The 72089-nt window shown below is 43.0% G+C and overlaps 2 protein-coding genes across 2 annotated transcripts; one reads left to right on the forward strand and one right to left on the reverse strand.

The window, feature by feature from the left end:
• The first annotated feature begins 8081 nt into the window (after positions 1-8081).
• On the forward strand, positions 8082-26982 carry LOC123046314 (NPC intracellular cholesterol transporter 1). Its single transcript, XM_044469638.1, has 39 exons — positions 8082-8366; positions 10153-10205; positions 10383-10482; positions 10664-10771; positions 11616-11732; positions 11902-12052; positions 13097-13344; positions 14328-14507; positions 14652-14707; positions 14793-14910; positions 15876-15959; positions 16168-16260; positions 16334-16435; positions 16583-16648; positions 16823-16918; positions 17002-17109; positions 17778-17891; positions 17983-18069; positions 18589-18717; positions 19205-19403; positions 19483-19623; positions 19746-19789; positions 19926-20009; positions 20399-20467; positions 20561-20637; positions 21084-21153; positions 21392-21541; positions 21748-21819; positions 22019-22163; positions 22711-22775; positions 22863-22928; positions 23428-23521; positions 24739-24775; positions 24870-24927; positions 25369-25479; positions 25883-25950; positions 26265-26331; positions 26420-26488; positions 26580-26982. Exons 1-39 carry the CDS (start codon positions 8292-8294, stop codon positions 26664-26666), a joined length of 3858 nt encoding a protein of 1285 aa, XP_044325573.1. The 5' UTR covers positions 8082-8291; the 3' UTR covers positions 26667-26982.
• A 253-nt stretch (positions 26983-27235) lies between these two features.
• LOC123046315 (uncharacterized) lies at positions 27236-29211 on the reverse strand. The gene is made up of 2 exons (XM_044469639.1): positions 28320-29211; positions 27236-27430 (listed from the first exon to the last, which is right to left on the reverse strand). The coding sequence occupies exons 1-2, from the start codon at positions 28760-28762 to the stop codon at positions 27307-27309; spliced, it is 567 nt and encodes a 188-aa protein (XP_044325574.1). The 5' UTR covers positions 28763-29211; the 3' UTR covers positions 27236-27306.
• Between the last annotated feature and the right edge of the window lie 42878 nt (positions 29212-72089).

Consider the following 72089-nt stretch of genomic DNA (forward strand, 5'->3'; position numbering starts at 1 on the left):
TGACATGAGATAGGACTATACCTGTAGCAGGGAAGTTAGGGATACAGGAGGACGTCCCTCTCCGTTTCTTAATGTACCACAACCAGAAAGGTTACGTAAGCATGCAGGTACATACACACGGTACGTTTCACTGCGCGAAAAATCCTATCCCTACTTAGTACGTATAGATTCGTTGCGCCGCTCCAGCGGACTTGGCGGATGGCAGCTCTCCCAAGGAGAAATGCTACATCTACGAACAAAACTAACGTAATCTTACGTGATTAGACAGCTGGCAATTTGTGATTGGGATTAGGGAGGAGAGGGGGCCCACCCCACTTAAAATAGGAGGGGGGGGGGGGGCGATAGAATTATGAAGGAAGGTTACGTAAAACTTTACGTAAGTCTTCGTAAGTCGATTACGTTAGTTTTGTTCGTAGATGTAGCATTGCTCCTTCCAAGTCCCAAGTAAGTGCGTACAGTAAAACAGAGGAGGAACGGTAGTCCACTAGCACTGCATCTGTGAATTACTCAACCAGCTACATATCGTTTACCTATCTTCCTCTCAAAGAGAGTATTTAATCAAAAACTACCACGATTCATGAAAACGTGCCCAGAAACAACCACTTTACAAATTTGTGCCAAAAACTACCACTTTTTGCCTAATCTTTGACTAAAAACTACCATGTCGCGAAAGTGCCTGATTCGCCTCTTATAAACGCCTTTCCTGACAGGTGGGACCCACACATCATCACCAACCTTCTTCTTCCTCCCCTTTTCTTTCTCTTTGGCATTTCAACAAACACCTCTTGTGCATGGGAGGAAGCAGGGGAGCTCCTAGACACCACTCCCCCTGAGCTCGCTCGCATGCCGCAGCCGGGTAACACCACCACCGGGCACCATGGCCGCCTTCTTCACTCCCCGGCGTTGGTTGCGGACTGGAGATGGCAACGGCGTCGGCGCGGCGGGCGGCAACGTGGCGGTGGAGGTGAGGCAGGGGCAGGCACGCGGGCCACGCGCCGCTGCCGCGTTCGCCGGCACTGGACCGAGGGCGGCATGCTCCACGACATGCCCGTCGGTGGTGGCCGCAAGAGCAGGCGCAACGGCGGTGGCAAGGGCGGCGCCAAGGCCCCCTCCCCTGTCACCACGGAGGTGTCTACTGCAGCTACCCAGGGCAGCGGTGCAGGCGTGCCGGCCGGCGCCGTTGATGGGTTCATCCCGACCGACTTCCTGAGGCAGATGATGTCCCAGTCGGGGAGCTTCACGGCCGTCGGCGGGGGTGGCGGCTACGGCATCGACCTCAGCGCATGGCAGCAAATGACCGGTGTCTACTGTCGCGCCGCCGCCAGGACAGGCTGCTACTAGGACGGCGCCGGAGTCGAGGTCTTTCGCGCGGAGGAGGAGGTCTTGGGCACGGCGGCAGCGGCGGGCGCTGCGAGCGATGGGCACGGCGAGCAGCAGCTGGTACAAACAGCGTTGACTAACGATGCCATCACTTACATGTGGGCCAGACCTGTCATAAGTGCGTTTAAATGGACGAATGCGCCAATTTACAGACAGGTAGTTTTTAGTCAAAGATTAGGCAAATAGTGGTAGTTTTCGGCACAAATTTGTAAAGTGGTAGTTTTTGGGCACATTTCCATGAATTGTGGTAGTTTTTTTGTTAAATACTCTCCCGAAGAAGGAAAAGCTATCTACCTTTCCGCCGCCAGGGACTCGCGCTTCGCCGCCGTTCTCCGGTGGCTCCCGTCTGTCGACGATCTCGGTCGTCGATGATAAAGGGGATCGCCGGATTCACGCATGTGAATAGTTTTAATCCAAAGTAGCTTAGTGTTTAGGTTGTTCATCGTCTTGGTTTCGGCGGCGGCGATGGGGCGCTGAATAAAATTTCTTCAGATTCTACTCCGATGAGACGATTGGTCCTATCGTTAGGGATGGATTTGGAATCCAGTCCGTTCAAGCAAGGATGATGTGGCGGCGGCGACATCCTCGTAATGGACATGTGTCTTCAGGCTCTGCCGTTGCGAAGGCGTCTGCTCTAGCGTCGGCACGAAGCTTGGGAGGTAGTTCAGGAGCGGATGCAGATTGTGGTCTACATCGATGACATCTGAAAGACGGAACGTGTGCTGGGTTCGTGGTTGATGGATGGCATGTGTGATTTTCTCATTCGGCGTCTTACTCGTGGTGGAGTGTCAGATCTGTAGTGATGACGTGTGCGGGGTGTTGCCCCGGTCTGATTCGTTCAACGGCAATGGCTTCATTTTTGGGGAGACACATTGAAGGTCCGCAAAACTGCTTATTTGCCATGGAGCCGCGTCAAGCTCGAGTGAGGAAGTAATCCGTCATTCTATTCTTCGATGTCTGCGGACTGATGTCGAAGGCAGGTGATGAACATTGGTATCGAACTCAAAGATGTTCTGTTATCTTTTCAGGTCCTTACATGACTTGTCCTTTAATATTTATCATATGAACGAGACACGCATTATCATTAAAAAAAAGAATTACTCACCAGTTACCTATTTCTATTTGCATACTGTACTACGGATAGCTCGTCCTTGACAGCACCGCGCGCGCGGCTCCACTGAACACAGCCGGTACTGCCGTCGTTATCAGCTTGCCAGATCGCCGTCGAGCACGTCACACGCGCGCGATCGGACGGGCAAGGCAAAGCTTCTAGAGAGCGTTGTCTGGGTCCCACGTCTTCGGGGTTATCGTACTGCAGCCGAGTGCGTCGCGTACGTGTTCGTGCTCGTCTCCACGGGGCTCTTTGGCCGCTCTACATACAGATCAGCGTACAGTGCCGGCTTAATGGAAGGTTGGCGGGAGTTAACAGAGTTATAACCTGACGGTGAGATTTGAGTGGAGACAAGACAAGCCTAGCCAGTCCAGCCGCACGTACAGGAGGTCCGGCGATCGACTGCGAGGGGGCTCGTGCGTCTTCTGCTCGTGCTCGTCTCCGTGCGACCGATGCACAGTTGGAGTAGTACCTGGTAACGTCAAATTCAGTAGCTGACAAGTTGTGAGCTCCTTAATTAGCCGATAGGTAATCGCGTACGTGCAGTAAAACAGTTCGGCTCACCCCGTTGTGATTCAGAACGTCTGAACAGGGAGAAGAGAGATCAGGCCGGCGCCATGCATGCGTCCAAGGAGCCAGCTAGTTAGAGGGGTGCCGCGTCCTGCGCTGCACCTGTGATCGTGTGAACTCTCTCCGCACTTTGATTTTTTGTCGAAAAAGACCACCTGCGCAATTGAATTGCTAGAAAAGACTCCCTCTGAAATGATTTGACAAAAAAGACCCCCTCGACCATGGCGGCAGGCGCGCCAGGCAACACGTGGCACCTGCCGCCACGGTGCGAGGCGGCAGCCCCTGCCGCCATAGCGTCAGGCGGCACGCTGCTTGGAACGTGAATAGGCCGGCAGAACGGAACGGGTTGGCGCTGTGGGACCCTGCCGCCTGAGAGGCTGGCGGCAGGACTGTAGCAGCTGGGACAGCCGCCTCAGGGGCTGGCGGCAGGTCTGTTTATTTGCTGCTGCCCACTACGCATGCGTGCACTGTGCACACGTCTGTCCATTACTGCGATGTATAATCGGCTATAGCTATTCCAGTACTACTACTGCCTAAGTGCGTACGTGCGAACATGCAAGTACTACATGTACAACCGGTCACTCATTGGCATGCAAGTACATATAAATGGAAGCACGCACGCGTATAATGAAGTACCACTGCCTGCCTAAACCTTGTAGCTACATGTCATGCAAAAAAGAAAACTTGTAGCTACATCATTGGCGCTGGCGAGTACCGCATGGGGACCTGCCGCCAGTCCATGAGGCTGCCGGGCCCGGCTGCTACAGTCATGCCGCCAGCCCCTCAGGCGGTTGGGGCCCATAGCACCAGCCCGTTTCATCGCAGCAGCTGATTCCCGTTCCAGGCAGCCTGCCGCCTGACGCCGTGGCGGCAGGGGCTGCCGCCTCGCACAGTGGCGGCAGGTGACACGTGTCGCCTGGCGCGCCTGCCGCCACGGCCAAGGGGGTCCTTTTTGTCAATTTGTTTCAAAGGGGATCTTTTCTGGCAATTCGGCTGCACAGGTGGTCTCTTTCGACAAAAAATCCCGCACTTTGTCGCCGGTGGTGCTCCACGCAGACACGGGCGACGTCGACTGAATCACGCGCGTGGCCCATATCCGCCTTTGTCGACCACGGACTGGCCCGTGGCGAAGTGTTGTTTTGTGCAAATGGAAATGGGGACGATGATGATGAGGAAGGACGCACTCGCGTCGCGTGTGGGACAACTGCCCGCGCACACAAGACCGGCCAGGCCGAGTGCCTCGCCGCCTTGGCACTCGTTTCCCTCTCCACCATTGTACTAATAAAGGGGACCCTTTTTTGGTTGGTGAGAAAGCGATCGGTGCCCACGCAACGCTGCTCATCATTTAGTAGAGGAGTGCACGATGATCGTGTATTCTTTTTTTTTTGTTTTTGCGAATGATGATCGTGGAATTAGTTGCATTTGTCTGGCTAAGCAGTACGTAGGCAGGGAGGTCGTTTTTTCCCCTGACTATGGAGAGGCCGTCGTTCATCGGAGTCAATTTGTAGGATGGAAAAATAATCGAAGGTGCAGCTGAAGAAGAATGTTTAGCAAGACCGTTAGCACAAAGCATGATCAGTTTTGTGCAACTAGTAGGCGAACCGCTGCTACCTAACCTGCGCGCGTCACGTTTCTTGCACGCAACCAAGAGAGAGTCCACGGTCATTCCACAAACCCCGCACTCCCCGAGTGCAGGCACAAATGACACTGTCCACTGAGTCCTTGACTCCTTGTCGAGGATATACCAAGAAAAGCACGCGGTTAGCTAGATTCGATCCAATCAATCTAGACAGTCCAAGACAAATTGGTGATTTAATGAAGGGAAATCAAGTTCAAAATTTGCAGCGCATAATCACTCACGCAATAATTGTCCTTTTTGTATTGCGCAGCTACTCCATTGATTATACTCATTTTTTTCTGGACAGATAAAGAAAGATGTGTTGCCTTCCGCTTTCTTAAAAAAAGGAACAAAAAATGTCGTACACAGAATATGTGCCAACGTCCTCGCGAGACTGGAAAGACAATGAAAAACGATAGACACTAGTTTTTTTCTTGTGAAAATGTCAACTGCAATACCTATTAAGCAGCACATACTCTTACAATAATAAAACATACATCCAAATCCTATCCAATTGAGACTATCTTTACCGCGTGCTCATTCTTATATTACTAGACAGGTTTGTTGAAGAATGATAAAAGTGTTGGATCCATGCCGTGCTGAAGGAGGCAACTTCTCTCTCGAACCAGCTACAAGCGTGCGCCGGCCCCGATTGAAGGGTGCTTCAGGCCATGATAAATTGGTCCCCTCGACGCCATTCGGTGGATTCCGTTGGTAGCTATTTGTATTTAGTATGTTTTTTTTTGCGCGTTGATCCGGATTTGCTGGGCAACTGCCTGTGGGATTGTAACCTTTAACTTGTTTCATTTTGGTCTGGTTTGATGTGGCGCTATTAGGTTTTTGCCCCGCAGTAGATGCTTCATCGAGCATCTATAGCGGGTTTCCTGATAGTGTTCCAACTCGCTCCATCCTTTCCAGTCTCCTGTTTTCGGTGTGATATTTCATTGCTGGTGTTTGTAACTCCAAAATAGACTGGATAATATAATCTTTTCGTTAGGTGATAATGGAACAGGGGTTGCCCAATTGAAAATAATAATCCTATATGAACCCACACTATTTTGAACTTCTTGTGTGAGGAGAGTCGCATGGCTAGATGACAAAGAAACAGTGGTAGAACACACCCGAGAAAGAAAGAAAGTTACAAACTGGTCCATGGGGAGCCAATTCACTACATTCACCATCGTGAGATGCCGGCGCGCCGCCACCGCCTCTTGGAGCCGACAAAATGATTGGATACACGCACAGATTCATGGCGGATGGGAAGTCTTCATCTTCGGCCAGAGACCAACACGACGGAGATGGCGAAAACCGAAGATGCATCACCACAACTGGAGCCGCCGGCAAGACACGACGCGAGTACGTCGAGACATAGAAACCAGTCATGAAATCCATGAACACCCATCGTTTCACGCAAGCGACATGAAGACCAAGCAGCTGGCTCCGCCCCGCCGTCCTGAGAGATGCCGTGGTGAAGGAGAAGCCACTGTAGCTTATTCCAATGCGGCGGCGCCACCTCCACCCGAGCGGTGCCCCAGGAAACACGAAGCATATACTAACTATCGACCGGAGCTAAAGCGCCGAAGCCCCCATCCCCACTGGAGCAGCAGATGGAGGCAGGGACCAACAACTTCACCGACGGATGGATTTGATGCAGCTAATTGCACACTATTTGAACTTCCTTGCAAAAAAATAAAAACCGATCCAAACTTGAAAATAACAATAATGTATTCTAAATTACTAAAGCAGCCTCGTGATTTTATTTGGATGGTATGTGGCATATTACAAACTTGGACTTGACATTCTCTAACTTAACGCATCCATTTCACTAATTAAAATGCATAAAAACAATGGATGTTACATTTTTGACAGGTGAGTACAATTTAGTTCATCATCGGAATCGTCCAAATTTTATTTTGGCATCTAGCACGATTGATTGTTGATGTTATCTTAGCAAAACGACTATGATGATTTCACTAATTTTAATACTCCATGACCCGTCTTTATCGTGGTGGGACACAGGTGTATGCGTGTGAGAGGATTTGTAGCACGCAGGTACAGGGGCACGCAATCCCTTTTTCTCTTGGCTTTCGATTTTCAATCTTCATATCTTTTAAACTAAAATTCCAGATTTAATTTCGTTTGCATGTTAATGTTTCCCATGACAAGGATTTTCAAATGAGGTCAGTTTTAAATACATTTTGATGATTTTTAAAAAATTGTTAAGTTTTAACTTCTCAAACTTGGTATGAGCGATCGACAAAATCAGAAGTTCCAGAACTTGCGACCGACAAACATGATACAACTTCTGAAACTTGGCACGAGCGACCATCAAAATCGTAAGTTTGAAACCTGCATCCAACAAACATGATTCAACTTCTAAAACTTGCTACTAGCGACCGTCAAAATCAAAGTTTAGAACCCACGACTGACAAAAACAAAACTTACCGTCCCCTCGTGTGAGATTTAACGACTTTATGAAATGCGAGGCAATCGGGCGGCCGGAGCATGTGTGTGCCCCTGTGAATTTCTTGTGTGCGTGCATCTACTTACATTTCTGAAAGAAACACGATTCAACTCAAAAAAGCAAAGAAACACCATTGAAACCTAAACTTGGACAATTGTTTGAAGTTGAGCAGTGAAATTATGTATTAACTTCGATATAAGAAACACGGACGGATTTATCTCGGACGCGGGAGCGTGCGCCCCATACCCAGCAGCCAGCAGTGCCGTGGACGAAAGTGAACATCGGGTTGAATGGCAGAGCGAACAGGGAAGACAAGCAGTGCTTCACAGTTAACCAGTGTGCGCGTGTATAGCTTTCCTAGTTCTGACGTGACAGAATTATCTGAGTTATTACCAGTATACTACTCTACTTTGATTGCTCGGATGGTTTGCCAGCCTCGCCCACCAACAAATCCGCCAGCTATCGTCGCTCTTAGGCTGGTCATAGTGGAGAGTAACTTAGACTAGTAACATACATATGTTACTAGTCTATATTACTACCTTCATAGTGGGTAGTGTCATAGGTGTGGTAACATAGTTGCCTTCATTTATTACTTTGTAGACTCATTATGCATTATAAACCGCTATGTGATGGTAACATATTATGTTACTCTATTTGCCTCTCTCCTCATTAACTACTTGCCACATCACCAATTTTGCTTATGTGGCATCTATGTTACTACCTATGTTACTCCCACTATGACCAGCCTTACGGGCGGTCCCACCGTATCTTCTGCAACCACACGACCAACGAACTGTTATGTCCACTGACACGCGGGCCCAACTTTACCACTACGCTCCCAGGAAAAAACATGTGGCGAGATCCAAAACCCTCACCAGGAAGGAAGGAAAACGAGAGGAGCTGGCCGCAAAATCCCTTGGCATGAGGTGGCAACCGCCACCGCGTTGCGCAGCTGATCGGCAGCTCAGCTCTCGCCTCTCGCCGTTTATAAAACCCCGGTCGTGCGGCTCGCCACAAAAACAAGTCCAATCTCCTCCCCCAGCGGCACTGGACCGTGTCCGCCCTTCGTCTCCCACCTCCCTCCGTTTTCGGCATTCCGTGCTCTCGCTGGCGGGATCGAGTGGGGAGGGGAGGGAGCCCGTGAGGAGATGGGCCTCTTCGGACGCCGGCGGGGCGTCCCCGGCGGCGCCGTCGTCTTCGCCACCGCGGTGGCCCTGCTGCAGGTGGGGTCTCCCTCCCTCTCTCTCTCTCTCTCTCTCTCTCTCTCTCTCTCTTAGTGGGTGCTGCGCGGGGTCGTCGTTGCGGCCGTGGCGGCCGCCGCCGCCGCCCTTCCGAGGGGCCAGCCGTCTTAGGGTGTGGGTTGCTCACTGTGCCTCGTGTTTTGGACCATTTTGGTTCGGTTTTGGTCCTGCTTCTGGGGTTAAGCACTGCGGCTTCCGGCCTATCCCTGTGCGGGCTTGCTAATTTCGTCCCGTCTATGGCGTCACTAGTGCGGAAGTTTCTACTACTAATATAACTCGTGTTTTTTTCGTTTCGCCAAAATTAGGGAGGTGCGATTTAAGTCTGTAATTGGACTGCGTCTTTTTCTCGAACGCGTAATGGGTTGTGTTTGGATATTTACCCCCTCAAATTTACTGCGTGATTTTGGTTTACCTCTGCTTTGTCGTTAGCCCGAGCCTCCCCCCGCGATACTGATTTTGGGACTCGGGAGGGTTGGGAGCATATGGGGTTGGAAATTTGCTGCAACACCACTAGTTTCTGACATGGCAGGTGCGTTTGGATTGGAGGTCTGTAACCACGCGGTCTCGACTTACTGGTGCACGAGTGGTTGTTTCTGCTTCCGCTACTGCGTTGGAGAGTGGTCAATTTAGCCCAGTTTTATTTATCCTGTTTTCGATGCGGTGGTTGCTTCTCTGTTCGGGGTTTCGTTTCTCGGTTTCATATTTTGTCTCGAAATGTGTGCTATCTCCGTGACCGTGTAGATTGGGTTGGGTTTTACAGGATTAAATATGCCGCACTTCCCCGAATTTCAGAACATTTACGTATTTTGATTCGAAATGTGCCCTTTGTATACCGTTATGATTATAATTGGGTAGGATGGCCCTCTTTGAACAAATTGCAAACGGTTTTCTCTGAATTCCAACTATGTGGAGTTGCCTGTGTTTCCTCTCCAAGTTACCGGATGTTTTATGGCTAACTTCTGGTTGACAGCTGGTAGGCCAACCCAGCTGAATTTTATGTAGCCCAGCCCAGCTAAATTTTCACAGGCATTTCAAACATGACATTTTCCTCTAGAACCTCAGATTGTATTTATGTTGCTGCAGCTCACAATATGTTATTTTATCTGTTTTAGAGGCTTAACCGTTGAATTATCTTTCTCTGTTCTAATTTTGTTTGTTAGATGTCATCTGGGTGTTGCTGTACATGACGGATGAAAAATTCATGCTGTAATAATCCTTAGTCGTACTAACTGTTTTGGTGGTTTCACATGAAACTTTGATTAATGTTTCGACACTTATAGTGGTTGTATAGGTGGCCAGAACATACCAGATTTGTGCCAACTTCTCAGATGTTGCTAGATTCTTGTCTTTGTAGCATCTACATCACCTGCCTAGGTGCTCAAAGGTGTTGTCTTCATTTTATATATTTGAACCCACCGGATAAAATTGTGGTCATGTTGCTCCCTAGAGGGGCTAATAGAATAACAGGATATGTAAGAAGCCCATTCTACAAATGTAGTGTGGTGTTCATGCATGTGGATTTGGTTGCACTTTGATGTGACTCATGTATTGTATGGTTAACATGGTTTGTCCATAGTGTGATAACCTTACAACCTTGTTTTTCATTCCACAATAACAGGATATGTAAGAAGCCCATTCTACAAATGTTGTTTGGTGTTCATGCATGTGGATTTGGTTGCACTTTGATGTGACTCATGTATTGTATGGTTAACATGGTTTGTCCATAGTGTGATAACCTCACAACCTTGTTTTTCATTCCACGATGCAGATAGTTTTTCTTGTACATCCCACAAGCGCACAGCAATCCAATGGTGCACCAAGGTAATTTATCAGGGCAACGTGTTCAATTAAGATGAGCATTTGTTAGATCACCAAAGAACACAATAGGTCCTGAAATAGGCTACTATTTTTTATGTACTTAAAATACTTTGCCGCTTAATGAGGTATTTTGTACTCATGGAGCCCTTGGTGCTAATTTTGCTGTGTTTGCTTCCTTAGGGTAGTACCTGCAGAAGGGTACTGTTCCATGTATGGAATTTGTGCAAATCGAAGTGATGGAAAAGTCTTAAACTGTGTGAATGCAACAAAAGCTGTTAAGGTGACAATGGAACCCTTCTCTTCAATTAATATGACAGCAGGACAGATAGTATCCGGTTATCTTGCAGTATTGATTTTAATTCAGACAGCATAATACTCTGCCCATCTTATTTTCGCATAAGATTGCATTATTTCACCGTTGTGGTCTACTACTATATCAAGTTCTGTTATTGCTTTTCCAGCCAGATACTTTGTTTTCCACAAGGATCCAGAGTCTGTGCCCCACTATTACTGGTGATGTCTGTTGTACAGTTGATCAGTTCGACACATTACACCAACAAGTCCAACAGGTAATTGTCCTGATTGCTTTGAAAAGAATATGGACTGTTCATTTGAACTATCATATCAGTGTGGTCGCATCACATCTTTATTTTAGAGACTAACTGTTTCACACTGGGAAATTTGTTAATAAAGCTTAGCAAAATGGTTTTTCCATTGTATTCATATTAACCTGCATTGATTTGTTCAAACAATGTTTTGCTGAACTTGTGACCAGCAAGCAGTGAACCTGCTGAATACTTTGAGACATGCTGCTTTTGTTTTAGGATGATTTTCGTATCTACTTAATACTCCCTCCGGCCGGAAATACTTGTCAGAGGAATGGATGTATCTAGACATATTTTAGTTCTAGATACATCCATTTTTATGCATTTCTGCGACAAGTATTTCCGGACGGAGGGAGTAGATTATTTCTGCTTGTTCATCCTGGACTTTTTTGGAAAGCAGTTTTTTGTCGACTTGTAGCCTCATGCAGCAAATTTCTAGTTGTTGATTATTTCTCGTCCCTGATCTTTGTTGTGTTATTCCTCCTGTACTTCCTAGTATGTTGTAACACAGTTACGTGGCTACATGTGAGTTCTTTATTCCCTGTTGCATGCAAATTACAGATTTGTGTTCTAAAAGAAAATTTTACAGATGCATTTCCGTCATATTCATAGACCATGTTCGTCGCTATTCTATTGTAGCCAATTTGGTACATATATTTTAAGGTTATTTTTCTAAGTTGACCAACTTGATTCTTTTTCGCATGTCAAATGATGTAACCTGTTCTTGGTAATCTCTATTCTAAATTTCTATGTTCAATCAAAAGAAAGTTCACTTGGTGGTAAAATGCTAACTCCAACACTTCTGCAGGCTGTCCCATTTCTTGTTGGATGCCCAGCTTGCTTGAGGAATTTCTTGAATCTCTTTTGTGAAATGTCTTGTTCCCCAAACCAAAGCCTCTTCATTAACGTGACTTCAGCAAAACAGGTCTGAATTCTCTCAGCTTATCACGACAACAGTATTTTATTGCGTTTCCTCATGGTCACCCCCACACATTTTTGTTACAGCAGTTTAACATGCCAAAATGAAATATTCATATATATAATTCTCATGTTTAATCGAAATAACAAGCTACACTGTTCTCCACCTTTTTCAGGTTAAAAACATTACAACTGTTGATGGTATAGATTACTACATAACAAGCAACTATGGTGAAGAGTTATACAACTCTTGTAAGGAAGTTAAGTTTGGCACTCTGAACACACGCGCAATGGATTTTCTTGGTGGAGGTGCTAAAACTTACAAAGGTATTAGGCTAAATCATTGTAGTGAACTTATCAATGGTGTGATTGGATAAATGCCATTACAAGTTATAATTTGAGCAATGCTACTGCAATCACTGGACACTGAAAATAACGCTATAAATTTTATAAAATGCTAGTACCCTCAATGTTTTGCTACAAGACCTAAATACCCCCAGCTTTCCTCCTCTCAATCATCAGTGACCAAAATTGTTGACTGTGAGGTGGTGGATTTTGTTGAGTTCTGAGCACCATGGTTTGGTCCCTCCTAGTGCTACTTGATGCTCCCTATGATCAGATTTATCCATGTTATATGCCATGTGTCACATTAGGCTCAATACTGACGAGTGACGACAACCAGGACGTGACGAGGAGGCACGGCATCAAAAGCATCCCTAGGATCATCGTCCTTGAAGACGGGGAAAGGAAAGAAACAATGATTTGAACTGTCTCATTTTCCACCTTGGCCATGACTCTGGAGTGATTTATGTAGGCTGGCAGCCTAAAGCTTGCATACCAGATTTGCTAGCATCCCTCCTAGAATTAAGATTCTTGTAGGCAGGCTAAAGGGCTAAACTAGCGTTGCTTTCCTTGATTGTGAAGTTAAACTCTGATTGCCAAGTCACTTACAATGCTTTGATGATTTAGACAAAGAAGATGACACGATTTGGTCTAAAGATTAGTAGCATGTAGAGGGTAGTAACCTTTTAGGAAGCTTTGATGCATTTCTTTGAGAAACTCTATTTGGTGTTATTAATTATTATTCTTGGCTTCTTGCACCCTGGATGTGCTTTTGAACTAGTTTCTTCAGTTGGTAATTTTAAGGTTTGGTAGTGATAGCCTGATAATAAACTATGTATATTTGTTTCCTGCATTTGGACTTGGCACTATTAATTATTATTATTGCAATCTGGATGTGGTTTGAGTTAGTTTTTTCAGTCGATAATTTTAACTGTGGTAATGACATGCTGATAATACATGGTAATTTGCATGCATCCGTTCTTCGCAGTATATCATTATAATTATTGACGTCTACACTTGCTACTGCAGAGTGGTTTGCATTTCTTGGGCGTCAGGCAAATCCTAATGAGCCCGGGTCACCTTATTTGATAACATACCGACCTGATTTGAGTGATTCATCTGGGGTGAAGCCGCTAAATACTACAATTTATTCTTGTGGAGATCCATCTTTGGGCTGCTCATGTGGCGATTGTCCTTCTTCTTCAGTTTGCATGGGATCCTTGTCGCCTCAGTCGAAGACTGAAACTTCCTGTTCAGTCAAAATGGGTTCTCTAAAGGTAGCAGCTATTTATCTACATTTATGAAAAAAAATGCACGGCTCATACCATGCATTTTCTGTTACCTCCAGTTGTACTTGTGCACATTCAAGCGGTCTCCAAAGGCATGACCACTAGTTTTTATTGGACTATATTTATGAAACCCAACCAAATTTATATTGTAAAATTACTATCCGATAGAAAAATTAACCAAATTATTTTCAAGTAACTAATCTAGTTATTTACAAAAATAATGTTAGTTCTAATGTCAAAAGTTTGACTTCATTGTTCATCTTGTGGCAATTGGCAGAGTTTGCAGTGCTACTGCCCTAGTAAATAACCAAAGCTTTGCATGAATGATAGATGAGGACTATGGCTTCCCTTGTTAATTGGTACTCCCTCCGTCCGGAAATACTTGTCATCAAAATGGATAAAAGAGGATGTATCTAGACGTATTTTAGTTCTAGATACATCTCTTTTTATTCATTTTGGTGACAAGTATTTTGGGACGGAGGGAGTACATCACATGTCAGGTGGTCCTCCTTGTATCAAGCCAGTTGTGTAACATACTCATGTGGTACTAATTCTTTAAAAAGTGATACTACTATTACAGAGAAATTGGCACAGAACATGTGTTGTAGTAGTGATGATACGGGGTAGATGTGCCGGTGTGGATACCTGCACAATTTGCTTATGGGAAGTATTAATAAAACCTTCAACTCTAGCAATCAAATGATTTACTATATCTTGAAAAAAAATATAACCATCATCGTAGGTGCTAAATACCTTAGTTTGTCCATGTACCTTGTGTAGAACTTGACCCTTTTCTTGTTTCTCATACAACTTAAAAGCTTACTGCAGCCTTGAACTTTAAACTAGAGTATACGAATCCAAAATTTGGCAGCATAACAACATTTTAGGGCATATGTTATGAAGGTTCATCTTTTCCATGTCGAGTATTTTCATTATTTTGTATCCTGAACTCTTATCATTTGATTACACAGGCCGAATGCTTGGACTTCTCACTAGTGGTTGTGTACATAGTATTTTTGTGCGCAATTTTATTGTGGGGCCTATTATACAGATCACGAGGAAGAACGGGCTTCCCCTCACAAACAAAACCACCAAAGAATGCTGATGATAAGTCAAACAACAATGGCAATGTTCCTGAAAACTCTGCTCAGGTTCTTTTCTGCCAAATCATTTTTGAGAGCCACAGCTTGCTTGCTTACTTAGAGTACTTGTCTTTGGTTCCTTCTAGCATTTTTCTCTAGTGTTCATTTTTTAATATGAAGCTGGTACGGTCTAATAATTTCTCTTTATATCAGGTGCCCAAAGCTGCATCATCTTCTATTGTCCAAACTTACATGTCAACCTTCTTTAGGTTGGACTCGGTCTCCAGTTATATTCAGATAAACTATATATTATTAGTATTTAGGCTTCATGTTAATCTGTTGAAAGTATTGCAGGAGGCATGGAGTTTTTGTTACTAGACACCCACTTCTTGTGTTATGTGCATCCTTACTTGTCCCTATCCTATTATGCATTGGTCTTATCCGTTTCAAGGTGGAAACACGGCCGGAAAAGGTACTCAATTTATCATCATATGATAGCTACAATTCTTCTACCGTTTCTGAAATTTTGATAATTGTATATAATGGGGGAATTTGAATTGTTATGAGACTGACAAATATAGTTAACATTTTGTCTGTCTGTATTTACGAGTAATTACTTTAATATAAGTTTGACAAGGCAATAGTATTCTTTTACAACTCACAATAATTATTAGGTCTGAAGCATGTAAAAAAAATGGAAATCCATTGACAGTTTTGATTGATTACGCGGAAATGTTCATTAAAATAAAAAGGGGCAGCCCCAGTGCATGTAGCTCCCGCTTGCGCAGGGTCTGGGGAAGGGTCCGACCACTTTGGGTCTATTGTACGCAGCCTTTCCCTACATTTCTGCAAGAGGCTGTTTCCAGGAAATGTTCATTAAAATAAAATCACAGTAAATAAAAAGGGAATACATTGCTGTACATTTTATAAAATTTCATTTTTACTGTTGGCTATGCTTTTTCTTGAATCAATTTGGACTTCTATGGTGTTCTGTGTCCTTTATGCTTATGGTCATTTTCAGATAACTTTATCATTTTACCTTCCAAAAAGGACGTTAAAGTTCTTAATCCTGTGAACATTAGTGGCCAAAGGTCATAAACATGTATTTTTTAATACTTGTGAAAAATATGTGTCAGCAAAATAGAAACACGGAGATCAAATCTGTCAATAAACGTGCTCACAATGGATTACCTTTGAGTCTGTAACTACGATTTTTGTGTAACTTGTGGTCATTTATATATAAATAAATTTAGTATTTGAGATTGCTCCTTCTTTTGTGTGGGGATGATTGCTACCCTTTATGAGTGTTTTTTAAAAGAAGTCAGAAAAGTGTGAACCATCTGGTCCAGGGGATGAATTAACACCTGGTATGTATTTACCAGAACTGTGAATAAATACATTTCAGAGATTTCTGACTTGATTGTTTTCTTTTTGCAGCTTTGGGTTAGCCCTGGAAGTCAGACTGCCTATGAAAAGCAATATTTTGACAGTCATCTTGCACCATTTTATAGGATTGAGCAGGTCTTTTCAACTCTCATGGCCTTGTTTTTGTTCAACTAGATGAACACTTGTTACAGATTGTATACCGACTTTGTTCCTGCATATCAACATGTTTGCTGTGTTGATCTTAACTTCTTGTCTATCTTTCTTTGTTGGGTTTTACGTTTGAAGGCTTTGAAGGCGACTATTGCAATGAGTAATATTTGGTTAATTACTGTTTTAACTGCAGCTTGTATTAGCCACTTCCGCATCTGACCAGCTTGAAGCTCCCACAATAGTAAATGATAACAATTTCAAATTGCTATTTCAGATTCAGAAAAAGGTTTGGAATCCAGTCATGTAAATTTCGCACTGCAACTGCTTATTGATTTTAATGTCATTTTTTAATTGCAAAGATTGATGATCTACGTGCCAATTATTCTGGATCGACAGTATCCCTTGCTGATATCTGCCTAAAGCCACTCAGTACAGATTGTGCTACCCAAAGTGTTTTGCAGGTGATGATTTTGTATTGTCTAGTCTGTACTCTGTGTATGGAACTAACTTGTTCTCTCTAGAATCTTTATAATCCTTTTCTATCATTATATTTTGTTCCGTATGCGTACTTCTGAGCAATCATATTAAAATGGTGGTATCTGATGCAGTATTTCCAGCTGGATCCTAAAAAGCATGATGATTTAGGTATAGATCATGCTAAATTTTGCTTTGAGGTAAATATCCACAGTTGAAATCTCTTTTCCTATGGACATTTTCCTTTTTTTTTGTTGCAACGCAGACCTTCGTAAACTATTGATGAATTCATGCTGAACAATGAATATTGTGATACTAGCTAGGTTTGTCAGTTAGTTGTATCTAAACACTAAACAATATCTGCTGTATTGCAGCATTACAGTTCCGAAGAGACATGTTTGAGCACTTTTCAATCACCTATTGATCCTAGTACAATATTAGGTGGTTTTCCAGGTAGCAATTTTACCGAGGTAAAATGCTATGCTTTTTTTGGCCAAAAACAATATTTTACTGATTATCCCACCTCTCTTACTAACTTCCTATTACTTCACAGGCTTCTGCATTTGTAATAACATATCCAGTGAACAACAAGGTTGAGACAACAGGACAAGAGAATGGAAAGGCTATGGCTTGGGAAAGGGCATATATTAATCTTGTTAAGGTTTGGAACTCTCACCTTCTGAGCTTATGTCCTCAGCAAGCAGTTTACAGTAGAAGTTTACCATCAATTGATTCATGCTCTATATAAGCTCATTCTCTAACATTTACTTTTAAGCAGTCCTACGACATATTTCAATACTTCCACACAACACCTCCTTAAGGAATGAACGAATAAATCTCGTTTGCGGATAGTAAAGTAAACTATGCAGAGAAATTTGCTCCAATGAAGAATCCGGTAGATAAGATTGACTATGCATTGCCCTACATCCTTTGGAAATACGGCGATGGGAAGCAACTTTGATAATGCGGATTAAGAGTGTCCAGATTCATATTCCAGGAGATTTAGTAGAAGCATTATTGTTTCCGTTCTTTTCTCCTGTAATATAGTGAGCCGACTCACGTTGAAGCCCGAGATGCCTGAATCTAGCAAAAGGTCATTTCATGTATGCTAATGCCATTTGCATGCACAGTATAGTGATTAATATTGTATGAAGTTAACTCTTTCATGTTTGGATTAAAGCCTTTAGCACTTAATTTCTAGCTAGAGTTTCTACCTACAGTGTTTTTGTAGCTTTTGGTTTAACTTCAGAAGAAGGTGCACACTCTAGCGATTTATATATTTCACTTGAGCCAGGAATTACATCTGATGACTTTGAGAGTTTTTTGCAGGAAGAAATACTGCCGATGGTACTAGCACAGAACCTTACATTATCCTTTTCATCCGAGAGCTCTATCAAAGATGAATTAAACAGAGAGAGTACAGCTGACGCAATTACAATAGTGGTAAATATATGCGAAAATCTTTTCCATTTTGTAGTATATCCTGTTCGCCTACATATTGTGATTTTTATTTGTGCCATTTGATTGATATCAGATAAGCTATATTGTGATGTTTGCGTACATATCATTCACACTTGGAGACCGTCCTTCTCGTTTGTGGGCATTATTTGTCTCATCAAAGGTATGAATATGATAATCAATGATGGGAAAATATTTTTATTTTCCACTCCTCCGCCTAAAAAATACTTTAATGTGAGTTAGTGGCAAGTTCATATGTTTGAAATTCAGGAGTGGTATAATACAAATTTGTCCCATGATTAATTGTTTCGATCTACATGGAGTATCTTGTTCCTTATGATTGCATTTTTGTGAGTTATCTAAAGACCAGTTCTCATATATTCATGTTTGCTGACCATGCATTTAGTAAATATAAACAGTGCAGTGGTCGGCAGTACTGCTGTTGGGACGACATATTTTAATTGTGGCCGATATTGAAGTCACATAATTATAGAAGTGGGAGATGTCAAATGTGACATCTTCTATTCTGGGACGGAGCTAGAAATTTGTCTTTTGGATCTATAATAGTTTGATCTCAAGTTTCCTTTTGAAGAGCTAATTTATTTACCAGATCTTGAAATGGAGTATTTAATTATGTCAAACATGTGTTGCATTATGTTTCATTTGACGAGATAAATTGCAGGTACTGCTTGGCTTATCTGGCGTTGTCCTAGTGATGCTTTCAGTTTTAGGATCAATGGGATTCTTTAGTGCTGTTGGAGTGAAGTCGACTCTAATCATAATGGAAGTAATTCCTTTTCTTGTGCTGGCTGTAAGTCTTCTGCCTCTAGTAGCACAATAGTGTGACTTCTCTTCATCAATCCAATGCACCTTTCCAGTATTTCTTTGTTTTGCTGCATTAAAAGAAAGAAAAACCATTATGCATATGCGCTCTACACATTTGAATTGGAACATAGCTTCTTCGTGCTGATTATTGTATTATCTCTTCTGAAAATTGATTTCCATGAACCATCATCACATTAATTCGTTGTTGAAAACTTGATGTTTAGTATTTGTGTAATTTATTTTAACCACGCTTCCTACATAGGTGAACCCAGTTGATGTCTATGTTGCATTGCCTGCCATTGAGTTTGTTATCTGTTTTTAGGAAATATTTTCTTGGGCATTTACCATATTTTTTTAGGAGGAATTGACGATTTATTCATATTGCTACTTCATTTGATCGGTACTTTGTTCAAAAGATACACATTCTTATCATTCTGCCACTAGATGAAACTGATGGATGTGATTGTGGCTAGGTCGGTGTGGACAACATGTGTATCCTTGTGCATGCTGTCAAGCGACAACCAGATGGGATAGTATTGGAAGAACGTATAAGTAATGCATTGGTGGAAGTTGGGCCATCCATTACGTTAGCCAGTTTGGCTGAAGTTTTAGCTTTTTCTGTCAGTGCAATCAATCCAATGCCTGCCACTAGAGCATTTTCCATGTTTGCCGGTTGGTTTCTTTACATTTCCTTGATTGTATCTATAATTGGCACTTCCTTTTGGTGTTTCCAATCCACTATCTTGTGCAGCAATGGCAGTTCTTCTGGATTTCGTTCTCCAAGTGACAGCCTTCGTAGCCCTTATTGTATATGATTTTAGGAGGGCAGAAGATGGCAGGATTGATTGTGTTCCTTGTGCAAGACTTAAATCGAGCACTGTTGCTGGTGACAGTAAGTGTCCAAATAAAATTCCACATTTGCTTTGCTAAAAGGAAGATTAGTTATAGCAGTAAATGCTTGTTCATTATGGCTCATTTGTAATTGTTTCCCTTTCTAATGTATTCAAAATTAAGATGGTGGCCACCAGCGGCTTCACTTTGTTGCACGCTATATGAAGGTAAACACTACATATTTTACCAGAGTTAAACTTGTTCTTATGTTAAAGTTAAGCTCATGTTTTAAACCATGTTTAAGATTTTCGCAATTTTCTTTTATGTTCATTCATAACTTATAGTTTTTTTGTTTTCATATAGGATTTTCATGGGCCAATCCTCGGTTACCGACCAGTGAAGTTTATCGTGATTGCTGTATTTGTTGGATTAGCATTTGCAAGCATTGTAAGTGCTCACATGTTCTGCATGCACATTGCACTGCATCATGATTATATCTGTTCCTCCTATTAGCTTCACTACCAACCGCTTTATATCTGGTGTAATATGAGTGTGCTATCTACTGACCAAGTCTATTTTTTCATTGAAATTCTCTGATGGATCATCAACTTATTATTCTGTCTGTATTTCTGATAAATCTTGCTGACCATCAATATGGAGCAATTCACTACAGTGTGGTGTTGTTTGTTCTTGTCTGGTTTCATGTTGCAAATCCAGTGGTTAACTACCACAGATTTGGGAAAAATTACTACATGAGACAGAACCACTTACATTTTCTTGACTTTGAGTATGGGCATGTGTGGTTAACAAAATTGTGTTTCTTTTGTCCTAACTAGGCAATGTCAACTAGACTACAACCAGGATTGGAGCAGAAAATCGTTCTTCCACGAGATTCTTATTTACAGGTTCAAACTATCACTTGCATTTTTCTGTAGCTTAAGCCTTAATTGTTTCTCTTTGTATTTCTTTTAGAATCATGCTCATTACAATGTTTACAGGGTTACTTTGACGACCTTCAGAAGTATATGAAAGTTGGTCCGCCACTGTATTTTGTTGTGAAGAACTTCAATTACAGGTAACTAGAAGTAAAATAGTTCTACACATTTTTTCTGCATGTTTGAAGAAGCATGATTATACAATGGAAACAAACAAACATGGCTGAATATTCCTTGTCATATCGTTGACCCGTTGTGCTTTGTTACTGTTATCCACTACATTCTTGTCTTTAGATTGTTCTGGATATGTCAAAAGTTGAAAACCAAGTCTCTCATGTTTCTACATGAGTTGTTACTGTTGCAGTGTTGCCTTTTGAAAGAGCCAATTTTGTTGAGCTCTTCTGAGTTGCATGCTTAACTCAAATAATATTCAAAAGTTGAAAACCAAGTTTCTCATGTTTCTGCATTGGCTGCTACTGTTGCAGTGATGCCTTTAAAAAGGGGCGATTTTGTAGAGTTCTTCTGAGTTGCATGCCTAACTGAAATAAACAACAATTTGATTTCTGATGTGTTGCACTGTTTCCAGCTCTGCATCGGAAAATACTAATCAGATATGTTCCATCAACCAGTGTAATTCAAACTCTCTTCTGAATGAGGTATACAATTGTTTGTCTCTTGACTAATTTTTTCCGCAGTAATACTCAGTATGAAATGATTTATTGATTTGCTAGTTTAATTTAGTTGCACAATACATTTTAAAGGCGAGCTTTGTTACTGTAAAGCTACCGGCTCCTGATGCAACTTAACCGATGTGATTTTGATAATCATGTATAGATGTTCATCATATGTTGATAACACTGCCTTCCATTTAACATGGTGGTTGCTACCATGCAGATAGCAAGACAATCTTTATCTCCCGAAACAAGTTACATAGCAAAACCTGCTGCCTCATGGCTTGATGACTTCCTAATATGGATGTCTCCCGAAGCATTTGGATGCTGTCGAAAATTTGTTAATGGAAATTATTGCCCTCCAGATGATCAGGTTCAGAACTTTTCCCTGAACCCCCTTTGCGGGTGCAGCACATTCATACTATATTTGTATTAGCTGGAAAAAAAGCAATTTCTTCTGAAGCAATGGACACATCCTTCTCTGGGAGAAACAAAAACGCTCAATTTGAGTCCTGTGAAAATATGAACTGGTTGTATGTTAGCATATTTGCTAATGTCACTTGAATTTCTACTTTGCAGCCTCCTTGCTGTCAACTTGATCAAGATTCAGGTTCATGCAGTTCAAATGGAGCGTGCAATAATTGTACAACGGTATTACTATCTACCATCTTTCAGTTGTGATATCTAGTCCTTTTAGCGTCTTAATCAATTTCAGAGAGCTGCATTTGCACTGCTGTGCCCTATTATGTGTAGTTTGAAATAGTATATTCCAACCACAGTTTACATATCAATAGATACATGTTAAGTAGAAGTGATTACTTCTGATCTACTAGTTATTCTTTTGTCTCAGTGTTTCCTACATTCGGACTTACACAATGGGCGTCCATCCACAACACAATTTAGAGAGAAACTTCCATGGTTTCTGGATGCACTACCATCAAGTGACTGTTCTAAAGGGGGAAAAGGAGCTTATTCTACAAGTTTGGACCACAGTGGTATGTGGTGTATGCCAATTATGTACCATCTCAATATTTTATCATGCTAGAGAACATGCCAAAGAAATACTCCCTCCATTCCTTTATATAAGGTGTATTAGTTTTTTGATAAAATTCCACAATGTAAGGTGCATTTCTTCTAAATCCTCATAATTCCCCGTTTAGCCCTCCAGAAAAAAGGAAAGTATCTCTCCCGATTGCATGTATCTCTTCTTGTAGCAAAAGAAGGAAAGTATCTCTCTCCCGATTGCATGTATCTCATACTTTCCCGGACTTAATGATTTACTTGCCACTAACCAACAAATTTGCCAAGGGTAATTTCGTCCTAACATCTCTATAATTATATTCCTTGGTCACCGTGCTGAAAATAATGCACCTTATATAAAGGAACGGAGGGAGTATCATATATTTATAAATGTGAACCATTTTAATCAGTTGAGATATATAGTATTATTCTTGCATTAAACGTGCTAGCATTTTGACCGACTGAAATTATAATACTATTAATTATCCACCGACATATTTGGCAACCCTGTTTGTTTGTCAGGTTATGAAAATGGCATTATACAAGCATCAGCGTTCCGTACATACCATACTCCCCTTAATAAACAGGTATGGATTAGCATGCCGCCCATCATAATTATCACCATTTTCCTTTCCAACACGGTAAAGTTTAAGTAATATTGATATTTTTTGTAGACTGACTATGTTAACTCATTGAGAGCTGCTCGGGACTTCAGCTCTCAAATGTCCAAAGATTTACAGGTAATTTGCCGGCATCCATTCTTTAGATGATGATGATATTAAAGGACGTTTTAAAAATACTGACCCAAATATACTGAAGTTATTGCCGTGAAAACATACACACAAAAAACGATTTGCTGTGTTTCACTCTTAATTATAATTACACATATTAATAGGAACCATGGAATTTCCCTGTTGGCGAAGGTTTAATAGATCGTTACTGTCGATATGGTTCTAGCAGTGTTCTAGGATTATTGGAAGGACTAGCCAGTACATCCTGAATTTTCGATTATTTGGGCCTTTACTGAACACATTATCCCCAGATGCTGACGTAAATATTAGCAGCCACTAGCTATTCAAAGACACACACGTATGTGTGAATTTTGTATTTGTAGCTAAGCTTTATGGCATAGTAACTACTATATGTTTCACTCTATATTTCATACTGATTATTGTTAGCTTTCGCTTTGAATGCTATTGCATGGATATATCTTGTAACAGTCTATACATCTTCGTGCAGATGGAAATTTTCCCATATTCAGTGTTTCATATATTTTTTGAGCAATACCTCAGCGTATGGAAGACAGCCATCATGAATATATGTGTATGCCTTGGTTAGTTACTTACTGCATTTGCAGTTTTTCAGATTATTTGCATATTCTTATGATATAGTTCTCGCGGGTCTCATTTTCTCTGAAATTTTGCTTTGGTATCAGATGCACAGTATAGATCCCTGCTAAACCAGCTTATTTTTTTTATTTTCGAGAAAACGCAAATGCCTTGCGTTTCATTGCATTGGAAAGATAGGGAATTTACATCTCCTAGGAGGCAGATTTACACAGTTCGGATGATCAGTGGACATCCATGATGATGGCAAAACGACCCTGAGCCCCCTTGAGCCCCCGGCTTTGCCCAACATCGGGCCTCGTCCTTGATCCGGTCGACAAGCTCATTGAGCGATGGGCTCACATGGTCAAAAACGCACGCGTTCCTATGCTTCCAGATCATCCACGGCACCAAAAGCGCCACGGATTTGAGCGCCTTGCGGAGCGCTGCGTGTGGAGTCTTCGCGCGTAGCCACCAGTCCATGATGGAGTCCGTCGTGCTAGGCGTCGGCGCCGGCAAGCGCAGCCAACTAGGATCTCATGCCATGTGTGCTAGCGAGGGCACGCGAGCATCAGATGTCTGATCGTTTCCGGCTCTTGTCGCATAGAGGCATCGTGGAGGGTGCTGCAGCCCAGGCGTGCAAGCCGCTCCGCGGTCCAACAGCGATCTTGCAGGCCAGCTAGTGGAAAAATTTCACCCTTGGCGGTGCCAGCTCCTCCAAATGAGTTTCCAGGAGTGCAGCCCGTCGCGGCCTGTTCTCAAGAATTGCCTCACCACATTGCACTGAAGAACCAAAAGTTTGACGTATCACTGTCGGCTGTTGAACTGGTCTAATTAGTTGGTTCTGGTATTAGCGACCATACCATTTTGACATAAGTTAGGGATAAGAGTTTGAATTAGGAGTGATTGGATGAGTTTCAATCAGGAAATATTGGCTCGATTTGGTCCTCTTGAGTTGTAACCCCTCAATATAAGGGGATGGTTCCATTCAATGAAGGTCTAGCAAGAAGTTCTCTCTATTCCCTTTCCTTGCGCATTGCTGCTCTACCGACACTAATTTCACGAAAGCTGGCTAGTAACTATGGTCTAGTGCTGGGACCACCTGACAATCATAACTACAACCATAACAAATATAATCATGATAAACATAATTAAATATTTTGTTGTAATGTCTGTACCTTAATTTGAGATTTGACACAGTTCATTCTTATGCAAAAATTAACAGGTGCAGTATTTGTTGTTTGTTTCGTAGTCACCAGCAGGTCAGCAACTCCTTTCAGAAACTTAGCACTAACTATTTTCTGTTACTCTTCGAGTCGGTAGATTGTGATAATTTGTTACCTCTGTCCATTTCAGTTTGTGGGCTTCAGCAATCATTTTGATTGTTCTGGCCATGATAGTCTTGGATCTGATGGTATGTTTGTCTCTCTCCTGTCCAATATATACTACTACTTCTGATTATATGTATATTGGATATTGGATAGAACTTAGCTATGTTTTAAATACAAGTGGTTGCAGAGTAGAACCATGTGGTGACTTCATGTCAACAATTAGCTAAAATATATAGGATTTGTTCAACTGTTGGTGAAAGCAGTTGGCTTAATTAGCTATGCATTATGTATTGATACTACATTGTGGAATAATTGTAACGAAGCATAAGAAACACCCATAAATCAAAAGACGGTTTCACATTACCTTGGTACAGTATTATTGGCATATGTGATTGAGTTTGCAAATGTAAAGCTATTCTGTATTTTCTAGTTTCTACAGTAGTTCTAGAATTCAAGTTTCAATGCTAAATTATTTAATTGTTATTTTCATTATCAAGATTTAACATCTTTCGAACTTTTGGCAGGGAGTGATGGCTGTCCTTGGAATTCAGCTCAATGCAATTTCTATTGTAAACCTTGTTATGTCGATAGGAATTGCTGTTGAATTCTGTGTTCATATCACACATGCCTTTATGGTAAGTGCATTGTACATTTGGAAATGCCAGTTCGAAATCTTCCAGTTTAGCTGAGTCCTGTGGTAATTAGAATGTTGGCCATAATAAACTTGAAAAACATTTAAATTTGTTCTTCCTGACACTTGAAACTTTTATCATCTGCTATCAGTGATTTAGCAGTTTACTTTGAAATGTGAAAGTAGTTTGATTCTCTATACGGTCTGCATGACATTAGAGCAACTAAAAAACAAAGAGCAACAATAACAAACCAGTTTGCTGACACCCAAACCCATCCCAAATGAAGGACCATGGAAATAAGTTCTGATGTGTTTCTACTTTTCAATGGTATAATTTCTTCATGTTTATCTTGTCCCTTTTTTCCATATCATGCCTGAACCCTTCATATTCACCTTTTAATTTACAGATAGGCATCGGGGATAGAGAGAACCGTGTAAGGCAGGCTTTATCGACGATGGGTGCTTCTGTATTCAGGTTAGCCTCATTACTGTTCATATTATTGGGACAATGTTATGTTGGGTAAAGAGATAGTAATATCAATTGAATAAGTCGCTTGCAACTTGTCCTAGATTGTCCGAGATATATGTGAGTATGTGTAACGTGCCTTAGTGAGTGTTACATATAAACAGTTTACAATTTTATTTCAGTTTTTTTTCCGCATAAGTCTTCCAGTGTTGCGGATAAATTCACGGCAGTCCAGTTGCAGTTTTTTGCCATATGTCCGAATCTGTTTGTGGTGTTTATAATTTTATTATATCTTATTTTGACCCACTGTCTTGATTTTTCAGTGGAATTACCTTGACCAAACTTGTAGGAGTTATTGTCCTACGTTTTGCAAAATCTGAAGTTTTTGTGGTACATACATCTTAGCCCACACTTCTTAGTTCTGTATTCCTATTGGAGTTTAGCTTGAATCACCTTTGTTTAATCCAAATGGCTGCAGGTGTATTACTTCCAAATGTACCTGGCACTCGTCCTCATTGGCTTTCTGCATGGGCTTATCTTCCTACCGGTTTGCATTTTAATTACCTATCGTCTCTTAATTGTCTCCAGGTATTTGCATAAGGAGCTTAGCTGAGCCCTATAATTGATGAATGTTTCAGGTTGTGTTGAGTCTGTGTGGCCCTCCTCAAAAAACCATGAAACCGATCGAACAAAGTCAGACTCCGCCTTCAAATGAGCAAACTTGATAAGTACATAATATTCGGGGATTTTTACAAAGCATTTCAGTGTACATATCCATCTGTTACCCCGGTGCTGGAGGAACTGTGAGGGTGTAGATCATTTATAGAGGCGGGGTAATCCCTATAGAAAGATAGGCTGTACATTAGTTAAGTTTACTGAATCAGTACTAGTTTAGTCGATATCGCCGCGAGAAGCGTGAGAGATGTTTGTAGACCAGTGTAGTAGCTTGTGTTTCTTGTGTCAGCTACTACTGCCAGTTCTATGCCTTCTGGTTTGTACTTGTTTCGTGCGAGAAACCAATGTCATGTTTGGTGCCAATCAGCTACGGTTTGGTCGCTTGAGTTGCTTTATTCCAGCCATGATGCGCTTGCGTGTACAAGAAGCGCGCAGAGCATAGCAATTGAGGCTCGATTGAGAAATGTTCCACCAAATGGCATGTGTGGTCAGCTATCTCAAGATGAGTTGATGAGTATTTGAAGGAGAAAGGTTCCTATTTCAAAATTAAGACTCCAAGATTTTTTATGGCTGGGGGGATAACTCTAATTTGCAGGAACAAACAAAAATACTTGTTTTGTGCCCAATAAACGTAACTTTTTCTACCTGTCTTACTTGATGAACAATACTGTAGCAAAGCTGACCGTCAGGTTAAGAACTGACGAGAAATAATTTGTGCTGGTGATTCACGTCAGCATTTCCTTTCGCGAAATCTTCTGCCATGATATCGACTTGTGAGCCTCTGTTAATAGCGATCTGTGAGCCTCTGTCCATCCTGCATTACAGATGCGTCAGATCGATGCCATATAGCTAGCCAAAGGCTCAAACATCACAGGTTTTTCAAATTAACCGGTCCATGCTGGTGGCAATTAGTCAAATTAGACAGGTGCACTGCAGCAGTGTCTGCCTGCCACATTCATTCACTGGCAAAGTACTGGCACAGATCATTTTGTATTGTCATCCCTATACAGACCTGCAAGTGCAACCCTAATCCAAGCCTAACGACCCCATAATCTCTACCAGGTTCCGAAAGTTTATAGCTCTGCTAGTCCATGTGAAATTCTCCAGGTGGTTTTTAGCGGTATTCTAACGATTCCGAAAAAATATCAATGGTCTCGTGGCCCAAGCTTTTTTTTTTAATTGAAAAAGGCTTTCGCCCCGCTTTATATATAAAGCAATAACCGACCACAGCTCAGATACAAACGCACGCCACCACAACACACACACACACAAGGCTGGATACATAGGCGCTGAGCGCGGCAACACTACCCTAGTACTACAAGAGCAACTGGAGTCCTCAACGGTGGACACGCCAACGTGAAGAGAAGAAGCCACATATGACGAACCGTGTGCTCCAAGGCGGCGCCTTCAAGAAGGTTACGACACCAGAGCGTCGTCACCGCCCGACCCGAGGATCAGAGTTTCCCCTGGAGCAACACGACGGGTAATGAGAGCCGCGACGACGGTGAAGCTCGCTCCCTCAACCAAAGATACGAGCGGAAAGGAACTGCCTTTCACACCCCTGGGCTACCTCTAACGCCAAAACCCAAAGGTCGGCCAAAATTGGTCTCCATCGACCCATCCTGCTGTCGGGCACGAGACGAGGTCGGTCCTGCTGCCGGGCGCGAGACGAGCAATGGACCGTAGTCAGGGGAGGGTCGAACCTTCGACGGAGGTAGCAACCAGACGACGAGGAGAGGGCCGAAGGTCGAAACGGGCCGCCAATGGACGAGCTGACACCGGAAATCCAGCCGCCGCCCCAGTCGACCCGCCGAGCTGCCATGGAGCCGGCACGGCAAAGCCACCTCGCCGCCGCCACCCACAGCCAGGACCGCAGCCACGCCGGGCCAGGGCCCCAAACCTGCGCAGCCGGCCAGAAAAAGGCAAAATCCGGCCGGCACGCACCACCACCACCGCCACCATGCCGACGAGGACGAGCGTAACAACCCCCGCGCGCCGCTGGCAGGCCCAAGCCGCCGCAGCCCATGCCGCCCGCGAAGAAGCGGCCGGAGGATCCACCACCGTCCAGATCAGATCTGGGAAACCCTCGCCGCCACTCCGAGCGCACCCACCACCGCATCCAAGCACGCCAGCCCCCAAGCACCATGCCCCGCAAGGCCCAGCAGCCCTCCACGCCACCACCCTCAGCCGCCGCCGTCGCCTTGGCTGCTGGTGCCGCGCCGTCGTGCCCCGCCAAGCGCCACACATCAGCTCGAGGGGGGCATCCCCGCGTCAGACCACCTCGAGGGATGGGAGACCAGGCCCCGCCGCCGCCTACGCCGACCGGGCTTTGCCCGGCGGCGCGCTCCAGCGGCAGCAAGGGGAAGAGGAGGGGAGAGGACGGCTAGCGGCGGCGCAGACGGGAATCGCCCGTCCGCTCGCGGGAGCAGGATGGGCGAGCCGCTCAGTTTCCTTTTCTTTGACAGCAAATAAACTTTATTTCTCAGATGATGGACAAGTCGTTTACAAAAGCATGAGAAATAAAGTCGGGGATAGAATCTTCCCAAAGATGAGAAGATCTACTATGGGTAGAATGCTTTGCTAAAAGATCAGCAACCTCATTCGCTCCCCTAAAGCAATGGATGTATGATACTGCTGCAAAATTGATGCATATCTGCTTGCCTTCCAACACCACTGCTGCATCAGTACCATTGTATGTTTCCTGTTGGTTGAAGGCCTGTATAGCACTTAGATTGTCTGACTCTAAAATGAGCGAGTTGCATCCAATGTGTTTCGCCAACCAAGCCCCGTTTCTGATGGCTTGTATTTCCGCAGATTCAGCAGTGGTCACATGTGGTAGGAACCACGCTGCCGCTGTGATGAACTCTCCTCTGTCATCCCGAGCAATCGCTCTCGCTGCACCTGACATAGTTTCAGCGCTGAATGAGGCTTCAACATTGACCTTCACCTATCCTCTAGATGGTTTCTTCCACACATGATCTCGTCTCCTTGCTAGTAAGTTAGGTTTTGATGCTCGAAGGAAGTTTGTACACAACACCTTAATAGTAGTTGCTGTACGCATCGGAGACAGTATACTTTCTCCCTTAACAAGCTGACGCCGCTGCCACCAAATATACCACGCTGTCACTGCAAATAATTCAGCTTTTGGTAGTCTGTCCACACTATCTTGTGCTCTTTGTAATATTTCCAGGGTAACCGAGCCCGGCCGGTCTTCAGCGACAACCTTTTTAATATCTTCTGTTAGTCCAAGTTCAGCCCAAACCTTCATCACGCGCTTACAACTAAATAAGCAATGTTGGATATCCTCGACCCCAATCCTGCAAACCGGACACTGTGCGGATGTAGGAACATGACGCCCAACAAGAATACCCAAGCAGGGCAATACACCTTTTAGACATTTCCAGACAAAATGTTTTACCTTTCCAGGGATAGCAAGGCTCCAGATTATTTCCCATATAGGATTTATACTGGTACTTCCCTGCCCATCCGAGTATAGCCAATGGCGTTCATATTGATGCTCAAACTCCACATGATAGGCCGATCTCACTGAAAATGACCCAGAGTGAGTAGCATTCCATGCGACAAAGTCATCCATCACTTCTACACGTAGGGGAATAAGGAGTATTTGTTGGACATCAACCGGAGAGAAAACAAGACGTAGAAGATCCTCATCCCACTGCACGGAATGAGGGTCGATCAACTCTTCTATCCTGTCGATCATAGTAGCTCCTCTGGGGGTTATAACTTTCCTTGTTTCACTTGCAGGTATCCAAGGGTCCCGCCAGATGTTAATCATAGCGCCCGTACCCACTCGCCATATACATCCCCTTTTGAAAGTTTGGATTCCTGCTACAATACTTTGCCAGGAATAAGATGAACCCTTCTTTGGACCTGCACTTAGAATATCTCCATTAGGATAGTACTTGGCACTAAGAACACGTGCACAAAAGACTCAGGGTTCTGGAGTAGTCGCCAACACTGTTTTGCTAACATAGCAAGGTTGAAACTGTGAAGGTCTCTAAACCCCATACCCCCTTCCTCTTCGGGACAGTCATCTTCCACCATGTATACCAATGCATCTTTTTCTTCTCTTCAGAATCTCCCCACCAAAATCCTGCCATTTCATCAGTAATAGACTTGCAGATACCTTTAAGTAATTTGAAGACAGACATAGCATACGACGGAATCGCCCGCGCAACTGATTTCAACAATATCTCCTTTCCTTGCACAGATAAGGATTTTTCTTTCCAACCCTTGAGACGTTGGCAGATCCTGTCAATAAGGTGTTGGAAACAATCACTGCGGTCTACACCAACCATTGTTGGTAGCCCAAGGTACTTGGTCAGAGAGGACCTCAGTTAAAATATTAAGCTCCCTGCAAACATCTTCTCTGACACTGATATTAGTATTTGGGCTAAAGAAAATACTAGATTTTGCTGTACTCACCCTTTGTCCAGAACTATTGCAATAGGTGTCTAGTACTCTTTTCAGAGTAGTAGCATTATGAGAATCAGCTCTCATCAAGATTAACGAGTCATCGACAAATAAAAGGTGAGAGATAGATGGTGCATTCCTACAAACTAGTATACCTTCAATACCACCAATCTCCTCCTCATGCGCAAGCAAGCTAGAAAGACCCTCAGACAGAGCAAAAAGAGGTAAGGGGACAGGGGATCCCCCTGCCGCAAGCCCCTAGTTGGGAGGAATTCTTCAGTTTCTGTGTCATTAAATCTCACTTTATAGCTGACAGAGGACACACATTCCATTATCAACTCGACCCACCTTGGGTCAAACCCCAGTTTGATCATCATCTGTTCTAAAAAAAACCCATTCAACTCGATCATATGCCTTTAGCATATCCAATTTGACAGCACAATATCCATTAGATCCATGTGTCTTTTTCTTAATGGCATGGAAGCATTCGTATGCAACCAACACATTGTCTGTGATTAGCCTGCCTAGCACAAAGGCGCTCTGCATTGGTGAGATCACTTCAGGTAGGATTTTTTTCAGTCTATTAGCCAACATTTTGGAGATAATTTTGTAGATGACATTACAAAGGGTGATGGGCCTGTACTGAGTAGTTACCTCAGGGTTTTCTACCTTAGGGATCAGAATAATGTTGGTTTGATTCCACCCAGTTGGCACCTTCTTCCTGTTTATGTTGGGGAACGTAGTAGAAATTCAAAATTTTCTACGCATCACTAAGATCAATCTATGGAGATTCTAGCAACAAGAGAGGGAGAGGATGAACATATTCATACCTTTGAAGATTGCTAAGCGGAAGCGTTACAAGAACGCGGTTGGTGGAGTCATACACGCAGCGATTCAGATCGCAGTCGATTCCGATCTAAGCGCCGAACGGACGGCGCCTCCGCATTAAACACACGTACAGCCCGGGGACGTCTCCTCCTTCTTGATCCAGCAAGGGGAGAGGAGAAGTTGAGGGAAAACTCCAGCAGCACGACGGCGTGGTGGCGATGGAGCTCGTGGTTCTCCGGCAGGGCTTCGCCAAGCACTACGGAGGAGGAGGTGTTGGAGGAGAGAGAGGCTGCGCCAGGGAAAGGGTGTACGGCTGCCCTCTCTCTCCCTCACTATATATAGGGGTAAGGGGGGTGGAGGAGGCGCCCCAGGGTTCCCTAGGGGAGGGGTGGCGGCCACAGGGGAAACCCTAGATGGGTTTGGGCGCCCCCACCCCTAGGAAATTTGCCCCCAAGCCGGGAGGGGCGGCTGCCCTAGGGAAGGCGCCCCCACCTCTCCTGGTTACGTGAGAGGGGTTGGGAGGGGCATACCACCCCTTAGTGGGCTGGTTTGCCCCTTCCCCTTTGGCCCATGAGGCCCTCCAACACTTGTCGGGCCTCCCGAAACACCTTTCGGTCATGCTGGCCATAGCCTGGTACCCCCGGAACACTTCCGGACTTCAATACCCTTTGTCTAATATATCGATCTTCACCGCCGGACCATTCCGGAACTCCTCGTGACATCCGGGACTCCGGACTACCTTCGGTACTATTTCCCATAACAACTCTAGCGTCACCGAACCTTAAGTGTGTAGACCCTACGGGTTCGGGAACCATGCAGACATGACCGAGATGTTCTCCGGCCAATAACCAACAGCGGGATCTGGATACCCATGTTGACTCCCACATGTTCCATGATGATCTCATCGGATGAACCACGATGTCGGGGATTCAATCAATCCCGTATACAATTCCCTTTGTCTATCAGTATGTTACTTGCCCGAGATTCGATCGTCGGTATCCCAATACCTCGTTCAATCTCGTTACCGGCAAGTCACTTTACTCGTTCCGTAATGCATGATCCCGTGACTAATTACTTAGTCACATTGAGCTCATTATGATGATGCATTACCGAGTGGGCCCAGAGATACCTCTCCGTCATACGGAGTGACAAATCCCAATCTCGATTCGTGCCAACCCAACAGACACTTTCAGAGATACCTGTAGTGCACCTTTATAGCCACCCAGTTACATTGTGACGTTTGGTACACCCAAAGCATTCCTACGGTATCCGGGAGTTGCACAATCTCATGGTCTAAGGAAATGATACTTGACATTTAGAAAAGCTCTTAGCAAACGAACTACACGATCTTGTGCTATGCTTAGGATTGGGTCTTGTCCATCACATCATTCTCCTAATGATGTGATCCCGTGATCAATGACATCCAATGTCCATAGTCAAGAAACCATAACCATCTATTGATCAACGAGCTAGTCAACTAGAGGCTCACTAGGGACATGTTGTGGTCTATGTATTCACATATGTATTACGGTTTCCAGTTAATACAATTATAGCATGAACAATAGACAATTATCATGAAGAAGGAAATATAATAATAACCATTTTATTATTGCCTCTAGGGCATATTTCCAACAGTCTCCCACATGCACTAGAGTCAATAATCTAGTTCACATCACTATGTGATTGTGATGAATCCAACACCCATTGGGTTTGATCATATCTCGCTTGTGAGAGAGGTTATTAGTCAACGGGTCTGAACCCTTCAGATCCATGTGTGCTTTACAAATCTCTACGTCATCTTGTAGATGCAGCTACCACACGCTATTTGGAACTATTCCAAATAACTGCTCTACTATACGAACCCGGTCTACTACTCAGAGTCATCCAGATTAGTGTCAAAGTTTGCATCGGCGTGACCCTTTACGACGAACTCTTTTACCACCTCCATAATCGAGAAAATTCCTTAGTCCACTAGTTACTAAGGTTAAGTTTGACCGCTGTCATGTGATCCATTCTTGGATCAATCTTGTACCCCTTGAATGACTCATGGCAAGGCACACTTCAGGTGCGGTACACGGCATAGCATACTGCAGGGCCTACGTCTAAAGCATAGGGGATGACCTTCGTCCTTTCTCTCTCTTCTGCCGTGGTCATGTCTTGAGTCTTACTCAATAGTCACACCTTATAACACAACCAAGAACTCCTTCTTTGCTGATCTATTTTGAACTCCTTCAAAATCTTGTCATAGTATGTATTCATTTGAAAGTACTATTAAGCATTTTTGATCTACCTTATTGATCTTGATGCTCAATGTTCAAGTAGCTTAATCCAGGTTTTCCATTGAAAAACACTTTTCAAATAACCCTATATGCTTTCCAGAAATTCTACATCATTTCTGATCAACAATATGTCAACAACATATACTCATCAGAAATGCTATAGTGCTCCCACTCACTTCTTTGGAAATACAAGTTTCTCATAAACTTTGTATAAACCCAAAATCTTTGATCATCTCATCAAAGCGTATATTCCAACTCCGAGATGCTTACTCCAGTCCTTAGAAGGATTACTGTAGCTTTGGATACTTGTTAGCATCTTTCAGGATTGACAAAACCTTCTGGTTGTATCATATACAACCTTTCCTCAAGAAAATCGTCGAGGAAACAATGTTTTGACATCCTATCTGCAAGATTTCATAAACAATGCAGTAACTGCTAACATAATTCCAACAGATTCTTAGAATCGCTACGAGTGAGAAAGTCTCATCGTAGTCAACTCCTTGAACTTCTCGGAAAACATTTTAGCGACAAGTCGAGCTTTCTTAATGGTGACACTTACCATCATTGTCCGTCTTCCTTTTAAAATCCATCTATACTCAACAGCCTTACGACCATCAAGTAGTTCTTCCAAAGTCTATACTTTGTTTTCATACATGGATCCTCTCTCGGATTTTATGGCCTCAAGCCATTCGTCCGAATCCGGGCCCACCATCGCTTCTCCATAGCTCGTAGGTTCATTGTTGTCTAGCAACATGACCTCTAAGACATGATTACATACCACTCTGAAGTAGTACGCGTCCTTGTCAACCTACGAGGTTTCGTAGTGACTTGATCCGAAGTTTCATGATCACTATCATCAACTTCCACTTCAACTGGTGTAGGCGCCACAGGAACAACTTCCTGTGCCCTGCTACAGATTGGTTGAAGTGATGGTTCAATAACCTCATCAAGTCTCCACCATCCTCCCACTCAATTCTTTCAAGAGAAACTTTTCCTCGAGAAAGGACCCGTTTCTAGAAACAATCACTTTTGCTTCCGGATCTGAAATAGGAGGTATATCCAACTATTTTGGGCGTCCTATGAAGATGCATTTATCCGCTTTGGGTTCGAGCTTATCAGGTTGAAACTTTTTCACATAAGCGTCGTAGCCCCAAACTTTCAAGAAACGACAGCTTAGGTTTCTCTAAACCATAGTTCATACAGTGTCATCTCAACGGAATTACGTGGTACCCTGTTTAAAGTGAATGCGGTTGTCTCTAATGCCTAACCCATGAACGATAGTGGTAATTCGATAAGAGACATCATGGTATGCCCCATATCCAATAGGGTGCATCTATGATGTTCGGACACACCATCACACTATGGTGTTCCAGGCGGTGTTAGTTATGAAACAATTTCCACAATGTCTTAGTTGTGTACCAAACTCGCAACTCAGATATTCATCTCTATGATCATATCATAGACATTTTATCCTCTTGTCACGAAGATCTTCAACTTCACTCTGAAATTACTTGAACCTTTCAATAATTCAGACTTGTGTTTCATCAAGTAAATATACTCAACATCAACTCAAATCATCTGTGAAGTAAGAACATAACGATATCCACTGCGTGCCTCAGCACTCATTGGACTGCACACATCAAAATGTATTACTTCCAACAAGTTGCTTTCTTGTTCCATCTTATTGAAAACGAGGCTTTTCAGTCATCTTGCCCATGTGGTATGATTTGCATGTCTCAAGTGATTCAAAATCAAGTGAGTCCTAACGATCCATCTGCATGGAGTTTCTTCATGCGTACATACCAATAGACATGGTTCGCATGTCTCAAACTTTTCAAAAAACGAGTGAATCCTAAAGATCCATCAACATGGAGCTTCTTCATGCGTTTTATACCAATATGACTTACATGGCAGTGCCACAAGTAGGTGGTACTATCATTACTATCTTATATCTTTTGGCATGAACATGTGTATCACTAAGATCGAGATTTAATAAACCATTCATTTTAGGTGCAAGACCATTGAAGGTATTATTCAAATAAACAGAGTAACCATTATTCTCCTTAAATGAATAACCGTATTGCGATAGACATAATCGAATCATGTCTATGCTCAACGCAAACATCAAATAATAACTATTTAGGTTTAACACCGATCCCAATGGCAGAGGGAACATGCGATGTTTGATCACATCAACCTTGGAAATACTTCCAACACATATCGTCACCTCGCCTTTAGCTAGTCTCCGTTTATTCCGTAGCCTCTTATTTCGAGTTACTAACACTTAGCAACTGAACCGGTATCTATTACCATGGTGCTACTAGGAGTACTAGTAAAGTACACATCAATATAATGTATATCCAATATACTCTTGTCGACCTTGCCAGCCTTCTCATATACCAAGTATCTAGGGTAGTTCTGCTTCAGTGACCGTTCCCCTCATTACAGAAGCACTTAGTGTCGGGTTTGGGTTGAACCTTGGGTTTCTTCACTAGAGCAGCAACTGATTTGCCATTTGATGAAGTATCCCTTCTTGCCCTTGCCCTTCTTGAAACTAGTGGTTTCACCAACCATCAACAATTGATGCTCCTACTTGATTTCTACTTTTGCGGTGTCAAACATCGCGAATTGCTCAAGGATCATCATGTCTATCCCTGATATGTTATAGTTCATCACGAAGCTCTAATAGCTTGGTGGCAGTGACTATGGAGAACCATCACTATCTCATCTGGAAGATTAACTCCCACTCAATTCAAGTGATTGTAGTACTCAGACAATCTGAGCACATGCTCAACAATTGAGCTTTTCTCCCTTAGTTTGCAGGCTAAGAAACTCGTCGGAGGTCTCATACCTCTTGACGTGGGCACGGTCTTGAAATCCCAATTTCAGCCCTTGGAACATCTCATATGTTCCGCGACATTTCAAAAACGTCTTCCGTGCCACAATTCTAAACCGTTTAACATTACTGAACTATCATGTAGTCATCAAAACGTGTATGTCAGATGTTTGCAACATCCACAGACGACGTTCGAGGTTCAGCACACCGAGCGGTGCATTAAGGACATAAGCTTTCTGCGCAGCAATGAGGACAAGCCTCAGTTTATGGACCCAGTCCGCATAATTCCTACTATCAACTTTCAACTATATTTTCTCTAGGAACATATCTAAACAGTAGAACTAAAATGCGAGCTTACGACATAATTTGCAAAGACCTTTTGACTATGTTCATGATAATTAAGTTCATCTAATGAACTCCCACTTAGATAGACATCCCTCTAGTCATCTAAGTGATACATGATCCGACTCAACTAGGCCGTGTCCGATCATCACGTGAGACGGACTAGTCATCATCGGTGAACATCTTCATGTTGATCGTATCTACTATACGACTCATGTTTGACCTTTCGGTCTCTTGTGTTCCGAGGCCATGTTTGTACATGCTAGGCTCGTCAAGTTAACCTAAGTGTTTCGCGTGTGTAAATCTGGCTTACACCCGTTGTATGTGAACGTTAGAATCTATCACACCCGATCATCACGTGGTGCTTCGAAACAACGAACTTTCGCAATGGTGAACAGTTAGGGGGAACACTTTCTTGAAATTTTAATGAGGGGTCATCTTATTTACTACTGTCGTTCTAAGCAAATAAGATGCATAAACATGATAAACATCACATGCAATCAAATAGTGACATGATATGGCCAATATCATTTTGCTCCTTTTTATCTCCATCTTCGGGGCTCCATGATCATCATCGTCACCGGCATGACACCATGATCTCCATCATCATGATCTCCATCATCGTGTCTCCATGAGGTTGTCTCGCCAACTATTACTTCTACTACTATGTCTAACAGTTTAGCAATGAAGTAAAGTAATTACATGGCGTTATTCAGTGGCACGCAGGCCATACAATAAATAAAGACAACTCCTATGGCTCCTACCGGTTGTCATACTCATCGACATGCAAGTCGTGATTCCTGTTACAAGAATATGATCAATCTCATACATCACATATATTTCATTCATCACATTCTTTTGGGCCATATCACATCACATAGCATACCCTGCAAAAACAAGTTAGACATCCTCTAATTGTTGTTGCATGTTTTACGTGGCTGCTACAGGTTTCTAGCAAGAACGTTTCTTACCTACGCAAAGCCACAACGGTGATATGCCAATTGCTATTTACCCTTCATAAGGACCCTTTTCATCGAATCCGATCCGACTAAAGTGGGAGAGACTCGCACCCGCTAGCCACCTTATGCAACAAGTGCATGTCAGTCGGTGGAACCTGTCTCACGTAAGCGTACGTGTAAGGTCGGTCCGGCCCGCTTCATCCCACAATGCCGCCGAATCAAGATAGGACTAGTAACGGTAAGCAAATTGGACAAACCATCGCCCACAACTACTTGTGTTCTACTCGTGCATAGAATCTACGCAATAGACCTAGCTCATGATGCCACTGTTGGGGAATGTAGTAGAAATTCAAAATTTTCTACGCATCACCAAGATCAATCTATGGAGATTCTAGCAACAAGAAAGGGAGAGGATGAACATATTCATACCTTTGAAGATCGCTAAGCAGAAGCGTTACAAGAACGCGGTTGGTGGAGTCGTACACGCAGCGATTCAGATCGCGGTCGATTCCGATCTAAGCGCCGAACGGATGGCGCCTCCGCGTTCAACACACGTACAGCCCGGGGACGTCTCCTCCTTCTTGATGCAGCAAGGGGAGAGGATAAGTTGAGGGAAAACTCCAGTAGCACGACGGCGTGGTGGCGATGGAGCTCGTGGTTCTCCGGCAGGGCTTTGTCAAGCACTACGGAGGAGGAGGAGGTGTTGGAGGAGGGAGGGGCTGCGCCAGGGAAAGGGTGTACGGCTGCCCTCTCTCTCCCTCACTATATATAGGGGTAAGGGGGGTGGAGGAGGCGTCCTAGGGTTCCCTAGGGGAGGGGTGGCGGCCACAGGGGAAACCCTAGATGGGTTTGGGCGCCCCCACCCCTAGGAAACTTGCCCCCCCAAGCGGGAGGGACGGCTGCCCTAGGGGAGGCGCCCCCACCTCTCCTAGTTACGTGAGAGGGGTTGGGAGGGGCGCACCACCCCTTAGTGGGCTGGTTTGCCCCTTCCCCTTTGGCCCATGAGGCCCTCCAACACTTGTCGGGGCTCCCGAAACACCTTTCGGTCATGCTGGCCATAGCCTGGTACCCCCGGAACACTTCCGGACTCCAATACCCTTCGTCCAATATATCGATCTTCACTGCCGGACCATTCCGAAACTCCTCGTGACGTCCAAGATCACATCCGGGACTCCGAACTACCTTCGGTAACCACATACTATTTCCCATAACAACTCTAGCGTCACCGAACCTTAAGTGTGTAGACCCTACGGGTTCGGGAACCATGCAGACATGACCGAGACATTCTCCGGCCAATAACCAACGTCGGGATCTGGATACCCATGTTGACTCCCACATGTTCCACGATGATCTCATCGGATGAACCACGATGTCGGGGATTCAATCAATCCCGTATATAATTCCCTTTGTCTATCGGTATGTTACTTGCCCGAGATTCAATCGTCGGTATCCCAATACCTCGTTCAATCTCGTTACCGGCAAGTCACTTTACTCGTTCCATAATGCATGATCCCGTGACTAACTACTTAGTCACATTGAGCCCATTATGATGATGCATTACCGAGTGGGCCCAGAGATACCTCTCCGTCATACGGAGTGACAAATCCCAATCTCGATTCGTGCCAACCCAACAGACACTTTCGGAGATACCTGTAGTGCACCTTTATAGCCACCCAGTTACGTTGTGACGTTTGGTACACCCAAAGCATTCCTATGGTATCCGGGAGTTTCACAATCTCATGGTCTAAGGAAATGATACTTGACATTTAGAAAAGCTCTTAGCAAACGAACTACACGATCTTGTGCTATGCTTAGGATTGGGTCTTGTCCAGCACATCATTCTCCTAATGATGTGATCCCGTTATCAATGACATCCAATGTCCATGGTCAGGAAACCATAACCATCTATTGATCAATGAGCTAGTCAACTAGAGGCTCACTAGGGACATGTTGTGGTCTATGTATTCATGACTAACTAAAAAGGGACAACTCAAAGAACATATGATTTTCTGAGTTGTCCATTTTTAGTTAGTCATTTCCTGGATTAAAACGGTTTCCATTTAATACAATTATAGCATGAACAATAGACAATTATCCTGAACAAGGAAATATAATAATAACCATTTTATTATTACCTCTAGGGCATATTTCCAACAGTTTAGACCTCTGACATTCCAGCTGAGCATATTGATTGATTGTTCTAACATAAAGAAACATTAGACCCCGTGTTCTAACACAAATTTTATTACCCTGGATAGCATACTAGTCACTAAGGTTGTACAATTTGTTCCTTTATGCCATATGGGCAAGACAACAGCATTCACTTTAAAAAGGGCACCACCTGATTCCTTTGAGATGACACCATATAATCCATGGTTTAGAGAAACCTAAGCTGTCATTTCTTAAAAGTTTGGGGCTGCGACGCTTATGTGAAAAAGGTTTTAGCCTAATAAGTTCAAACCCAAAGCGGATAAATGCATCTTCATAGGACACCAAAAAACAGTTGGGTATACCTCCTGTCTCAGATTCGGAAGCAAAAGGGATTGTTTCTAGAATCGGGTCCTTTCTCGAGGAAAAGTTTCTCTCGAAAGAATTGAGTGGGAGGATGGTGGAGACTTGATGAGGTTATTGAATCGTCACTTCAACTAGTATGTAGCAGGGCACAGGAAGTTGTTCCTGTGGTGCCTACACCAATTAAAGTGGAAGCTGATGATAGTGATCATGAAACTTCAGATCAAGTCACTACCAAACCTCGTAGGTCGACAAGGATGCTTACTACTTCAGAGTGGTACGTAATCTTGTCTTGGAGGTCATGTTGTAGACAACAATGAACCTACGAGTTATGGAGAAGCGATGGTGGGCCCGAATTTCGATGAATGGCTCGAGGCCATAAAATCTGAGAGAGGATCCATGTATGAAAACAAAGTGTAGACTTTGGAAGAACTACTTGATGGTCGTAAGGCTGTTGGGTACAGATGGATTCTAAAAGGGAAGACAGACAATGATGGTATGTGTCACCATTAAGAAAGCTCGACTTGTCGCTAAGATGTTTTCTAACAAGTTCAAGGAGTTGACTACGATGAGACTCACTCGTAGCGATGCTAAGAGTCTCTTGGAATTATATTAGCAGTTACTGCATCATTTATGAAATCTTGTAGATAGGATGTAAAAACATTGTTTCCTCGATGATTTTCTTGAGGAAAGGTTGTATGTGATACAACCAGAAGGTTTTGTCAATCCTAAAAGATGCTAACAAGTATGCAAAGCTCCAGGAATCCTTCTAAGGACTGGAGTAAGCATCTCGGAGTTGGTATATACGCTTTGATGAGATGATCAAAGATTTTGGGTTTATACAAAGTTTATGAGAAACTTGTATTTCCAAAGAAGTGAGTGGGAGCACTATAGAATTTCTGATGAGTATATTGTTGATCAGAAATGATGTAGAATTTCTGGAAAGCATATAGGGTTATTTGAAAAGTGTTTTTCAATGGAAAACCTGGATTGAGCTACTTGAACATTGAGCATCAAGATCTATAAGGATAGATCAAAACGCTTAATAGTACTTTCAAATGAACACATACCGTGACAAGATGTTGAAGGAGTTCAAAATAGATCGGCAAAGAAGGAGTTCTTGGCTGTGTTATAAGGTGTGAGTATTGAGTAAGACTCAAGACCTGACCACGGCAGAAGAGAGTGAAAGGACGAAGGTCATCCCCTATGCTTTAGACGTAGGCTCCACAGTGTGCTATGCCGTGTACCGCACCTAAAGTGTGCCTTGCCATGAGTCAGTCAAGGGGTACAAGTGTGATCCAGGAATGGATCACAGGACAGTGGTCAAGGTTACCCTTAGTAACTAGTGGACTAAGAATTTTTCTCTATTATGGAGGTGGTAAAAGAGTTCGTCGTAAAGGGTTATGCCGATGCAAACTTTGATACTAATCTGGATGACTCTGAGTAGTAGACCGGATTCGTATAGTAGAGCAGTTATTTGGAATAGTTCCAAAATAGCGCGTGGTAGATGCATCTAGGAGATGACATAGAGATTTGTAAAGCACACACGGATCTGAAAGATTCAGACCCGTTACCTAATAACCTCTCTCACAAGCGATTCGTTGCAATCACATAGTGATGTGAACTAGATTATTGACTCTAGTGCAAGTGGGAGACTGTTGGAAATATGCCCTGGAGGCAATAATAAAATAGTTATCATTATATTTCCTTGTTCATGATAATTGTCTATTGTTCATGCTATAATTATATTAACTGGAAACCATAATAAATGTGTGAATACATAGACCACAACATGTCCCTAGTGAGCCTCTAGTTGACTAGCTCGTTGATCAATAGATGGTTATGGTTTCCTGACCATGGACATTGGATGTTATTGATAATGGGATCACATCATTGGGACAATTGTGTGATGGACAAGACCCAATCCTAAGCATAGCACAAGATCTTGTAGTTCGTTTGCTAAGAGCTTTTCTAATGTCAAGTATCATTTCCTTAGACCATGAGATTGTGCAACTCCCGGATACCGTAGGAATGTTTTGGGTGTACCAAACGTCACAATGTAACTGGGTGGCTATAAAGGTGCACTACAGGTATCTCCGAAAGTGTCTGTTGGGTTGGCACGAATCAAGACTGGGATTTGTCACTCCGTATGACGGAGAGGTATCTCTGGGCCCACTCGGTAATGCATCATCATAATGAGCTCAATGTGACTAAGTAGTTAGTCACGAGATCATGCATTACAGAACGAGTAAAGTGACTTGCCGGTAACAAGATTGAACGAGGTATTGGGATACCGACGATCGAATCTCGGGCAAGCAACGTACCGATTGACAAAGGGAATTGTATACAGGATTGCTTGAATCCCCGACATCGTGGTTCATCCGATGAGATCATCATGGAACATGTGGGAGCCAATATGGGTATCCAGATCCCGCTATTGGTTATTGGTCGGAGAGGTGTCTTGGTCATGTCTGCATGGTTCCCGAACCCGTAGGGTCTACACACTTAAGGTTCAGTGACGCTAGAGTTGTTACGGGAAATAGTATGTGGTTACCGAAGGTTGTTCGGAGTCCCGGATGAGATCTCAGACGTGACGAGGAACTCCAGAATGGTCCAGAGGTGAAGATCGATATATTGGACAAAGGGTATTGGAGTCCGGAATTGTTCCGGGGGTACCGGGTGACGACCAACGTGTCCGAAAGGGGTTTCGAAGGCCCCGACAAGCGTTGGGGGGCCTTATGGGCCAAGGGAAGGGGGCACATCAGCCCACTAAGGGGCTGAGCGCCCCTCCCACCCCATCTCACGTAACTTGGAGAGGTGGGGGCACCTCCCCTAGGGCAGCCACCCCTCCCGGCTTGGGGGGGCAAGTTTCCTAGGGGTGGGGGTGCCCAAACCCATCTAGGGTTTCCCCTGTGGCCGCCGCCCCTCCCCTAGGTAAATCCTAGGGCACCTCCTCCTTCCCCTTTCCCCCTATATATAGTGAGGCAGAGAGAGGGCAGCCTCACCCCTTCCCTGGCGCAGCCCCTCCCTCCTCCAACACCTCTTCCTCCTCCGTAGTGCTTGGCGAAGCCCTGCAGGAGAACCACAAGCTCCACCACCACGCCATCGTGCTGCTGGAGCTCTCCATCAACTTCTCCTCTCCCCTTGCTGGATCAAGAAGGAGGAGACGTCCCCGGGCTGTATGTGTGTTGAACGCGGAGGCGCCGTCCGTTCGGCGCTAGATCGGATCTTCCGCGATTTGAATCGCTGCGAGTACGACTCCATCAACCGCGTCTTGTAACGCTTCCGCTTAGCGATTTTCAAGGGTATGAAGATGCACTCCCTCTCTCTCTTGTTGCTAGAATCTCCTAGATGGATCTTAGTGATACGTAGGAAAATTTTGAATTATTGCTATGTTCCCCAACATAAACTGCCCTGGCCGGAGAACGACGGTCCATGAAACATGGTTCAAAATTTGAAACCTCTGTATTTTCAAGATTGATAATTTATGGACCTCAATGTCGGGCTTCACCGAGATGGTTCAAAATGTGTGGACCGAACAACCCAACCATGTGGAGCCTTACCAAGTGCTTCATCATAAGCTCGAGAAGAGCGGACGCCGCCTGGCGGAATGGAGTCGGGGCCTCTTCTCCAAGGCAAAGGTTCACCTCCATGGCGCCCTCCTTATCATCCTCCACCTCGATATGGCCCAAGAAGAACGTCTCCTCTCTAGTGAAGAGAGTGATATTAGGCAAGGCTCAAGAGAATGGTTATTGATCTATCGATTCTTGAAAGAGCGAGAAAATGCAATGCACATGAATGTCAAACTTAAGGAAGGGGACACAAACACTAAATTATTCCATCGGCGAATCAATGCAGGAGGAGAAAAAAAATTCACATTTATAGACTCAAGCAAAATCATGGGTGGGCCACCGAGTATGACATAAAAAGGGCTTAATTCAGGATCATCTTCTCCGAGGTCGACCGAGGATCTATTCTATTATTTCCTCTGGGCCCCCTCAATCTGAGTGGGGAAAGGAGCCACCTACCCAGAGGAGATGAAGGAAAAGATCAGGGAATGGAGAAGGTTTTGAAGGCTTGTGTGAATGTGATTGGAGATGGGATTGATTCTTACCAGTTGATGAGTAAAGATTTGGAAGCAAGGGTTGATGGTCTTCTTCACAAGATCGGGCTTATGATTGACACTCTCAACAACAACACCGCACAACTTGAGTTTTTGACCCAGGTTGTAGATGATCAGCAGGCCGTGATCGAGGAGATGAAGAAGCGTTTCAAGAGCATCTTCGCTGCCTTATAGGATACCCAGGAGTGAGCATATAGTGCTTAGTGCCTGGATCTCCCTGGCTTGATTGTAAGCTTGGGGGGAGATTCATGCTACTTGTGAGCTGCGTTGGGGTTTCCTCGAAGAGGAGAGAATGATGCAGTACAATAGACATAAGTATTTCCCTCAGTTAAGAACCAAGGTTATTAATCCAGTAGGAGAACCACGCAACACCTACACACAAAATAACAAATACTTGCACCCAACGCAAACAAGGGGTTGTCAATCCCTCGACGGTTAATTACAAGGATCAAATCTCGTAGTGATAGATAGATCAATATATTTTTTATTTTAATATATGATAAAAAGTAAACCCGGGTGCCATAGCTTTCACTAGAGGCTTCTCTCTTGAAATAGCATACGATGGGTCAACAAGTTACTGCTGGGAAATTGGTAGAAAAGCAAATGATCATGACGATATCCATGGAAATGATCATGTACATAAGCATCATGTCCGAGACAAGTAGATCGACTCCTGCCTGCATCTACTACTATTACTCCACACATCAACTACTATCCAGCATGCACCTAGAGTATTAAGTTCATAAAGAACAAAGTAATGCCTTAAGCAAGATGACATGATGTAGACAAAGTAAACCCATGCATGAATAAAACCCATCTCTTTATCCTTAATGGCAATGATAAAAATACATGTCATGTCCCTTTCTATCATCGAGCACCGCAAGATCGAACCCATCACAAAGCACATATCCAATTGCAAGAAAAATCAATCTGGTTGGCCAAACAACTCAATAGATCAGAGAGAAATACAAATCTATAATAATCATACATAAAAGAATTCAGAGAAGGCTCAAATAATATGCATGGATAATCTGATCATAAACTCACAATTCATCGGATCCCAACAAACACAACACCAAAAGTCATTACATCGATTAGATCTTCAAGAACATCAAGGAGAACATTGTATTGATGATGAAAGAGAGAGAAGAAGCCATCTCGCTACTAGCTATGGACCCGTAGTTCTATGGTAAACTACTCACACATCATCAGACAGGCAACAAGATTGATGTAGAGCCCCTCCATGGTCGATTCCCCATCCGACAGAGTACCGGATAAGGCCTCCAGATGAGATCTCGCAAGAACAAAAACTTGCGGCGGCAAATTTTTTTTGTGTGGCTCTCTGATGTCAAGGGAATATTTGAAAATTTATAGAGGTGTAATTAGGTCAACAGGTTCCATGAGGGGCCCACACGCGCCTCCCGAGCTTGTCGCTCCCTCGTGGCTCGTCAGGTCTTCTCCCGAACCTTCTAGGGTCTCTTCTAGTCCAGAAAAAAATTATCCAAAGTTCTTTCTTCGTTTGGACTCTGTTTGATATTGATTTCCTAAAAAGCTAAAAACAAGCAAAAAAACAACAACTGACACTGGGCACTAGGCTAATAGATTAGTCCCAAAAAATGATATATAATTGCATATAAAACATCCAAGATTGATACTATAATAGCATGGAACAATAAAAAATTATAGATACGTTGGAGACATATCAAGCATCCCCAAGCTTAATTCCTGCTCGTCCTCAAGTAGATAAATGATAAAAACTGAATTATTGATGTGAAATGCTACGTATCATGTTCATCATGTAATTTCTCTTTGTGGCAAGAATATTAAAATCTGAATGATTCAAATCAATAGTCTATAGTTTGACATAAAAACAATAATAACAAGGCATATTAACAAACAATCACGTCTTTTAAAATATGAACACTAAAGAAAGTTATCCCTACAAAATCATATAGTCTTGTCATGCTCGATCTTCTTAACACAAAGTATTTATCATGCACAACCCCGATGACAAGCGGAGCAATTGGTTAATACTTTTTAACACGCTTCAGCCTTTTCAACTCTCATGCAATACATGAGCACAAGCCATGGATATAGCACTATAGGTGGAATAGAGTGTGATGTTGGAGGTTGTATGGAGAAAAAAAAAGGAGAAAGTCCCACTTTGACGAGGCTAATCAATGGGCTATGGAGATGCCCATAAATTGATGTCAATGCAAAGAGTAGGGATTGCCATGCAATAGATGCACTAAGAGCTATAAGTGTACGGAAGTTCAAAAATAAAACTAAGTGGGTGTGCATCCAACTTGCTTGCTCATGAAGACCTCAGGCATTTTAGGAAGCCCATCATTGGAATATACAAGCCAAGTTATATAATAAAAAATCCCCACTAGTTATATGAAAATAAAGCACATGAGACTCTCTATATGAGAAACATGGTGCTACTTTGAAGCACAAGTGTGGAAAGGATAGTAACATTGCCCCTTATCTCTTTTTCTCTCTTTTTTTGTTGGGCTATTTTTGGCCTCTATTTTTTATTTCCTCACTTGGTACAATGCTCTAATAATGAATATGATGATCATCACACTTCTATTTACTTACAACTCGAAAGAAAATTGCAATTCGGTACTAGAACAAAATATGACTCTATATGAATGCCTCAGATGGTGTACCAGGATATGCAATGATCTAGAGTAACATGTATAAAAAATGATGAATGTTGGCTAAGCCACAAATACTATGTCAGCTATATGATCATGCAAGGCAATATGACAATGATGATGTGTGTCATAATAAAACATAACGATGGAAGTTGCATGGCAATATATCTTGGAAAGGCTATGGAAATGCCATAATAGGTATGTATGGTGGCTATTTTGAGGAAGATATAAGGAGGCTTATGTGTGATAGAGCGTATCATATCATGGGGTTTGGATGCACCGTCGAAGTTTGCACCACATCTCAAGGTGAGAAAGGGCAATGCACGGTATTGAAGAGGCTAACAAATTGTGAAAAGGTGAGAGTGCGTATAATCCATGGACTCAAATTAGTCATAAGGAACTCACATACTTATTACAAAAGTTTATTAGCCCTCAAAGGAAAGTACTACTACGCATGCCCCTAGGGGGATAGATTGGTAGAAAAGACCATCGCTCGTCCCCGACCGCCACTCATAAGGAAGATAATCAATAATAAATCATGCTCCAACTTCTTAGCATAATAGAAGACCATACGTGCATGCTACGAGAATCACAAACCTTAACACCAATATTCTTACTAAACCACAATTACTCACTAGCACAACCCACATATTACCACCTTTATGTTGCAAAACTATTGCAAGGAACCAAACTTATCATATTCCGTGATCTACATGAAAGTTTTTATTACATCCCTCTTGAATACCTATCATATTAGGACCAAATTCACAACCCATACTAATTGCCATTACTATTATCAACTCAATATATAAGTGAAGCATGAGAGTGCAACTATTTCTTTAAAATATCACCACTGTCATGCTCTAAAAGATATAAGTGAAGCACTAGAGCAACTGCCTAGCTCAAAAGATATAAGTGAAGCACATATAGTATTCTAAAAAATCATGAATAATGTGTGTTCCCTCTCAAAAAGGTGTGTCCAGCAAAGATGATTGTGACAAACTAAAAAGCAAACACAACAAAGACTCACATAATACATGACGCTCCAAGCAAAACTCGTATCATGTGATGAATAAAAATATAGCTCCAAGTAGGGATGCCTTCCGAGGCATCCCCAAGCTTAGATGCTTCAGAGTCCTTGAATATTACCTTGGGGTGTCTCGGGAATCCCCAAGCTTAGACTCTTTCCACTCCTTATTCCTTCATCCACGGTGATCTCACCCAAAACTTGAAAACTTCAGCACACAAAACTCAACAAAAAGCTTTGTGAGATCCATTAGTATAACAAAGCAAAATCACTACTTTAGATACTGATGTAGACCCATTCATATTTTATTATTGCATTATACCTACTGTATTCTAACTTCACCATGGCTTATACCCCCCCCCCAATACAATCCATAGATTCATCAAAACAAGCAAACAACACAACGGAAACAGAATCTGTCAAAAACAAAATAGTCTGTAATAATTCGAACAATGACCATACTTCTATAACTCCAAAAATTCTAAAAAAATGGCAAAACATGGGGAATTTTTATATCAATAATGTGTAAAAACTTCAGAGTTCTATCACGCTCCAACAAATCTCAACAACTCTGCTACTAGATGCAAAAGTTTCTGTTTTTGCACAGAGTCAAAGCAACTATCAACCAAATCATCCCAAAGGCTTTACTTGGCACAAATGCTAATTTAAAACACAAAAACACAACCATAGCAGTAGCATAATTGTGTGCACACAAAAAACCAGAAAAATAAACAAGAAAATTAAGATAACTATTGGGTTGCCTCCCAACTAGCGCTATCGTTTTATGCCCCTAGCTTGGCGTAATGCATAGTTTCACATGTTGTCATGTTTGAGATTAATTCCATAGGTAGCACTCATAATGGATTCATATGGTGGCCTAATTTTATTTCTTGGGAAGTGTTCCATACCCTTCTTTAACGGTAACTGAAATTTTATATTCCCTTCTTTCATATCAATAACGACACCTATGGTTCGTAGGAAAGGCCTACCAAGTATTATGGGACAAGACAGACTACAATCAATATCAATCACAATGAAATAAACGGGCACATAAATCCTATTTGCAAGAATAAGAACATCATTTATTCTACCCAAAGGTTTCTTAATAGTTGAATCCACCAAGTGCAAATTAAGAGAACATTCATCCATATTGGTAAAACCTAACACATCACATAGAGATTTTGGTATTGTGGAAAGCTAGCACCCAAATCACATAAAGCATTGCACTCATAATTTTTAGTTTTAACTTTAATAGTAGGTTCCCACTCATCATATAATTTCCTAGGTATTGAAACCTCCAATTCTAGCTTTCTTCTAAAGCTTTCGTCATTGCTCCTACGATATGTTTAGTAAAAGCCTTATTTTGCTCATAAGCATTTAGTGAGTTTAGCATGGATTGCAACAAAGAAATACACTCAATCAAAGAACAACTATCATAATTAAAATATTTGTGATCCAAAAGAGTGGGCACATTGCTATTTAAAGTTTTTACCTCTCTAAACCCACTTTTATCATTTTTTCATTAAGATTGTCACCCTCCGAATTATGGAGACGCTTTCTAGCTAAAGTTGAATCTTCTTCAGTCCCCTTTTCATCAAGTTTAATATTATTAAACAAATATTCAATGGGATAAATACCAATCATTTTAATATCTTCATCATTACTACGAAAAACCCGGGCGGAATCACTTTTTCTAAGAATTCTCGCTTAGCCCTCAACCTAACGGTTCTTTCTTTACTTTTATCCATGGAGACATAAAGAGCTTTAATTGACTCATTAATATTAATCTTAGGTAGCAAAATTTTAGATTTAAGATTTTCTGCATCATGAAATATTCTATCCATACTCCTAGACATATCATCCAGTTTACTCATTTTTTCTTCTATCGCAGTGTTGAAAACCTTTTGAGCATTAATAAATTCTTTGATATTACTTTAAAGATCAGAGGGCATCCTATTATTATTATTATTATTATTATTATTATTATTATTATTATTATTATTATTATTATTATTATTTATAGGATTTGCCATAATTATTAAAGGAATTTCCAGGAAACGGCCTAGCATTAAAATTACCCCTATAAGCATTACTATTGAAAATTTTTCACAAGAAAAAATTCACATCTATGGGATCATTATGTTTCTCAATCAAAGTAGACAATGTCACATCATTAGGATAATATGAGCATTTTTACTAGCAACCATTTTCATAAGCGCATCTATTGTATCACTCAAAGTACTAATTTCTTCAACATGATTCACTTTTTTACTAGTAGGTGTTCTTTCAGTATGCCATAGTGAATAATTTTCCATAATATTATCAAGAAATTTGGTAGCTTTTCCTAATGTAATTTCCATAAAAGTACCTCCCGCGGCGGAATCTAAAAGATTTCTAGAAACAAAGTTCAATCCCGCATAAATTTTTTGTATGATCATCCACAAACTTAAACCGTGAGTAGGGAAATTTCTTATCATTAATTTCATCCTATCCCAAGATTGGGTAACATGTTCATGATCAAGTTTCTCAAAATTCGTAATTTTATTTCTAAGAGAAATAATTTTTGCGGGAGTAAAATACTTGGCAATAAACGCATCCTTACACTTATCCCAAGAATCAATAATATTTTGTGGCAAAGATGAAAACCAAGTTTTAGCGCGATCTCGTAGTGAGAACCGAAATAATTTTAATTTCAAGATATCATTATCCACATCTTTTTTATTTTACATATCACACAATTCAACTAAGTGTTAAGATGGGACATGACATCTTCATTAGGACTACCAGAAAATTGTTCTTCAATAACAAGATTTAGCAAAGCAGCATTAATGTCACAAGACTCCGCACTAGTGGAGGGAGGAGCAATCAAAGTACTACTAAAATCATTATTATTAGTATTGGAAAAATCACACATTTTGTATTTTCTTAAGAGATCGTGACTACGCAAACAAGATAACAAGCAAAAAAAAGTCAAACAGAAAATATTCTTGTATTTTTGTGAAAACATTTTAGAAGCGGGGAGATAAAAATGAGAGGCAAATGACAAATAATGTAAATGGAAGGAGATAAAAGTTTATGCGATGTTACTTGATAGATGTTGATGATGTCTCCTCGGCAACGGTGGCAAAAATTCTTCCTGCTACTTGTGAGCTGCGTTGGGATTTCCTCGAAGAGGAGAGGATGATGCAGTATAGTAGAGATAAGTATTTCCCTTAGTTAAGAACCAAGGTTATCAATCTAGTAGGAGAACCACACAACACCTTGTTAGTAGTACCTACACACACAATAACAAATACTTGAACCCAACGGGAACAAGGGGTTGTCAATCCCTCAGCGGTTAATTACAAGGATCAAATCTCGTAGTGACAGATAGATAAACAAAACACAAAATAAATTAAACAAAGAAAAATTGCAGCAAGATATTTTTGATTTTAATATATGATAAAAAGTAAACCCCGGGGGCCATAATTTTCACTAAAGGCTTCTCTCTTGAAAATAGCATAGGTGGGTAAACAAATTACTGTTGGGCAATTGATAGAAAAGCAAATAATCATGATGATATCCAAGGCAATGATCATGTATATAGGCATCACGTCTGAGACAAGTAGAGCGATTCCTGCCTGCATCTACTACTATTACTCCACACATCGACCGCTATACAACATGCATCTAGAGTATTAAGTTCATAAAGAACGGAGTAGCCTTAAGCAAGATGACATGATGTAGACAATGTAAACCCACACATGAATGAAACCCATCTTTTTATCCTTAATGGCAATGATACAAATACATGTCATTTCCCTTTCTGTCACTAGGATTGAGGACCGCAAGATGAAACCCATCACAAAGCACCTCTCCCATTGCAAAAAAAAAATCAATCTAGTTGGCCAAACCAAATCAATAGATCGGAGAGAAATACAAAGCTATAACAATCATGCATAAAAGAATTCAGAGAAGACTCAAATAATATTCATGGATAATCTGATCATAAACTCACTATTCATCAGATCCCAACAAACACACCACAAAAAGTCATTACATTGAGGAGAACATTGTATTGAAGATCAAAGAGAGAGAAGAGGCCATCTAGCTACTAGCTATGACCCGTAAGTCTGTGGTAAACTACTCACGCATCATTGGAAGGGTAACAAGATTGATGTAGAGCCCTTCCATGGTCGATTCCCCCTCCTGTAGAGTACCGGAGAAGGCCACCAGATGGGATCTCACGATAACAAAAACTTGAGGCAGCGGAAAAATTATTTCGGGTGGCTCTCTGATGTTAGAGGAATATTTGAGAATTTATAGAGGTGGAATTGGGTCAAGAGGTGACATGAGGGGCCTACAATCCTAGGGGGCACCCCCCTAGGGCATTGAGGGAGTCCTGGATTAAGGGGTCCTCGGGCATCCGGTCTATTGGACATGGGTCGACCTGATGGGCCGTCAAGATACAAGGCAGAAGACCACCTCTCGTGTCCGGTAGGGACTCCCATATACGTGGATGGCAAGTTTAGGTGTCCGAATATACTACTTCCTTTCTGTTAAACCGACTTTGTACAACCCTAAGCCCCTCCGATATCTATATAAATTGGAGGGTTAGATCGAAGGCAGGATCACAACATTGATAGGCTAGTCGAGCTAGGGTTTAGCCATTACGATCTCGAGGTAGATAAACTCTTTTAACCCCCATATCCATCGAATATAATCAAGCAGGAGTAGGGTTTTACCTCCATTAAGAGGGCCCGAACCTGGGTAAACACTGTGTCCTTTTTTATCATTGTTACCACCGATCCTCAGACATATAACTTGGGCCCCCTACCCGAGATCTGCCGATTTTGACACCGACATGCGTGCCTCCCGAGCTTGTCGCCCCCTCGTGGCTCATCAGGTCTTCTCCCGAACCTTCTAGGGTCTCTTCTGGTCCAGAAAAAATAGTCCAAAGTTTTTTTTCACCATTTGGACTCTTGATATTGATTTCATGAAAGGTCAAAAACAAGCAAAAAACAACAACTGGCACATGCACTTTGCAATGTTTACCTTTTTGCATTTCCTTTCTACAAGTCGAGATTAGGCTTTATTTTCAATAAGGTTAAACTATCAATTTTCCTTATGAATTAGGGATGATCCTTTTCTATGAGTATATGGATATCATGATGTGTGAGGTCATTACTGCTTATTGGGGAACGTACCTGATGATTGTTGTGATCTAAATAGTAGCACATAATTACTTGCATGATGATTATAAGTACTCCGCATTGCAGTTGTTAAATTTTTGAAAGGAGATGAAATAACTATATACACTAGTGTTGGGAAACGTAGCATGCAATTTCAAAAAAAATCCTACACTCACGCAACATCTGTCTAGGAGATGCATAGCAATGAGGGGGAGAGTGTGTCTACGTACCCTCATAGACCGTAAGCGGAAGCGTTTCACAACGCGGTTGATGCAGTCAAACTTTCTTCACGATCCACTGATCGAGTACCGAACGTACGACACGTCTGAGTTCTGCACACGTTTAGCTCGGTGATGTCCCTCGCCTTCTTAATCCAGCAAGTTGTCAAGGTAGTAGATGAGTTCTGTCAGACGATAGCATGGTGACGGTGATGGTGAAGTGATCTGCTTAGGGATTCGCCTAAGCACTATGAAGATATGACCGGAGGCATAAACTATGGAGGGGGGCGCCGCACACGGCTAACAATTGATGTTGTATGTGCTAGGCGCCCCCTCCTCATATATATAGGTGGGAGGGAGAGGGGAGAGGCCAAGGTGGCGCCCCAAGTGGGGCCGAATCCCACTTGGGCTCCTACCCTGGTTTGCCCCCCTTCCTTGTATAGGCGCCAGGGGAAGGAAGGGGGAGGTGGCGCCCCCCGTTTCCTTTCTCCCTTGAGGAGGGGAAGGAAGGAGGGACTTGCCCTCCCCACTATCCTTTCCCTAGGGCTAGCCGGCCTGGTGGAGGGGCGCACCAGCCCCTTGTGGGCTGGTCTGTCCCTTCCTTGGTCCATTAAGCACATATCTTTGCCGGGGTTGCTGGAACCCCTTCCGGTGACCCTATATGTACCCGGTACCCTCCGGAACACTTCTGGTGTCCGAATATCATCGTCCTATGTATCAATCTTTACCTCTCGACCATTTTGGGACTCCTCGTCATGTCCGTGATCTCATCCGGGACTCCGAACAACATTCGGTCACCAAATCACATAACTCATATAATATTATATCGTCATCAAACGTTAAGCGTGCGAACCCTACGGGTTTGAGAACTATGTAGACACGACCGAGACACCTCTCCGGTCAATAACCAATAGCAGAACCAGGATTCTCATATTGGCTCCTACATATTCTATGAAGATCTGTATCGGTCGAACCGTTATGACAACATATGTTATTCCCTTTTTCCATCGGTATGTTACTTGCCCGAGATTCGATCGTCGATATCTTCATACCTAGTTCAATCTCGTTACCGGCAAGTCTCTTTACTCGTTCCGTAATACAACATCTTGCAACTAACTTATTAGTCATTTTGCTGGCAAGGCTTCTTATGATGTGTATTACCGAGAGGGCCCAGAGATACCTCTTCGATACTCAGAGTGACAAATCCTAATCTCGATCTATGCCAACCCAACAAACCCCTTCGAAGATACCTATAGAGCATCTTTATAATCATCCAGTTACGTTGTGATGTTTGATAGCACACAAGGCATTCCTCCGGTATCCAGAGTGCATAATCTCATAGTCGAAGGAATATGTATTTGACATGAAGAAAGCAATAGCAATAAAATTGAACGATCATAATGCTAAGCTAATAGATGGGTCTTGTCCATCACATCATTCTCCTAATGATGTGACCCCGGTCATCAAATGACAACACATGTCTATGGTTAGGAAACATAACCATCTTTGATCAACGAGCTACTCTAGTAGAGGCTTACTAGGGACACGGTATTTTGTCTATGTATCCACACATGTATCAAGTTTTCGGTTAATACAATTCTAGCATGAATAATAAACATTTATCATGAAATAAGGAAATATAAAATAACAACTTTATTATTGCCTATAGGGCATATTTCCTTCAGTCTCCCATTTGCAATAGAGTCAATAATCTAGTTCACATCGCCATGTGATTTAACACCAATAGTTCACATCTTTATGTGATGAACACCCATAGTTCACATCGCCATGTGACCAACACCCAAAGGGTTTACTAGAGTCAATAATCTAGTTCACATCTCCATGTGATTAACACCCAAAGGGTACTAAGGTGTGATCATGTTTTGCTTGTGAGAGAGGTTTAGTCAATGGGTCTGTCACATTCAGATCCGTACGTATTTTGCAAATTTCTATGTATACAAAGCTCTGTATGGAGCTACTCTAGCTAATTGCTCCCACTTTCAATATGTATCCAGATTGAGACTTCGAGTCATTCTGGATCAGTGTTAAAGCTTGTATCGATGTAACCCTTTACAACGAACCCTTTATCACCTCCATAACCGAGAAATATTTACTTAGTCCTCTTAGGTAACTAAGGATAATTTTGACCGCTGTCCAGTGATCTACTCCTGGATCACTATTGTACCCCCTTGCCAAACTCATGGCAAGGTACACAACAGGTTTGGTACACAACATGGCATACTTTATAGAACCTATGGCCGAGGCATAGGGAATGACTTTCATTCTCTCTCTATCTTCTGTCGTGCTCGGGCTTTGAGTCCTACCACTACAAAAAAATACACTTCCATGATGATACGTGTTTATCACAGTAGGTCATGTTTTTTGTCATGCATGTACATCCATGACCAATTTATGACAGAATCAAGATAGTCATACATGTGCTGTCGTAGAAGTGTTCCATGACATTACCAAAATTATCATCACGGAAGTGTCCACTTCCATGACGATAAATCGCGCGTCACAGAAGTGCTTTCGTCAAGGGTGACCGACACGTGGCATCCACCATAACGGAACGCCGTTAAGCTATCGGGTCGGGTTTTGGATCCGATAACCCGTTAACAGCCCCGACCAATGGGGATTTTCCACGTGTAAAATCATCATTGGCTGGAGGAGACATGTGTCAGGTCCGCGCTGGCACAGGTGTCACTCATGCAATGGGCGAGACGCGCCTATGATATGTTGACACGTGGACCGGACCATCAAGTTTAAATGGGCCGGCCCAACTAAAGGCCCACAAGATTTTGCGGACAATAATGGGCTAGCCCAGCTAAAGGCCCACGAGATTTTGCGGACCATAATGGGCTGGCTCAGCTAACGACCCACAAGATTTTGTGGGCCATAATGGGCCGGCCCAGGTAAAGGCCCACAAGATTTTTGTGTGCCATAATGGGCCGGCCCAGGTAAAGGCCCACAAGATTCTTGTGGATCATAATGGGCTGGCCCGGCTAAAGGCCCACGAGATTTCACCGACATTAATGGGCCGGCCCACCTGTAGGCCCACAAGAATTTGAGGACCCTAGTAGGCCGGCCCATTAACTGGCTGCCATGGTTTGGGCCAAATGCCGGCCCATATTTGGTCCAGTCCATTAATGGCCTGCCACTTCCGGGCCTAATAGTGGCCCATATGAGATCCGGCCCGTTAAAAGCCTACCACATTCTGGGCCAAATTACGGCCTAGATCAGGTACGGCCCTTTAAGAGGCTATGGGCTCAATTATGGGCCATATCAGATTCGGCCCGACAACTGGACACTATGCTTTTGGGCCCACTTGCTAGAGGCCCACTTAGTAATTCGGCCTGACATTAGTTTTGGCCTCTTAAGGACCCATTTAACATTTCGGCCCTATATTAATTTTGGCCTGTTAAATGCCCGTCATATAGTTGGGCCTAACTACGACCCGATTTGCATCCGGCCTGCTCGCAGCCGATATGTGATTGGGCCAAACAAGGACCGAGACAATTTTGGCCTGTTAAAAGCCCATGATTTGATTCGCACAATCATGGGCCCGGGTTCATTTCGGGCTGCTGCCGGCCCGTTAGCTGTTCGGCACGTTTCAGGCCCAACCTACACCGTGATTGCATGACGGCCCAATTATGTACCATAATTTTACGGTTTGGCCGGTTTACTGCGAAGACATGATATATATACAGTAAAATAACCGCAACATCGTGAATAAGAAAAAACCTAGACTATACAATAAAGAAATTACAGCATATTACATCCATTGGGCATCAAAGTTTGCTACTATGATAATAAAGCACAAGCAGACAACAGATTACATACACTGGGCATCAAAGATCACCACCAGTGCAAATAAACACGCCGACAAAATAATATACAAAACCGACAGCACTTCAATAGAGTTCAAGAAAGGTTAGCCCTGCTGGGGAGCTGCAACGCAAGCAGCTGAGCAAGATGATGAGACTGCGCTTGTTCAACACTTAAATCTTCCTCACTCTGAAAGATAAACAAGCAGACAGATGACAGATTTTGCACATAAAAGTATCAGTGCTGACAATTCATCACATTTCTTACTGATGAATAAAGTGACACAGTTTAAAATTGTATTAACACAATATGGTATTGTTCAGGTCAAGACATGGCAGGAAATGACATTGTGAAGGAGTTGGCAGCTTCACGACACCACTGGATTACAGATCAAGAACTCATAAGTATCAATGGTTAGTGTGCTGTCAATTTATCCCATTTCAGATTGCAAATAAAGAGACAGTTTAAATAATACTCCCTCCGTTCAGAATTACTTGTCATCAAAATGGATGTGTCTAGAACTAAAATACATCTAGATACATCCATTTTAATGACAAGTATTTTTGGACGGAGGGAGTAGTAGAATGATATGACATTGTTCATAGTTAAGACATTGTAGAATATGACATTATGCTGTAGTGGGTAGGTTCACCACACCACTGGATTACGGATGAAGAACAGAAGCATACATGCAGTGCAAAAGAAGATCACTTGCTCTGTATAGTTTAATTTACATGGTATGAATAAGGAACTTGGTTGTACAACTAAAAACTTAAATTGAGAAAGGACAAGCTTTTGTTTATGAACTACGTAATAAAGTTTAAACATGCAATTTGATGTAAACACCAAAAATAAACAGCTGTTGCAGTCATGCCTAACCAAATATATACAACAAAGTTTGAAGGCTTGAGATGGACAAACTTACATTATTGGTGAAGACAGGCTCTATAAAGGCCTTGTCCATGCTGATGGGGGGGGGGGACAATTCAAGAAGTTTACCACAGAATCTTCTTCATAAGCATTGCCTTTATTCTACATTTTGTTAAGAGTAAATATAGATGTGATAATATATGAAAAAATGGAGAATATTTAAGATAAGATGAAGAGTGATGCTACATAACCAAGTAGCTATAAATGTAAGTGCAGCGATACAGACAAAAGGTACAACCAAGAGCAATGCACAGCTAAACTTCTTTAGTACCAACCTTATGGTAAGAGTAAATATAGATCTGATGTGTAGAAAATGCAGGGCAAAGGAAAATAAGCTGCAGAGTGATGGTACATGAACAACTACCTGTCATTATAAGTACACTGATAAAGGACAGCATGTACTTACAAGAACAATGCAGAGCTAAAAAAACATTGGCATTGGATATATTCTACACTAATGTAACCATTCATACAGATCAGATAATTTGGAGCAAACAATTGATAAGCAAGCTATCATGCATACTGCTGTCACATAATGAACCAGGTATGTATGCAAGTACAGTGATAGAAGACAACATGTACTAACAAGAGCAAAGCAGGGGGCATCATATTTGTGATATCCTGTCGTTCTTTTCAAACCGGAATTCTTCTTCGAGCAGATTTCCTACAAACAAGATCCATAAGGCACATGCGGAAAAGTAGAAGTTCAAATTTTCATGTGATTTCATAGACAGTACCTCATCCTGGGAACGAGACCAGTGCATAACAAGGTTTTCCATTCAATGTCTTCTAAATTTAGCACAGGAGACTTCACCAGAAATTCGTTTATAGATTTGCCACCAAAGTGTGATTTTCTCAGGTAACACCGATACTGCTGCAATGCTTCCTTGAAAAGCACAAGCAAGCTTTGCTCGTCATGACTATCCAGATTGACCCTCGCCTAGTTACAACAATGTAATGTAAATCATTGATGTGTTCAATCAGCAGAAAACAGGAAAATAATAACCATGAATAATAGCACTTACACGTAAGTTGGACAGGAAGATGTGAAAATGGTGTTTGTCTTCACAATAATCTTCCCATGATGGGAATATATGCACGTAGTCCTTAACAACATTGAAAGCATTGTCTTTTAAACTGGGAATAAATGGAATGGGGTTCCAATCTGTAGGAATTGGCCATCTCTGCAGTTGGGATAGGTCTTTGGCCGGTGGACTTGCTGTACTTTTTGCTGAAGTGGGATTTTTCTGTGGTACAGCTGGTGCTATGGCAAATGAAATCGGTATACCTTTTGCTGGAGTGCAGGTCCTGTGTAGTGGGGCTAGTGGTGTGGCCAGTGAAGTATGGGTACAGTCTGTTGGAGTCGGTCCTACATTTTGTGTCACTGGTTGTATAACCAATATAAGTGGGGTGCTGTCTGATTTCTCCCGCACCACCATGTTTTTCAAGGACTTTGCTGGTGCTCCTTCAGGTTCGGCAATCACCCTCTTCCTTTTTGATGTCTGATGCACACGAACAACATTTGAGTGAAAAAACATGGTATGATGACAGATGGAATATTATTGATAACGGATGGGCATGGCATCTCGACATATATGACGAGTAAACTAAGCAGATGGCGGTGCAACAAAGTAGAAGAAATGCAAGACAACATATGCAAGATACCCGCAATCCATAAAACATTGCCAAATTAGAACAGACACCTTGATGGGTGAACAGGACAGGCCATCTGCCTTTAACTCCTCGAGGTTAGAATAGTCATTAGGATCATATTCTGAACAAGAGTCAACATGTGGGGAGCGTATGAGTTTCATTGCATCCAGAATGGCACTCAATACCTTGGTGCCAATTTTGTAAATCATTGCAGCGTTTAGCTTCAAGAGTGGACTGCTGCTAGTGCGACACAAAGCAGCTATTCTTTTTGAAAAAATGGATTTCATTGAAGTAATAAAACTATTCCAATTTGAATAGTAGTTGAGAAAGAATCGCAATACAGATCATAGTGTAGATATAACGGGAAAACCTTAAGCATCAGAGTAAAATCAGCAAAGTGGAACTTGCTGGAATATATGTGCTAGTATTGCCGGTACGGCTAGAAAGGCTTCGGATACCAGCTCTCTTCAAGTGAAGGTGTGGTACTGTTAATACCAGTATAACTCTCAAAGGCAACACAGCTCCACACATTTCCTTACTATTCTTATAGGATTCAAGTGGGCAGGCCACTACAAATCCTATTCCTATGTTTACAAGATCCCGCGAATCAAAGAGGCTCAAAGTGTCCATCACAACCGACCACATAGACCTCTACACTGCAAATGTCCCTGCTCATCTTCAGTACAAGGAACATACTGTACTACTAGCATACTCCCTCCGTTCCAAAATATAAGTCTTGGTAGAGATTTATACTATGGATCACATACAGATGTATCCAGATACATTTTAGAGTGTAGATTCACTCATTTTGCTCCATATGTAGTACATGGTGGAATCTATACAAAGACTTGTATTTAGGAATGGAGAGAGTACATATTAAAGAAGAATGGAAGAGGAACATGGTAAAGAAGAGCAAGCAGATTTTGGATAATAAAATGTTGGTTGCACAGTACCCACACATGATGAACCAGAGCGCATTAAGAATGCAACTCCCAGCTGTCTCTCGACCATTTCAGGCGGTTGGATGAAGATCCTACGTCTCCTAACCCTTCTTCTTCCTCGTCTCTGGTTCTTCCCATACATAACACCGCACGGGCCGTTGGCCGGACCACCGACCCCACCTCCTGTGTTCCTCCGCCACCCCCACCCCCACCCGCATCGAGTTTTCTTCGTTCGGTGAGGCCCCACAACCACCCGAGCCCCTTGGATCACACCGGCGAACTCCAATGAGCTATGAAAAATCGACGGACCCAATTTTGAAATTTAGTCTACTGTGATTTAACTAGTGTGGAATATAAAAGGGGAAAACCATAAGCATTGGGAGTATAGTGTTGAGCGTGCCATGGCGGGTCTGAAGGTGCAAACCGGACAAAGGCAACTTCGCAACCAAGACAAGAAATCAGAGTAAAGCAGTGGCGATCTATTTTCTTGCTGCGATAAATAAGTTGAGCAGATACGGAAGAGTACCGCCTCTAGTGCGGCGCCGTGTACGCATCTGCTGAGAATTTGACGATGCTGCGGTAGCGATGGCTGTCGGCGGCGTGGAAGCAGATCTAGGAGGGTAGACGGTGGCAGCGGGGCGTGGTGGACGAGACGGTCGTAGGAGCGGCGCCGGCAAGGTGGATGACGGTGGGGATGAAGCGAGAGGATGGGATGCAATGATCCCGGTCCGAAGGCGTGGATGAGAGAGGTCGATCTCTTGTAATGGACGATGGTGTCGGGGTATCAGCTCCGGCATGGTGGAGGAGGACGGCGGTGGATGGGGCGGCGGACGGCGGCGGACGGAGGAGGGTGGGGTGGAGAGGGTGTTTTGGCGCCCACGGAGTACGAATGGGGAAAAGGGAGGTAGAGAGGAAGGGGGAACCATGTATTCAGGGCGCACTTGTCTCAAATGCAAGTTTACAAACTTAGCCCCCGTTTCAAATTTCTACTAGATCATAGCAACATTAGTCGGTTGGGGATAGGACGGTAATCTCGCATACACCGAATATTTGCCGACGAGAGTTTGTTTTCGGTGCCCACCATGTATGAATATGAATCGGGGAGGGAGTTGATTTCGGACGAGGGCACACTGTGTTTTGGCGCCCACCGTGTATGAATCCGGGTGAGAGGCAGTTACGTCGCATTTGGGTGAAATTACAAACCTACCCCTATCAAAACCTATAGATATCCAGCAGATAGGCTTTGCGTGGCAGGGATAGGCAGTAGTGATTTCTATCTCGCAGATTTTGGTTTCGGGCGGTTACTGCGACTTTCCCCGCTTCGTTAAAATTTTGCACAGTGCACGTTTACCGTGCCAACTCAATTCGAATCCCGTTTGTATTCTACTACTTTTTTCGGGCGGGATCCATTTTCAATTGGAATTACATTCTATATACATCATTTTTTATATATATACTTTCAAAAGCACAACAAAGAATTCTGCTCCTTTATATGTATAATATGATTTACAAATACAACGATCTCGAAATCTTAAGGTTGAATTCAAAAAATTTTAACCAAATTATGTTTTACTAGAATGTATGGATCAGTAATATCTACATATTAAATAACATAGATGTGCATGAATTCATATGAGTATGCATGTTTGATAGATCAATTTTGGTTCGAGTATGGATTACATGTATCATCATCTCGAATTCAAATATTTGAATCCCTTTTTTGTTCCTCCTTTCACGCCCATCTCTCTCGCATGCATGCTCCTTCAGGTAGCTATCACTCTCTTTTCTCCAGCTCACCCGCACGCTCACTTCATGTTTCTCCTATCCTCGCAAACATGGTCTCTCGACGTCTCCCTTGAGAAGTGTCACACTCTCCCTATCATTATACATTACACGGTTTTCATTATCTCTCACGTCTCTACTGTTCTCTGGTATCACTCGGTACCTAAGCTTTCTTTTTCACCACCACACACACATTCTCCATTCGTCTTTCACTTTGTCTTTCTCTCTATGGGATTCTCTCACACACGCTATATGTCTCTACATATGACTCATACCACTAAAATTACTCTCTCTCTCTCTCTCTCTCTCCTGTAGACACAACATTTGTTCTGGTCTCCTTTTCGTCTCCATCCCAGACTGACACCGATCAGACAACCCCGACTACCGTCTCCTCTCTCTCTCTCTCACAGACACACACACACAGCTCCTGCTTCCACTCCCCTTCCCGACTACCGTCTATCTCACACACACATAAAACTCTTGCTTTCGCACCCCGACTCGTATTTGTCTCACAAACATTTATCGACTAGCTAGCCTCTAGATAGGTTTATACACCCGCACACTCATGCTTCCACCATCGCATACATGTTTCTCTCCCGCTCCTTGTATCTATGTAGCTTTTTCTTCCCTTCTTGAGACACGCCCTCTCGATCGTGCACACACACACTATCGCCTCATTTTAAGCTGATACCTATCGCACACACACTACTTGTGTCTTTGTCACACATGCACTCCGTCCTCCTCCACTCTCCCTCTCTCTCACACACACATGGGCTTTTTGCAACAACTATCAAGATGCCCATGCGTTGCACTGAACATCAAGATGCATTTGTATGAGTAGTTTATCATGTGGGGGAAAAGGATGAACGAGGGAAGACCTTATTTGCAAATGTGGAGAGGGGTCTGGGTATCTTTTTGCAAAATTGCCATAGTTTCCTTCCTATCCGTCAGATATAGATCGGATGGCCTATATTGCAGGATGGCAGGCACACGATCATCACCGACAATGCTTTTTATAAGAGTAGGGATAAAAAATAGAGTTGGTGATGATGGTGGGCCTGCCATCCTGCAATGTAGGTCGTCCGATTTATATCTGACGGATAGGAAGGAAAATATGGCAATTTACCCACACTCTTCACCACATTTGTAGAGAAGGCCTTCCCTCGTTCATCCTTTTCTCCCACAAGATCTTGATGTTCCGTGCAACGCACGGGCATCTTGCTAGTAAGAGTAGAAATTAGACATATACCACTTCTCGAATCTTGAAACCAACAACATTCCTCCCTTATCTCATCAAAACCGCCAAAGGAATATATTTTGAGTGAAACATAACATAATTTTAGTGATATACATATTTCAAAACTAGACTTTTTTTTCCTATCAAATCGGTGAATATGTATTAATCTACTTTGATCGTGTGGCAACGCATTGGCACATTGCTAGTAGTTATTATAATTTTTTGGACACCAGACAAACGGTGGAGTACATATACAAAGAGAAGAGGCGCGCGCACGCAGTCGGCCTCTCGCTGTCTCGCACACATGAGTGTTACGTAAAGGCGACGTTAACAAATAAACCCTAAAACCCTAGGTGCACTATTGCTGCATTCGCGGGTACCGAGTACGTGGTGGAGCACCTTTGTAGGAGTTGATGGTCGGAACCACAGGTGAACAACTTGGAGCGCGGCGGCTCGCCAGTTGCCACAGATCGAGTAGCCACGTGTAAAATATCATTTTTTAGAGGGGTTAAGAGTTCCAATTTTCAATGGAACGTTATAAGTAGTAAGTAGTTTTTAGAATGATTGGTATGGAGCGAAAATGGAATTCATAGTACTACGTACCTCCTTGGCGTATGGTTGTATGGGTTTATGTTACGAGATGTTGAACCTGGTAGTTCTAGGGCAAATACTATGGTTTAGATTTAGATGTTGGTTTCCACTACTGCGTCTTCCCCGGCTCCATGTCGTCCCCTTCCTAGGCCTCGCCGTCGTCCACCGCCCTGGTGCTCTCGGCGCAGCATGGTCAACGTGGTCAAGGAACGGCTTCTATCGGACGTGGACTGTATGTGGAGAGGCTGACAGCTGGGTCCACGGCCGCGGCAAGGAAGTGCCTCCTTATTACGCGCAAAATAATTATTCCTCCACCTGACAGCGGGGACCCACCAGATGGGCCACCATATTTCATGAAAAAAAACGTTTCCCCCTTAACTGCCGGGACCCACCATCTACACCTTCGCACACAAGGAAGTGCACCCGGGCAAAAAAAAAACAGAATGATTCGCCCCCCTGACTGCTGGGACCCACCAGCTACATCTTCGCACGCAAGGAAGTGCGTCCAGGCAAAAAAAATGATTCGCCCCCCTTACTGCTGGGACCCACCAGCTACATCTTCGCACGCAAGGAAGTGCCTGACAGTCGGGACCCACCTGGTCGAAGCGTACGTAGCGTTGTCATTATGGTCACGAACGTGTGCGTTCATATATACTGGTGGATGTAGAGGTGCGCACGTGTCGTAGTAAAGGCATGCACATAGCATGTACACGTACGTACAGCGGCGAGGGTGCAAGAAAGAAAATACGACCACGCACGTGCATACGGGCAGGGTCTCGAATGCCTACTCACACATACGTACATGGCTGGGTCGGAACGGAGAAACAGTGTCATCGTCGTGTTCATGGGGAGCCAACGGAATGCGTCGTGTTCATGGGGAGGCAACGGAATGCGTCGTGTTCATCGGGAGGCAACGGAACACGTGGGAGCCAACCAGCTTGGATGGAACAGGCGATGGAAACGAGGCCTGGCGTACCGCACAACGGAGGAAACAGACCTCCTACGTTCGGAACGGGGTCCTGTTGATCGGGAGGGGTGTGGCGTACCGCAAAACGGAGGAAACGAACCTCCTACGGTCAAAACGGGGGTCCTGTTGATCAGGAGGGGTGTGGCGTACCGCAAAACAGAGGAAACGGATCTCCTACGGTCGAAACGGGGGTCCTGTTGATCGGGAGGGGTGTGGCGTACCGCAAAACGGATGAAACGGACCTCCTACGGTCGAAACGGGGGTCCTGTTCATCGGGAGGGGTGTGGCGTACCGCAAAACGGGACTCCACGGGATATTGTTCATCTCCACCGTCGACCTCCTCCAGCCTCCACGGGCTACCGTCGACCTCCTCCAGCCTCCACGGGCTCCTGTTCATCCAGCCTCCACCGTGCGCTACTCCACCGGCTACTGTTCAACCACCCCTCCACCATCTACTGTTCATCCAGCCCTCCACACCACGGGGCCCAGTTCAACCACCCCTCCATGGCCACCCCTCCACCGTCTACTGTTCATCCAGCCCTCCACACCATGGGGTCCTGTTCATCCAGAGGCAACGCCACCGCTCACTGTTCATCCAAACCCCCCCGCAATGCTCATTGTTCATCCAATCGATCGGCTTCAGTTAGCAGAAGTAGCGAAGGAATCACTCCATTAGGTTCAGTTAACAGCCATTGATCGATCGCTCAGGTTCAGTATCGCGTAGCCTGCAGTGCAATCGCTCGGGTTTAGTTAGAGCCCAACCCTCGCTCAGGTTCAGTTAGAGCCAATGCCTCGCACACACGCGCGTATGTGTACGAGAGAAACGCGCATCGCTCGGCCCCCGACCTCCCACCGTAACCGGCAACTCCCCGAAATTTTTCTCCCCCTCGCTTCTACCACGGTTTTTTCCGTCATGGACGGCCCAAAGAATGTCATGCAGCTGCGTCTCCAGCCCGCCCAGGACGAAAAGCCCATTTTCTGTCATGATTTTTTGTCATAGAAGTAGGAGCCCACCACATCTATGATGATACCGGGTTTTGTCACAATTATCGTCATAGAAGTGCCATATGTATGACAGAAAAAAAATTCGTTCGGCCCAAAATGTCACGGATGTGTCTTTTTTTGTAGTGTACTCAACTTTACACCTTACAATACAGGCTAGAACTCCTTCTTTGACTGATCCATTTTGAACTCCTTCAAAATCTTGTCAAGGTATGTGCTTTGTGAAAGTCCTATTAAGCGTCTCGATCTATACTTATAGATCTTGATGCCCAATATATATAAGTAGCTTTACTGAGGTCTTTTCACTGAAAAATTCTTATTCAAATATACTTTTATGCTATCTAGAAATTCTATATCATTTCCAATCAACAATATGTCATCCACATATAATATCAGAAATGCTACAGAGCTCCCACTCACTTTCTTGTAAATACATGCTTCACCGAAAGTCTGTATAAAACCATATGCTTTAATCACCTCATCAAAGCGTATATTCAAACTCCAAGATGGTTGCACCAGTCCATAGATGGATCGATGTGGTTTGCACACTTTGTTAGCACCTTTAGGATTGACAAAACCTTCTGGTTGCATCATATACAACTCTTCTTTGAGATATCTAATAAGGAATGCAGTTTTTGACATCCATTTGCCAGATTTCATATTGTGGCAATTACTAACTGATGTCTACTATGCAACCTTCTTCTTGTAGACGTTGTTGGGCCTCCAAGTGCAGAGGTTTGTAGGACAGTAGCAATTTTCTCTCAGGTGGATGACCTAAGGTTTATCAATCCGTGGGAGGCGTAGGATGAAGATGGTCTCTCTCAAGCAACCCTGCAACCAAATAACAAAGAGTCTCTTGTGTCCCCGACACACCCAATACAATGGTAAATTGTATAGGTGCACTAGTTCGGCAAAGAGATGATGACACAAGTGCAATATGGATAGCAGATATAGGTTTTTGTAATCTGAAAATATAAAAACAACAAGGTAACTAATGGTAAAAGTGAGCGAGAACGGTATTGCAATGCTTCGAAACAAGGCATAGGGTTCATACTTTCACTAGTGCAAGTTCTCTCAACAATAATAACATAATCGAATCATATAACTATCCCTCAACATGCAACAAAGAGTCACTCCAAAGTCACTAATAGCAGAGAACAAGCGAAGAGATTATGGTAGGGTACGAAACCACCTCAAAGTTATTCTTTCCGATCAATCCATTGGGCTAGCCCTAGAGTTCGTAGTAAAATAACACCTTAAGACACAAATCAACCAAAACCCTAATGTCACCTAGATACTCCAATGTCACCTCAAGTATCCGTGGGTATGATTATACGATATGCATCACACAACCTCAGATTCATCTATTCAAACCAACACAAAGAACTTCAAAGAGTGCCCCAAAGTTCCTACCGGAGAGTCCAGACGAGAACGTGTGCCAACCCCTATGCATAAGTTCACAAGGTCACTGAACCCGCAAGTTGATCACCAAAACATACATCAAGTAGATCACGTGATATCCCATTGTCACCATAGATAAGCACATGCAAGACATACATCAAGTGTTCTCAAATCATTAAAGACTCAATCCGATAAGATAACTTCAAAGGGAAGACTCAATCCATTACAAGAGAGTAGAGGGGGAGAAACATCATAAGATCCAACTATAATAGCAAAGCTCGCGATACATCAAAGATTGTGCCAAATCAAGAACACGAGAGAGAGAGAGAGAGATCAAACACATAGCTACTGGTACATACCCTCAGCCCCGAGGGTGAACTACTCCCTCCTCGTCATGGAGAGCACCGGGATGATGAAGATGGCCACCAGTGATGGATTCCCCCTCCGGCAGGGTGCTGGAACGGGCTCCCGAGAGGTTTTTGGTGGCTATAGAGGCTTGCGGCGGTGGAACTCCCGATCTAGGTTATTTTCTGGGGGTTTCTTTATTTATAGGAATTTTTGGCGTCGGTCTCACGTCAGGAGGTCTCCGAGTCGTCCACGAGATAGGGGGCGCGCCCAGGGGGTAGGGCGCGCCCTCCACCCTCGTGGACGGCCCGAGACTCTTCTGGCCCAACTCTTTTACTCTAGGGGCTTCTTTTGGTCCATAAAAAATCATCAAAAATTGGCACGTCGATTGGACTCCGTTTGGTATTCCTTTTCTGTAAACTTCAAAAATAAGGAAAAAAACAGAAACTAGCACTGGCTCTAGGTTTATAGGTTAGTCCCAAAAATCATATAAAATAGCATATAAATGCATATAAAACATCCAAGGTTGATAATAGCATGGAATAATAAAAAAATTATAGATATGTTGGAGATGTATCACTAACATGATTCAGACGGACTTAAGCATCGCTACAGGTGAGAAAGTCTCATCGTAGTCAACTCCTTGAACTTGTCAAAAAACTTTTGCGACAAGTTGAGCTTTATGGATAGTAACATTACCATCAGCATCAGTCTTCCTCTTGAAGATCCATTTATTCTCTATGGCTTCACTGGTATGTAAGTTGCTATACAAACGGTTTTTAACCCCTTTTCGCAACGGCATTTGGAACCGTCGCCAAGTGAGTGTAGGCGATAGGGGGGTCCTTCCCACATGACCCAGAAACCGCAGGGGATGGGTGAGCGGCTACTGATGATCGCCATAGAATAAACGTGTGAGAAGCCGCCCCAGTCCCACACATTACATCTCGACGTTACGTTTCTGATCAGAGCGACATCCCAAACGATTACACCACTATAGTCGTGTGAAAAATGTGGACATCAACATTTAATCTGCCGATATGTTTGTGATAGGTACGTTATCGCACACGAATCAAGAATCTAAAATGTGTGCGGTGCCTCTACTAATGCCAACATGTACATTTTCATAAATGTGTGCGATTGGTATTCCTATCACACACGCTCACTGGTTTGAAACGTTCGTCGTATTACCATGAATCGCACACGCATATGAGATGAAACCGTGTATGCGTCCGTCGGGCATCGCAAACGTTTCACGTTAAAGAACCCTCTGTTTTCTTTTTTCACCGCACACACTGTTTTCTTTCTAACCGTGTGCACATTATTTTATTCGCTCCTGTACATTTTTCGGCTGTAATTTATTATTTGAATTGGAAATTTTGAAATATGAAACGTGAAATTCAAATTCTCATCAAAATGGTTCAACAACGAATCCATAAATAAAATTGTCAATACAATATGTTCAGTAATTACAGGATTAGACAACAATTAACTATGATTAACCACAATATTTACACGCGGTAAAGGTGAAGAGACAAGTGTAAATCATTTTGACTGCCGATGGTGTTGAAGAAGCGGAATGCACATAATGTGCCTTCCTGCATGCCATAGGCACGAACAACTTTTGTAAAACCCCTTGTGATGATCGCCCGCCCATCCTTCACCGCCTTCAGGAAGACTTCTAGAGCATTATCATGGTAGCATGAATTATATACTTTAACCTTAGTTGCCTCCACTCCGGTCATGTAGTTTGCAAGGTAATCATTAGTAAATAGCTCCGGAAACCACTGAAAAGAGAAAAATATCAGATCATGAGGTCTAATAGAGTAACTTGTTGTGGGCAGGGGGAAAAGGAAACATATTACTTACCATCCTAAAGTTCACTGTTGTCTTGGACAAAATGTAAATAAAGAGCTTAATTCCCATCACCTATTTCTTTCGCCTAACAATCTTTCTTAGTTTCCTCACTTGACGCATGTTCATGAATATCTCATTGCCCCATACGCAAAAGGGATCGAAGCGTGGACCAGTACCGCTCATATATGTACCTACAAGCAACCACTAAATGTTAGAAGCTAAACTGAGATTGCACAAATGATGTAAAATACAACTACCTACATTCCTAGGTACAAGTATTTTTGGAGATTTCAATATGAACTAAATACGGATGTATATAGAATTATAGATATAATTTAGATTAGAATCCAGATTCACTCATTTTGCTCCTTATGTAGTCTATATTGGAACCTCTAAAAATACTTAAATTTAGGAATAGATGGTGTATAAGACATGGGATGCATCTAACCTCGATGGCAAACAACAACATCGCCCATTGTAGCCCTGTGTAAGTACATGGGAAGCCAATGTTAACTACAACAGGGTTAACATCCACCAAAAATAGCAAATGGTAATAAAACGGCAGCATCTGTAGTGATATCTTCATTGCGAAAGAGTAGCACGGTAGCAAAGGGACAGATTAAAAAATGGATACAACTGTTAATTGCAACAGGCTTAACAACATCCTAATTCATGTTTTGTAAGTTTGTAGCCATTGAAATACAACTGTTTAAAAATGGATACAGCTGTTAATTGCAACATGCTTAATGGTCATTGAAACTGGTACTGATAAAAATGCAATTGGCAGAGTTAAATATCAAGGCAGGTGCTGCCAAAGCAGATAATGGCCCAGTTGTCTATAAAAAGGTAGGGGAAATAGCTAAAACGTGTTAGGCATGTTTACTACAAGATGCTTAAGACATCGACCGTACAAAACATAGCCATTAATTGCAATTGGTATTGGTATGATTGAACTGGTGAGTTCATACTTGGTAAGTCCCTAGAGGTAGTTGCTGGGGCACTTCATCTTGGCCAGAGCCCGCCCAAAGTTAGCGGCGGTGGAGGCGAGCTGTTCCTCCAGGTCGAAGCTGTGGTTTGAGCTGCCGGTAGGGGGAGGCGTGGGGGGAGGTGGGGGAGATACTGAGGAAATTTGATGGGTAGGGATGTGGTTGTAGGAATAAATGTTGAAATCGCGCGCCTAATGAAAATTTTGCTGCAACACTTGAAACTCGGGTGGGGGAAACAAACAACACAAATGAAGCGCGTAAAATACTCGTGTGTGAGAAAACAGAAAATTGGCAGATCCCGCCTCCAAAAAAACGTACACGTGTGGTTGATTTTTTTCGGTCAATGGTACGCCTGGTTTATTAGGAACCATCGCACAGGTAACTAACTTATCGATCATTAACGCAAAAAAACGCACACGAGTATGGCATAGAAACCGTGTGTTTTGTGACCTTCTAATGATTAACGCAAAAAAACACGGGCACGCATGCTAATCAACGCTCAAAGCCCTCAAACGATGCTCTTATTGACATTGTACGTTAATACTACAAACTTAAAGTACTACTGGTA

The sequence above is a fragment of the Triticum aestivum genome, chromosome 2B (assembly GCF_018294505.1).
Source record: "Triticum aestivum cultivar Chinese Spring chromosome 2B, IWGSC CS RefSeq v2.1, whole genome shotgun sequence".
Lineage (NCBI taxonomy): Eukaryota > Viridiplantae > Streptophyta > Magnoliopsida > Poales > Poaceae > Triticum > Triticum aestivum.

Bases quoted from the DNA above. Each gene is read 5' to 3' on its own strand.
- LOC123046314 (XM_044469638.1), top strand. From the start codon at position 8,292: ATGGGCCTCTTCGGACGCCGGCGGGGCGTCCCCGGCGGCGCCGTCGTC. The intron at 18,070-18,588 runs GTATGAATATGA...GATAAATTGCAG, and splicing joins CATTATTTGTCTCATCAAAG to GTACTGCTTGGCTTATCTGG. The intron at 21,542-21,747 runs GTTCAGAACTTT...TCTACTTTGCAG, and splicing joins ATTGCCCTCCAGATGATCAG to CCTCCTTGCTGTCAACTTGA.
- LOC123046315 (XM_044469639.1), bottom strand. From the start codon at position 28,762: ATGGTGCTTGGGGGCTGGCGTGCTTGGATGCGGTGGTGGGTGCGCTCG. The intron at 27,431-28,319 runs GTTCGACCCTCC...TCTGTAATGCAG, and splicing joins GGTTGCTACCTCCGTCGAAG to GATGGACAGAGGCTCACAGA.